Source organism: Blennius ocellaris (assembly GCF_963422515.1).
Source record: "Blennius ocellaris genome assembly, chromosome: 14".
Taxonomy (NCBI): Eukaryota; Metazoa; Chordata; class Actinopteri; order Blenniiformes; family Blenniidae; genus Blennius; species Blennius ocellaris.
In genome coordinates this window covers 21,706,214-21,778,302 of record NC_137663.1, presented here as the reverse complement: position 1 = coordinate 21,778,302, position 72,089 = coordinate 21,706,214, and the positions used below count along the sequence as shown (strand labels likewise).

The window sequence follows — 72,089 nt, the reverse complement described above, 5'->3', positions numbered from 1 at the left end:
GACACTCACCCACATATCACCCAAACATACTTCATTAAACATTAAGACTCAATACGGTGTGTTCTGGATTGTAAGTCTCAACCTCATGTTGTCATCCAATCCATTAAGCAGCCATTCCTTCTTTTACCTTCCATTTATCTTCACTTAACTTATATTTTCTCTCTAAAAACCAACCGACACTGTGCTGCCCACAATATTACCTTCATTGGCCTTGTGACTGTAGTTTATTAGCTACAGTGGTCGGGGGAAAAGGTGGCAACGGTGGCTTGTTGGAGATGAAGAAAGGGAACTTGAAAGCCAGCTTTGTAAAAGCTGAAGCACATGTATCACCGTCTGTCTATTTGACTCCAGAAGTGTGATGTCAGTGGACTGTGATTTCCACAAAGGTGGAGACAAATCGGATCAAATCCTACAAGAAATTAGCTTGGATTGAATAAAGGTTTAAGATATTCCCAAGAGACGTTTTTAATGTGGGGATCTGGGTATATTTGTGCCAATTTTCCCCTTCAGTTGTCGCTCTGAAAGCCATGTAATTTTCTTTACTATGTAATGAGCCAATTTAGATTAAAATGCACTGTATTAGGCAAATACATGGCTCACATGAAGCCCATGCAAGTGCCCCAGTTACTCAATCATGTTCTGCTGTATTTGCTCAAATGCCAGCTATTCCAACACTGCACAAACGAAAAGTCTACAAAAGCACTTTATTGGATTTTAAATGTCACTTCTCCACAGCTACAGGAACCACATCTCATACATTAGTTGCCTTAAAAAAAAAAAAAAAAGAAAAGGAAAATATACCATTTCTCATCCATGACCTGTCAGAACAGAGGTCCTGTTGTCTGCCATTAACTGAGCACTGCTCCAACCAGCACTGAATATTAATGGAGCCTTCCCTGGATCATCAGTGTGTGTGCATTTAATTCACAATCCTATCTGCATCTTCCAGTGCATAGGCTTTTGTGAGGCTGTGTGTGTGCGCGTTGTGAGTTTGTTCATTAGAGAGGACATCTTCTGAGTTCAAGGCCTGTCACACACTCCGCTTGAGATTAGTTATGTTTGCGGCACACGGACATGTGTGTCTAATTAAGCCGTCATCAATAAGTGTAATAAAAAAGGCATTATCAAAACAATCTATACCTTGACAAGCGAGGCAAAAAAAAAGGGGGGGGGGAGCGATGGAGGAGAGCAGCAAGTCTGATTGACGGTCTACATGATGAGCTGATTTCCAATTAAAACGCACTAATATGTGCTCGTTAGCGGGCACCGCGCAAACCACTGAATGCTGATGTTGGACACACACAGAGAGCAGACCTGATCATGTTTGAGATGTGATGGCTTATCAACAGGCAAGGCCAATCGAAGGGCTCCCCGCTGCAAGGAAGAAAACACGTCCTGTAGCGACGAAGTGGCAGAAGGATTTACATTGAAATCTCATCCTCACCGACTGTGACAGTGCGTCAAGATGGGCAACGTGCGCAATGTGCGAAGTCACCAAATATTGCGCACACGCAGAGCCCATGATGGACGGAGGAGGGGGTGTTGGAGGGGGGGGAGGAAAAAAAAAAAAAAAAGCACTAGTCACGTTTTGGAGGTGGTGGTAAACATATGGCTTACCTAAAAAGACGCGATGCGAGCACCGGAATTAAGATGATGACGATGGTGACGGTCCGTCCATCCAAACGCGATTCTTCTCTTCTATCCTCTGTCGGCGTGCGGATAATCTTTTTTAACTAGGCCATTTCTTCCAGATCGCAATTATTTCTCAGGAGGGCAACGCGTCGCAGGCTCTCGCACATCAGTACACCTTCTTGGTGTCCGTCTTTCTCCGGCTTTCCCCCCCAAAAAAACACACCTCACACTGCCCCCCTCCTCCTCCTCTCATCCCTCTCTGACAACACCCCTGCTCTGTCTCCTTATCCTCAGATATTTGACTTTTATGAGGTTGAGATGCAGCGGCGAGTACGGTTCAAACGGGGGGAGGGAGAGACCGAGAGAGAAGGGGGGGGGGGGGGGGGGGGGGGAAGAGGCACTCACAGTAAAATAAATGCGTAACGCTATAGCGTCAAGACTGTGCGCGTTGCTTCAGAAGTCAACGCGGCGATCTGTCCTCTTTTCCCCGTTTTCCCCATGCTGATGGTAATCCACGGTGTCTGCCCCGGCTGCACAGGCAGGCTCTGTTTTGTTTTTTTTTTGTTAAAAGAAAACACCGGACTAAAATGTGAAATAGCGTCTGTAAGGACACCCCACGAAATCAGGTGCCCAATCTCTTCTTTGCGCGCTTGCGTGGACTCTCTCTCTCGCTCTCTCTCTCTCTATTTCTCTTCCTCTCTTTCTGTCTCTCTCTCTCTCCTTCTTCTGGTTTCAATGGGTGTCTGAGGCTCTGGGCTGGAGAATCTTCCATTCAGACTTCATAGTTTGGAAACAGCAGCACCATTACATGCTGTATTATTAGGATTGATCTGCAGTGGATTATCTTCTGAACTGGTGCCTGTCTGCGCGCGCTCGAAGATGCCACAGTCTCTCTCTCTCTCTCCTCTCTCTCTCTCTCTCTCTCTCTCTCCTCTCTCTCTCTCTCTCTCTCTCTCTCTCTCTCTCTCTCTCTCTCTCTCTCTCTCTCTCTCTCTCTCTCTCTCTCTCTCAGTGCAGTCTCATCCTCTCTCTCTTACAGGACACCGTTTGCAATATTTCAATCTCACAGCCAGTTGTCATGACGAACTGTGCGTAATTCACTGGACAGACTAAATCTGCATTTGAAACGCGCAAGCACGCTTTGATTGTTTTTTTTTTTCCTTTCTTTCTTTTTCTAGGTTAGGATCTGCACCAGACTGACGTCAGATTACTGTTTTGATTTTTTTTTTTTTATTATTTTGGCGCCAGGCTTATGTACATCTCAAAATTAGATATGTTACCGAATCCAAAAAATACAACCCTGAAACAACCATCATGATAATTCATCACACTTAATCAATCTCTTTATAGTAAGTTTTCTTCTTTATTATTTTTTAAGGGAATTCTCTTTATAGTGAGTACACTTTTGCTCCATTCTGCCTGAGTTTTGGCCACATGAGGGCAGCAAAAACAAGCTTGTAAACTCAACATGACCGACTCAAATCATCAGTCATGTTAACAATCAATAGCCAGACAAATCTAAGGCCAATAATTACTCTCAATTTAGCTCTGTTTTGTTCTTCAAAGATTCTTCAGGTGGACACCTGGCCCATGTCTGACAAAAACAATCTCTGTTAGTCGCTTAGTTCTGGACAGGAAAATAGTGGGAACACATGCAAACTGAATGCACTTATATCAGGTTTTTTTCCCACAATGGTAGTTTGGCTTCAGGGATCAATGTGTGTCCTATGTGACAACTTTTGCACAGCATAGAGCCAAACTCCAGTGTTGTCTAATTTGCTGATAAATTAGTGCTTAATTACAGTTACCAGTTGAATCTGTCTCAATTAGAAAGTGCTAATGATGTGCATATAGGTAGATTAGTGGTGCAATTGGTCAGAAAACCAGAGGCGCAGTACTCTCAAGCAGAGGTTTAGACACATTTTAAAGAAGACTATTAAATAATATTCTCCAAAATCTTGAGAAAACCTTGGAAAAGGCTTTACTTTAAAGGCTACTTTTGGTGAGAGCAAGTGTGTTCCCTGGCATTTTTTGGTCAAATCAGAAATCAAAGAGGGGTTCTGTAACTCTACTCAGAGAATATATGGGGGCGTATCAGTGTGTTTGCATTGTGATGGACTGGAGTTCGGGGTGTATCCTGCCCTCCCTCGTAGACATCTGGGGTTGACCCTGCACAGGATAAAGCGGTATAAAAGAAGGATGAATGGATGACTTTAGAAATTAATCTAATTCTGCTACAATTCTGACTCATTACGAGATAATAATCAGAATAAAATCACATATAATGGTGGCAGATTGTATATAAAAGCTGATCACTTAAAAGTACAAGTTGGCCAATGGATATTTCTACCTTCCTGCCTAAATATAAAAGCTTTGGAAAGGTATTCAACAAAAATTAATAGTGACCATAAAGCAAAGTATATAATGTGACACTATGACTGAGCTTCAAGAAGATGCTCTGTAACCTGTATGTCAACAATTCTTGAAAAGATTCAGAAAACGATTGAGATGAGCAGTGAGTTCTCATGGAAAACTCAATGAAACATCATTTAACCACCTTACTAATCTGATAATAGCAATCAGTTGCAAGCAGCGCGTTCTTTAACAACATATTCTTCCAACCACTGTACAATGCAATATGAATACTATGAATACGAAAACAACTGAAACCAGCTCCGCTTTTAATACAGTGGCTGCCTTAGTGCATAGAGGAAAGCTTTGACATACAGAAAGAGCCCTGTATTCCTGTCTTTGGTGCCTCACTTAAGGCCTTGTTGTCGACTCGAAGAAAGCTCCAGAAATAGTGACAACACAAAAGAATTGTATTATTATTTAGCTGACAACCACATGATGCTCCAGGAAGGAGGGGGGGAAACAGGGTTTGTGACATATGTGTATTGGCAACGGACCAAATGCAGATATGTGGCAGGAAATGGATGGACGGACAGATAACTGTACACCAGAGTACACTTCACCTTTTGTAGCCATTAGTTTGATTGGATAAAGCAGGAGTGCTGCACAGATATTGTCACTGGTCAGATTTCCTACAACAAGTATTGCAGATTTAAAAGGATTTTTCATAAATGACTCACAGTGTACTGCACTGCATCTGTTGACATACAATGCAGTGATGGATATAATTGGACTGAAAATACAAGATGCAAATATTGACGCATATGTGTGTGAACATAATCATGTTCAGTCAGTTACTGCTTCACCAAGACCTCACTCTTTTGTTCGGTTTTGATTACATAATTGGATCCACATTATGAAATATAACATTTACACCAGTGTAGTAATTTACTTTAGAAATTCACATTGCTTCGTTTAAGTCAAGTCAATTAGTCAATCCTATTAATTATATGGTTTTTCTAAATTAGGTCACTAAAGGGGATTAAAAATAGTATTAATTTATCATTTCAAAGAAATAAATGTGAATAAATCTATATTTCGGCTTCATAAGTTAGAGGTTTTATAACAGAGGATTGTTTTAAGAAATTCAGCAAGAATTGCAAGTGAAATATGTCTTCTTTTTGATAGGATTCAGAGAGCCAACATATACAACAAAAAAAAATACTTCGTCCCCTATCAGCACAGATATAAGTCTCAAAGAAGCTTTGTTGTAACAAAAGAACATAAATAGGCTGTGAACTCTTCACTTTGGGTCAGTACAAAGGAAATCTGGTCCCACCGGGCCGTATGCAGCTGGCAGACCGCTGGTGTCATCTTAAAGTGAGAGGTTAGAGACCGTAGGTGCTGAGGTCCCTCGGCTCTGTCCGTTTATCAGAGGCCAGAGGAGGAGATTAAAAGAAGCCAACAGCTGCGGGAGTATCAGCTGCTTACTGAATATTATTAACAGTAACAACAAAGCAGCAATCTGACCAGACGGGTGGAGGAGTTTTTTTCTGTCAGAATCTGTCTGTGAGTGGGTGGTTTGTTTTTTTGGGGTTTTTTTCCTTCCATGGATTGCATCACAAGATCAAGACTTTCATGGGAGAATAGTGAAAGCCGGTGCTGTTGAATAAAGCTGCAGGCTGGCTGGATTTGTTTGTGTTCAGCTGCGGTGTGAGATCTTTTTTTTTTTTGTTAATACTGTATATCAAGATCATGCTCACTCCTCTCATGACCTCGTAGGTCATTGGATTTGAGGCATGACCCAAGAAGTCTGTTTACCTTAATTAGTTGTCCTTAATCTGTAATGTGTAATCTGTAATATGGTACAAATATGCTTGGATAAGGCCTTTTTGAAAGCACAATTGTGTTGGAAATGCTATTGTATTATGTGTCATACTGTAATTATATATTGCTGCTCTAACCTTATTATGTCCTTGCTTTCCTGAAGACAACATTTCTGTATGCTTTTCACTGGGAAATAACAGAAATAAACATCACACTATGGGATAACTGACAATGTTAAAATAGCGTTCTTGTTTTGCACCACTTAAGCTGCTTAGGATTCCGTTGAACAGCTTACTGACTGCACTGAAGAAGCAGATGTTAAACAGAACAATATATCCAAGGGGATATCCATCCATCCATCTTCTATACTGCTTTATCCAGCATAAGGTCATGGAGTGATGGATTCGATCCCAGACACTCACACTTATCACAATCACAACTATGGTCACCAGTTAGCTTCACAACCATGAATAATACATTTGTTCTAGCCACAATTTTTTACAAAGAGGAATAATTTACTCATTCAACAAAAGCAAAAAGCAAAAAAAAACAAAAAACTTTATTCCAATATTGTATACTAAATATTTACGATTTGCACTATATATTTGGAAAACACTGTCAATACCCTCTGGAAATAAGTGCAAAGTGAAGTGAACATAACCCCAATAATGCTGTTGCTGTAACTGATAATACAGCATCTCAGCATCAAGGCGACACATAAGAGCCTGAGCCAAGACGCAACATCCAGCCCAGAGTTGCATCCCTGTCAAAATGATGTATTTAAAGTAGTTAGACGTTGGGGAGAGGCGCCCTCTGCTGGAGAGACGCTGCTGTTGCATTTGCAGGATTTCAAAGCCGCACTGCCTGACAGTGGTTTACTTTATTGTTTTGTGCTTTAAAAATGTAACGGAGCACACAATTCTATGTGCTATCTTCGTGTTTATAAACAAAGGACTACAGCAAGTCTTAACAATAAGCCAAACATGTAATATAAAGTCTTTCCCCTGAATTCAGTCCATGAGCTTGACTTCATATACGCATATTAGTAGTGCAACAATGACATTCTTCAAACGACAAGAATCCAGCCTGCGGCGCCGTCATTTCACTGAGTAATCAGGGCAGGAACGTTTGCACTGTCCTCCGAGCTGGTGGGGCACGGTTTATAAAACTCTGGATTCATTGTCAAAATCAAATCATCAAGTTACAAATCAAGCCGAGAACTGTTAAAGGAGTCATAAAGCGGCACATTTGAAATATAAAATACCAATTTAACGTGTGCTTTATTTGGTGGAGCCGGCTCCTGTTAATTTAACAGCTGTAGTGCCGCCGGAAAGAAGCTGTAAATGGAGCTGAGGTCTTCATCCTGACGGCCGTTTAAGCAACGCTGAGAGGAAAATATGACATGCAGCGGAGGTCAGAGCAGTTCACGATCGTCCTCCGAGCTTTATGGGATGTGAGGTTGTAAAATGGCGACAGAGATAAGACTGATTCTCGTCCACATCGTATCTTCCCATCGCCGTGTTCTGGGTAGACATGTAATCAAGCATCGCGAGCGTCATAAAGACCTTTGAGGCTTAATATCTGCCTTCTTACTTTCTCATTAGCTTTACCCCCTTTTTCCAGGGTTTATTTTTCTATTTCCGTCACAAGCTTATATGATTTTCAGTTGGCACTATCAGTACATAAAAGTAACGATTAATGCTATAATCTGCGTTGTTACGGCCAAAATCATTTGAATGGTGAGTCTCCTTGCAATCAGTTGCAATCTCCTTAAAGCAGCTTTGAGACCAATGGCACAGGACATGTGGCTAACTAGCTCATGGGATAACAGTGCAAATCAAATAGGCTTGAAAGCATAATATTTGCCAATTAGATGAAATATGTCCTCAACTGCTTGATTACTGCCTCACGGTTGCACGATTCCACCGACAATCAAAGCTGCAGTTGATATTATAGACTCATATATGAAATGGAGACTGTGACCATCACATTGTATAGTCGGCCCACCCTTAAATCCAAGTGATCTCGCATCTATTAAATATAATGGAGGCATACAAACTTACAGAATTAGAAAACTTGACTTTATCAACAATCTGCAGATCTAAATTCCAACTGGAAAACTCAAAAACTTGAAACCTGCACCTTTGCACCTTTCTTCCTCGCAACATTAAAAGTGAAAACACGCTTTTCACCGAAAACAAACAAGAATAAAACGTCCAATACTGGAACTAAATAGTTTTGTCGAGGATGGGGATTGTGTGTCTTTCTGTGTTAGCCCCACGATGGATTAGCTACCTGTCCTGAGTCCGGACAGTTTATAGCTGGAAGAGCTTCCTAAACCTGCAACCCTAACTTGAATAAAGTGGGTATCAGAGATGGATGGATGGACAAACAAGCATAATACAGCTAATACAAGGACCTAATTTATTTGTGTGGGCGGGTGATTGTGTGTCTCTTTGCGTTAGCCGCCCGATGGACGAGCGACCGCGCCTGCTTTTTGCCGAGTGTCAGCTGGGACAGGCTCCAGCTTGACTCTGCTACCCTTTTATCCAGACGAAGAAATCAATGGCTGGACGGTTACAGGACTGATTCACCTAAAACAAGAAGCGACGAGATTACTCTTTTTTATATAAATTGAGGGTCATCTGTATCACGGTGCCACTCCACTCTCTGACCTCCATCTCTGTTCATGCCCCAGACTCACTCTGCTTGCCATTCTCCTTGCACTCCAAAACCATAACAGGTTGACTTCTTGAGCCCTCCTCTCTAATCAAAGATCCAGTGTTTCACTTCCCAAACATGTAAAATTGGACATGCAGCAACACAACAAAACAGTAAATGGTAATTTTTCCAAACAATACTGTAAAAAGCTACCCGCCCTGTGCTGTGCAGTGCTTTCCCACGAGTGACCTTGTTGGACAGAGCAGAAGGGGAATTGCTGTGAAGAGCCACCGTGGAACATATTCCTTCTCCTGTCCTCATTCGACCGGCACTGTGTTGCTCTGTGCGCCACTTTATACAGATGATAGAGGCAGATTAAGGGAAAAACAAGCAGATAGTGTCACTGTGAGATGTTGGGCCACCAGGAGCTGCAGTCAACCTGACTTGATAATGAGTCTGGACTGGATCGACTGTAAAATCTCAAATACATCACATATTCAAACACTTGTTGGAATGCAGCATATTGCCACATTATTTTAATCCCTGTGTCTCTGTTGACCAATTCATTTAACATTTGTATGAATAAACCTATAATTCTGCCTTTACTTTACCTGCCAGTAAAAAAAAAAAAAAATACAATGGAAAATGTAGTAGTTGTTTATACACCATTGATTTAGAAACCAAAAAATTCCCAGCATTTACCTTTTTTTTTTTTTTTACAATTATGGCTGATGGACAAAACAAACAAACAAACAAAAAACTGTTCTTAATAAATATATTAATATTTCCAATAAATGTTTTAGGATTTTATAAAAGTTGATACCAAACACATTACAGATTCACACATAGAAACTTGGTTTTATTGTTCTGTTAAAAAAAAAAAAAAAGCTTTGAGAAAACTATCGTTTTTGGCGCTATATGTATACGGTTGAGTAAGTTCTCAAAACAGAGACAAAAACCTTCAGGTAAAAAAAAGTGACCGGTTAACCTCAAATGCACGTTTTTGGACTGGGAGAACGTGCAAACTCCACACAGAAAGGCCTGGCTCAGACTCCATCCTACAACCTGCTTGCGACGATGAAAGACTGCTCACCACTTTGACATGATTGATGTATTTTCTGAAGATTCAAATGCAGAAATGACTATATCTCATCATGGTTATTAATGAGCCATGACTAAAATGTTATGCCTGCAGCTTCTGCTGGTCCTTCAGTAGAATCTTCATCTTTCCTTTATGATAATAAGAATTGTGACAGTGACTTTGATCGAGTGTTAATCGTTTAACTCATTTAGCTCTGCTTATCCGGTGATTTATTCAAGTCTTTCTTCTAAATTGTCTCCCATCTCTGCATACGTTTCCTCCCTATTAAGAATAACACATAGTGTGACAGTCATGGAATGAAAAGTACTTGAAACACGCCAAAAAGAACTGCTCTTAAAGAAAAACTCCCATCCCTAAATATGTTGATTCTTTGAAAGCGACGGCTGTGGACGCCAAGTGTGAAATATATTTGACAATTTTGTCAAGCAGGTGACAGTTTGTCAAGCTCCTTTGTGCCATTATCAACATGTTGCCATCCGCGTATGTGCGCTTCTACAAAGGTGTCTGTGCTCAAAGAAACCACAGGTGTCTGTACAGAAAAGCTACTCTCTGACATGTCTAAACCCCAAAAGGGTAAAAAAAAAAAAAAAAAGGTGTTCCTATGACTAATGTTATTCAAGGACGGCAACTAATTAAAGGTCAAGCCGTGGAATGCTCGAGACATGATGGCGAGAACAATTAGAAGTGTGATTGCAGACAGAGATGTGGCTGAAACGACAATTTCTTCCCTATATTTAACAGCCATTTAATCTCTCGCCGCTTTCCCTTTTCTCTCCCTCTCACTCAGTCCCCCTCCCTCCTGTACGTAACACTTTACAGTCTCCCTATCCATAGCTATGTCTTTAATAGGATGAGGGAAATCATGTTAAAGGATTTAAAACCTCTGCAGTGAAACGCTGTAGCTTTGCCAAGCTCACTCTCCTCATTCTCTGTCTCCCCTCAAACACTCTCCCCTTTCTGAATTACTTACCATTGGCTCACACTGTTCGCTACCACAGACTGATAATGAAGGTCCAGCAAGGACACGCACACACAAAAAAAATATGAATATAACAATAATACAAAAAATAAAAAGACAGGACAGTCATTGAGATTTCAGTATCTGTGTGTTTTCATACATTTTGTATTTGTCCTTTCAAAAATTCCAAAATTTCAAAACCTTGGGAGCAGCTCGAGTCGTGTGAAGGTTTTCAGAGAGACAGGGCTCTAAGAATTGAAGGCGAGACACAGCTGTATCAATCTTTGGAGCCGTCTTGTTTAGTTTTGGAGAGCTCGACTTGAGGCTGCCGTTGGAATCAAAGATGTGAAACACAGGCAGTGCAGTGCTGTCCCACTTTTGTCTTTGTATCCAAATTTGCCAAAGACCTTTCAAATCAGCTGGAAACCATTCCGACTGGATTAAAAACTGAAAATACATTACAATATGACGCTGGGGGACGAGAAACGTGTTATAGTTTAATGGCTGCTCTGACATATTAAGGATGTGGACAAGGCCATGTGGGTCACACATCATTTTGATTAAAAAAAATAAAATTGTTTTCTTTCAAGCGGTTAATTCAGAGGAGATTAAATGATGCCATGTTACAGTCACTGTTTGCACTTTACTTGTATTTAAATGACAAAAATAATCCCAAGCACTGCCATCTGGTTATCAATTTGGGTAGGAAAATGGAAGAAAATAGCATAAAATCTTCAATTATTCAGTTTATACACCCCAAAGTTAGGGGATCAAAATTTCATGTTGTCCAAAAATGGGCAAAGATTTAAAGATTTTGGGGTCATCATGACGGTAGAAATGTGAAAACTTGTGAGTGAAAAATCCAATTCCATGAGTAAACTGATAGAAAAATAGTGAAGCCTAATGTTTTCAGTTGATTAATCGATCAGATCATGAAGTAACTCCGACGCATTTCCACATCTTTATCTTTGATTAGCAGCGATGCGATGCGAAATTCCTCAGTCATGAAGCGGAGTGTGTTGAAAATGGCTGTACCGTTGATACATAGCAAGTCACTTCAAGAGATCCTCAAGCAGCTGTGTACATCTGATACACACTGATCGATACCTCGAGGTTAATCGTGACCCAGAAAAGGAGGAATAATCAAAATCAGAAGTATTGTAACTACTTTTGATTTACAAATAGAAAATGTCTTAATTATGGCAATTTGCCCAAAGATCTGCAGTCACAGTTTATTGAGAGAAAAAAAAATAGCTGAATGAACAAACTGGTGGTTGAATCAAGCAATGCCCTTGCTGTGTGTTTTCAAGGATGCAGCAGAGCTGCGAGTCAGTTGCATTTTGTGTACAGCAGGAGGTGCTGGCTGACTGCGCGTGGCCCTCTCCATCTCCCCCTAATCCGGTGGCGGCTCTGTCAGTGGGAGATAGTCACGGTCCGTGAGTAAGACTATCAAGGAGGAGAGGGAAACCAGGATCGAATGGGAAGATGGGAGGATACACAGGGAAGCCGGCAAGGCAAATGGTGCTTTAGTAAGGTGTTAAGATGAAAAGTGAGGGTATAGGTGGGTACAAAAGTGTGTGCGTGTGTGTGTGTGTGTGTGTGTGTGTGTGTGTGTGTGTGTGTGTGTGTGTGTGTGTGTGTGTGTGTGTGTGTGTGTGTGTGTGTGTGTGTGTGTGTGTGTGTGTGTGTGTGTGTGTGTGTGTGTGTGTGTGTGTGTGTGTGTGTGTGTGTGTGTGTTGCTGCTGCTGCTGCTCTGCGTGCATGTGTGCTAAACCTGGCTGGGTGATCCTTAAGGACATGGTTTGGTTTAGCAGAACCACTTTTCCTCCCAGTGGCTGCCTCTCTTCTTTCCATCCTTCTTTCTCTGTCTTCCCTGACTGGCTTCAGACCACCGCTCCTTCTAAAGTTACACCCTCTCCCATGCCCCCTATGTCCACCGCTCCCCTCGCCTCTCCTCCAGCACCCCCCGACTCTCTGCTCTCTGTTTTCGTCTCATCACTCGGTGAAATACTTCCTTATCCTATTCTCTCCCTGAGGCCTTTGTCTCTTGGAGTTGCAGGTGAAATTAGAGGGTATTATTTCCTACAATCAGCAGAATCTGGTCCAGAGGAGCCCTCTCCTCCCACCCTTCCACCTCCCTCCTCACACGAATCCCCCACCATGGCCAGGGGCAGAAGAACACCAGCAGTCTCAGGGAGAAACCTCCCCTCGTTCTGCTTCCACGTGGGGGTCACTTTCATCTTGCGATCGCGGGGGGAAAGAACAAACTGGCACAGAGGAAAAGAAGCACTAATGAGGATGAAAAGCAGATGAGCAGATCTTGGTCCGGTGCTCTTGTGGTGAAAGAGAGTGAATGTATATAGAAGGGCGGAGAAGGTTACAGAGAGAGAGAGACAGAGAGAGAGAGAGAGAGAGAGAGAGAGAGAGAGAGAGAGCGAGAGAGAGAGAGAGAGAGAGAGCGAGAGAGACGCATGCGGGGGAGAGAGAGTGCTAAGTGAAGGACGGCAAAGATGCAGAAGAAGAAGAAGGAGTGGCATCGACATGAAGGGGTCCAAACAATTCTCCTCAAACACAACATGGACACACACACACACACACACACACACACACACACACACACACACACACACACACACACACACACACACACACACACACACACACACACACACACACACACACACACACACACACACTGAGCAGCAATTTGCCATGGATAAGAAGATTATGCCTCTGAGTTTCCTGGAATGTTCTGTGCTATACCCCCTCAACTACCAGCATAACCCCCCCCCCCCCCCCCCCCCCCCCCAACACAAAAACACTCGTCCGTCTCTCCCCGTCTGTCTCCTCCAGGCTGTGCCCCAATATTCCACTGCTCAACTTATATAAGCACGGCTCCGTCCGCTCCTCCCGTTGTCCCCAAAGCTGCCCAGTGAGCGCAGCATCTCGGGCTCAGTCGCTCAGACCCTACCCAGTCTGACTAGAGAGCTTGTTTACCTTCAATAAGGGTTGTGTACAGTGGGGTTCAAAATTACCAGCTCGCTTGATTTCCAAGTACATAATTTACAGCATCTTCACAGCGCATGCAAATGAACAAATTCTGAATAATCAGGGTATTTATTCAGAATGCTAAAGTTTCTGAACAATAAACACGTTTTCTCGGCTTAGTTTCCTGTGGCGCCATCCAGCAAAACATCTTTCTTGATACTGCAGCACATTTATGAAAGTGTTCAGTGTAAATACAGTTTATTTCATATTTGGCACTTCAGTTTTGTATCTCCTCCAAATGGAACACAAACCGATTGTGCAGGTGGTGATTATCATAGGTTTTAATTTAACATCTTCCACATCACTTTGCTCCACGTTGCACAGCGGTGGCTGGAGCCGATCCCAGCTGACGATGTGGCAAAGAAAGAGTACACCTTTGACAGGCTGCCAGTCCATCACAGAGCAAACATAAAGAGACAGACAGTCTTACGCATAATCACATTCACAGCTTTGGGCTATTTCAAGTCACTGATCAGACTGATGATTTTAGACCATGAGAGGAAGTCAGAGTACCAACACATGAGGAGGGGAACATTCAAACCACACACAGAAACCACCGCCCCAAACCACCGCCCCAGTTTATTACGGTAAGCATTGGTAGTTATGCACCATGCATACACTATGCACAACAAAAAAAAGCTGTTAGGAAGGCAAGACCCTTTAGCACCCAAACAAAATTAGTTCAGCTTTGAGTGCAAGTCAAACCTAATTTGAAAAAAAGAAAGAAAAAAAAGGTGTCGTTGACATATTGTGCAACTCCACTCTACAGATGAGGCAGATTTCAGACTATTAGTAAATGTCCCCCAGTACTAAAGTCAGTATGTTTTACAGTAGGCAGGGGCTTCTCATGCACGATACAGACAAGTGCACTGCAGTCCCAAAGAGCTGTAATTCGGTTTCATCTATCTGTACAAAGTCATGCTGGAAAGACTGAGGCCGATCAATGCAAATATTGGTCTTTGCCTTTTTGTGCCTTTCTTCCAAAACTGGTGTCTTTCTAGGCCTTGGCCCGTGTAGTACCGCTGTGTGGGGTACAGTCTGAAAGCAACTCTGCACATTGTTCCAGCTCAGCGTGAAGTTGTTAAATCTTCACATTGAGTTCCCACACACAGGAGGAGCCTTAATAGGTTTACGACTGTGAAACGTCTTGATAACACTGCAAACTGCTGAAACAGGGATTTCAAGAACTTTGACAATTACCTCGTAGCCTTTGGGATTGTTCTGCTGTTTGATAATAGAATTCCTGATGCTCTCGCAAAGCTCTCCAGTATATTCGAGAACCTGGGAACAACCAGCCCCTCGATTAATCAAGTGAAACCCTCATTCATTGATTCCTGTGACTTGAACACTGGCAGCCAAAGGTTAGTCTTTGATCGCACTTGCATGACGTTTTCAAGTGAAACTGGAAAACTCTTGTTGGGTTTTCTATCTATTGGGTTATATATTTGTATGTATGTGCGTTACCAACATTTCGCAAAAAAATACTGACACAAATAGCATGACATTTTCAAGGATGATTTGTGTTTATCCAAGGACGTCTCCATTAAATTTTCAGAGGAATTGGGTCAAAGGTCAAGATCAGAAACATACGCTCGTAATAACGTGGCCTACGCCAAAATGTTTAATTTTCAATTCCTTGTCCTCTGATATACCACTGCATGACATCATTACCCTGGTAAGCAGTTGACGGGTCAAAGGTCAGCTCCACAATGAAATTGTGAAATGTGTGCATATCTGTGTGATGGAAGTAGTGGCATGGTGGATCAAATAACCTTATAATCCATTGGTTTCCATATGTTATTGGTGAAAATGTGTACTCTAAAGAGAAGTTAGTTAGTTAGTTAGTTAGTTAGTTAGTTATTTAGATAGATAGACAATAATAACAATGGTGGCCTCCAAAGTGGCATGACTCTCAGTCCATAATATTCTCATTGGACTTGGTTGGTTTTATAGTTGAGAGTCACCCATAATAGCAATCCATTTTGTGGTTTCATTACAAAAACTATATAATTTTAAGCTTGCTGTAGTTGCCACGTCAATGGACATCGTTTTCATAGTGTTGCCATGTACACGGAAACATTGCTGAAGCAGAAAAGCGAAAACTATGCGTTTTCAAAAAGATTGTCATGTAAACACGCCCTTAGTTATCGTCAATCTGTAATATAATCACTCTAGGGAAGCATGGATTTCATTAAAAAAAAAAAAATTATAATAATAATTCCAAGTAGCAGTTTGCTCCATTTTTGCCGATTATGAAATTTAAAGTCACAGAAATCAATAATTCTAAGAAGCACTGTAGCATCTGACACAGTTTCAGATGCTTACACCACCAGAAAACCATCTTTCATTAACTACAGTTCAAGAAAAAACCCCACTATCTTTTGGCTGTGTGCTCTCTCTCGCTTTTGGTTTTGTGTATAACAAAATCCTCTTTTGCCGTATGTTGCTCTTTACTCCATCATGTGATGATCACTCCAACACCCAGAAGGGACACTGAACTGTAATTATTTAGAGCTCAGCGTACACATGAAGGTGTTTTTCAACCGAAAACTTAGTGTTTCCTCTCCCCTTAATGAAATCTATCCATCTTTCCGTCCGTCCTTGTTTTAACCCACTCACAGCACGCTGCACTCCTCATCCACCACCACTCATGATGGGTTTTTTTTTTCCCTTTGCTCCTCCATGTCTGTTTGTTGCCTGTACCCATTAATCTCCATTAACACAGTGAGAGTATTAATAGTTTCAGGGAGAGGGAGAAAAAGACAGAGTTGTTGGGACTTCAGGGGCAAATTATGGTGGTCAGTGAGAGGCTGATTTACATTTTGAGCTCTTTCTTACTTTGTATGCATGGATGTTATTGTCCTTCTCCTCGTCCTCCTCCTTGTTATTATTACTGTATATATTATCACTATTGTTTAGTTATTGCTGCTACACACATAAGCAATTACTATGATGACAAATGTTCTGCACAGATGACTTTTATTCAATTAGTTATATTGAGTTCAGTCTACCTTGGAGCGATGGTAGTCTGACCATGTTTTTCACAGATTTTTTGCTTGTGTTTACATAGTTCATCATATCATTTGTAAAACTGGGAAGATCACGCATGTCTTTAACCTACACATATGGATAATCATGGGGCAGTCGATGCAGATAATGCGAGATTGATTGTGTGTAATGAAAAGATTGGTTCCATTTTCATGATGTGAAGCTATAAGATGTGATCTGCAAGGAACATCAGGCTTCAAAACACAATGAACTGAATGACAAATATAGATTGTTCAAAGCTTTGACAGCCACATTTACAATTTGATCAGCTTTGTGACAATTATATTGTTGTGGGGTCCATTTTCAGTGAATGGATCAGTTAACAGAGCTTCTCTGTTATTATTGTGTGACTTTCTCAATAGTAAATGTATCTTTTAATCCTTTTAATAGGTGAGCTCTTTCGCTGTAGGTCTTCAGCTCCTAACAAAGAAACACTTTGACTTTAAAACCTTTGAGATAAAGAGATAGTTAAAAAAAAACATTACAATGAAAGAATGGACGCAGAGTTATTAAAGTTGTATTTCCCATGGACAGATACACTACTTCTGTTAATCTATATTAAAATATTTATATGGCGTTTTGAGTGTGGGACAAGAAGGGGACATGATAGGTTCAGAACCTTATGCAGAACAGATAGGACTGAAGTACAAGTGGATTAAAGTCAGTTTGCCCACAATGAAGTTATTCTCTTAATGTGTCGTTATGATTCTCAAGTTCAGAGATAAGCCACTATCATTAATAGGTATAATCGGAAGTCATAGTCTTTGCCCAAACACCAGCCGGGAATTCAGTCCACAAAGCTTGTTTTGCAGTGCAAGTGGCTCCAAGTCATATTGCAAATTTATAGTCATTATGGCGCCAACTTTTGCAGTATACATATTGCAAAAGACAGACTGAACAGCAATGAATTATATGTTTGCATGCACAGAATCCGTTCTCAGTATCTGAAGATGTCCTACTGCACGAGATTAGGTTCTTAACAGATCATATTTCATCATTTGTTCTTATAAATTTCATCAGATCAGCATCGCATCAAACCGGGTTGCAGCAGACCAGAAGTCAAATAGACAAAATTCATGGGAAAAAATGACAGACAAAGTACTAAAACTGTCCGGATTCAGAAATGCTGCTACTCAAACCTGCAGACATGCACAGGATCAAGAAATTCTGAGGAAGAAGAGAAAGACAAGAGTCACTGTGATAAAATATTACTTGCTATTGATGGGGGGGGGGAACTATTTGAGGTGCACTTTGAAGATTAACTATTACTTTGGCTCACAGAAACCCTCGCAGCAGAGTGGCTGCATGGCTGCTGTCCGGACAAAGAGACAAACAAGCACATCATCACAAAGCTACATCAACCACCAAAGGAGAGAAGAAATTATTTATGCACATTCGATGTACAGCAGTAACTTTATTTTGTGGTCTTAACATAAAAAGCTGGCTTTGGTGAGAGGAATTGTTGCTGTGATGAACAGGAAACCTCCCAAGGAAGCTCCCACTGAGAAGCTCCCAGTGTAAAGTTCCATTCAGATAGATTTTGTTCCCCCATGGGAGAGGGAACATTTGCTCATCCCCATGTTCTCACAAATGTATTATTATGTCACAACTGCTGACATGGAGAAAGTGGGATTTCTTACAACCATTCAGCTGTTTTGAACATGAGCAGTGAAGCTAACTTGATTTACTGTAGCCCCTATAGTCGCATCCCGCAACACATAAACCGCAATCTCAATAATGACTACTGCAATAGCAGCTAAGAATTGTAAATTAGTGTAGAGCAAAATAAGAAATGTCGGGGGGGGACTAGAAAATTTAATAAAACTAAAGATTCAAACAAAAGGTTAAAACTATATCGAGGGTGCATGAAGGCTCATGGTCTTAAAAAGCATATTTAGGCAACTTGAGTTTAAAAAAAAAACAAAAAAACTTGTCGTGTCTTTTTTTTTTTTTTTTTTAAGAAAAGGCTGAAAAAATACTTGAGTGTGGTCTCTTGTTAAATAAAGTGTGCATGTTTAATATGAGAACAGAAACCCTGTGCAGGAAATTCTTCAACCGTCTTCAGTCTGTTCATTCATTTCCAGGCTGATGTTGAATGGCACACATTCAGGTTTGCTAACTAGCTGAAAGATTTATTTTTCTGGCTGTGACTTGACTTGATTAATTAGTATTCTCTTTGACTACATTTCTTCTTCTTTTTTTTCTGTTCGAAAGGGAACTCTTGGATGCAACATAATTGGCCGTGGCTCAAAACCTTTGAAGTAAAATTGCCTGGGTGAAGTCGACTATTGTAAACTGGATTAAGAGTCAAGGGGGTAATAAGTAATCAGTTTTTCATTCTCTATCAACTTTCGCTCTCTTGCTCGTCTCAGACATCCACTCTCCTCTCTCTGCTTGCGTCACCTCTTTCACTCCATCCTGCCTCTTTACCGAGCCTTCCATTTTCAGTTTTCCTCCAATTTCAGTGGCTCTGGCAGAAACTATCACAGTCTATAGCATATGTTTTTATATCCCCCCTATGCCGGTGACTGAAGCGCAAAGCCTCACGTCGGCATATGGAGATAACCCCCATGTGCTTTTTTAGATCACATAAAGAGCTGCACTCTGACTGGGAAATGTTTGGTATCAAAATAATCTAAGAGGTGAAGTGTTCATTAGCTCCCAATTAGTAGCATCCTTGAGTGAGAGATTATTAGAAGACGTGCACGCAGCAGAGGATGTGCAGACAAAGAGAGCAAGAGGGATGGGGATGGAGGAAAACAGACTCCTAGTGGGGTGTGACAAATTATTCCTTAAGCTGTGGCACACTAGATGGGCCACAGTCTGAAAATAAGGCCAGCAATTACATGAGGAAGGGCCAGCCCCCTTTTCTCCCTACTCAAGCCGATGAAAGTGGAGTGGTGCCGAATGTGATTTCAGTCAGGAATAGTTCTGAGACAAAGGCCACACATGAATGTTTTATGGTCAGTATATAGCATCTACAACTCGGAGGAGATGATAAGATGAAGGTTTAGCTGCTCAGTAGCGGCCTGGTGATTATAATTCTAAAACAATTAGCAATTGTTTTGATCTGGGTCACTGCAATCCTCCAGTTGTATTATGATGATCTTCATCTGGGGGTGAAAGACCAATTCGGGGGAAATTCTTTTGTTGCGTCAAAGGGTCACGTATACACAGCAACTTTTTGAAAACAGTGTCTGTTTGAACAGAAATGGCAGAAAACAAGGTCATATTTTTTTAAGGAAACAACACAAATGCGATCAGAGAACAATACGCTATAAAGAGTAATAAGAGTACGTGGACATTCGTATGGATGGAGCCCGTACAGAGTCTGGTGCTTCTCCTATAGCTGTTGCATTATGAATGTTTTTATAAACTCACCGTGACAGCATGGTTTTGAGGCTATCTCTAATTTGCTCACGATAAGGTAACATCACTGATACATTAGCTCAGGTGTCAGTGTTGTGTTGTGCTGTGTCTGCTACTCTAATGAGATTTGTAAAAAAAAATAAAAAAAAATTTATTTGATATTGAAATCCTATGTTTGACACTCCAGGTTAAAGGTGTAGTTTTCATTTTTGATTAAATGCCAGGGTTCCTAAAATTTTACACAGTTTATAGGCAGAGTTCACTTGGAACCAATGTATAACATGTTTCTGCACACTTGCCGGCAGTTTCAATGGATACTGGACTGCTTATTAATAATGTCTGCAAAGTCCACTGTAGAGTAGTCGCGAGTAATGCATTTTGTTGGCGTGCTCTTCAGAGATTTGTGATTTGAAATCCATCTCATTCTGTGATGCTTATTGCCAACAGCTCCAGCAGTCTACTTCATGGGCAGATTCACTGGGTTATTAATCTCCCATATTACCAGAATGTAAATTTTTACCGCCTCTCAAATAACAGCATCTGTTCCGCACGTAGCCTGAACAAAGTTTTCGAGGTATCCGTTCGAAATTCCTAAGAGTCCATGGAGAGTGTGGGTAGCTGAACACAGAATATTAATCAGAAGGTGAGGAAGATTAAAATTGTCAGCCATTATTTTCATCTGAATGCATTCATCTGCTGAGTTGCAGAGTCAGTATTGGCAGCAGCGGATGTCGTCAAGTAGCAAGGTGGGTTGTGGAGCTTCAAGTTCAATGTGTCTCGTGATGACAACATGTCTGTCATCACGAGGTGAAGTCGAGGTCAGAGCAGGTTGTGTATAGAGCGGAGGTTGGGGTGGACGGCGGCATCCACAAGCACTGACATTTTAATCGGTCAACTTTTCTATTTCACAATAGTCAGATTATAAATTCAGCTTGTCAAACTATACTGTTTATCTGTCAAACAACTAAGCCTCAGCTGAGAGTTGTCTTGAATGTTTATCAGCAAATTATAACAATCCTAAAACCTTTAACTTGCCAAATGAAGTAAACAGGAGGAGTTGTTGCTCTGAAATGGCGTATTAAAGGCCCTTAAAATCATCTTGGGTTGATGTTTGTTATGCCCTGGTGAGCCTGTACCTTTTCATGTGGATTATTGATTTTAAGTTGATTATTAATTGTTACTGCATGTTGTTTCTTGTAGGTGAATGTGATTTGCAAAAATGCTTAATCTAATCCAAGCTCTCACTCTTTTTGTTTTAAACTGACAGCTATGGTTTTTCTCAGGGACTTCTACAAGAAAATAACAATCATTGTACTTGAATAGCTTCTGATACTAGTTTTATAAACAGTCCCTAACCCTTTAATCATAAAGAACGGTAACTTACTTCTGAACTGTCTGTGTTCAGGGGAATTTATTTATTTTGTAATTTGGCACCAGCCTCTTGGTTTTACCATCTATTAAGACTGGCATGTACTGTGTGTGTAGAGGATACTCGGTGATTAGAAACCGTCAGCTTGTGCAGACTTGGTCCACATGGAGTGCATACAGCAGGCTCTTTTATATGCACAAAAACAATTTTTTTTTTTTTTTTTTTAAAGATGTAAGTGATAATACACTATGTATTACAAAAGCCTTAAGCTAATCATGTAAACATAGAGGAGCGCAGTGAATTAAAAGTGTCAATTAGAAACAGTCAGAGGATTCACATTCACACGTCGGCTTCATCTGATAAGCTGACATAAATATCCACTTGGTCTGCACGAGTGTGTGTGTGTGTGTGTGTGTGTGTGCGTGTGCACGAGAGAACATCTGCACTTTGAATGCACTCGCCGCACACCCACTTGTGTCACTGTGAGAGCGAGGCATCTGTGGGGATAGAGCCGCATATCTAATGGAGAGAGTAAAAGGTATCATATTAATATTTTAATTACAGACGGTGTTGGGGCTTCTGTTGAGAGACAGGCTTAATGTGGCGACAGATGAGGGTTAGGGGTAAACAAGGATTTGGCTGTCCTCCACAGGAATCGAGAGGGCAGAGTTGGTGGATTAAACCGCGGTTTTGGCTGAAAGGCACCTAGCCTGCGGTGGTATGGGATGCAAATCCAAGAGCTGATCCCTGGAGGTATGAGCTCAGACACCATATACTAGTGCGCCACACAATCTCAACCATGAAATGTCACATTACGGCTTGACAAAATCGCATATGTGTGTGTGATTAACCCATGATGATTGGAAGTGGAAATCCTCGCTTGCCATCAGCAGACTACCGCCCAGGTGTTAATTAAGTTGCATTTGCAACCATTTGGAACGTCGTGGTGTTTCACCGCTTTGCTCCGTTGCCTCGCAGTATGAGGATGCCGTTTCCTCAGAGGTGAGAATGTGACTGTGAGGGTGTTAATCTGTTTTAGCCTTGTGATGGACTGCCAGCCGGCCCGGTGCATGCTGGGATAAGCGCTTGCCCTCTGTGAGGTGAAGGTAGACGGAGTTCTTACAGCTTCTTCAGAGGAAGAAATTTCAGGTAAAATAATCATTTCCAGACTACCAGAGAAAAATCATCGCGTGTAAATGGATACTAACTCAAGAATTACTGTTTACAGGTGGAGCATATTCAAATTCACATGTTTACTAATCCTAAAAACTGAATGTTTACATTATCTTAAGTGATTTAGAACCGTTTAAGATACTGCAGGTAGTCTACGGAGAACATTTCTTCAGTTCAAGGTATGTTTTACAAAGTAAAAACATACCTCAATGGTACATACATAGCTTGCAGAGCCATCCATCCTTATTGGCAGCTGTGCAACATAATAGATCATTTGGGACGATAGAGGATAACTCAGCATGTCGTGAGGGGACTTTGTCATTTGTAGCTTTCATTCAGTTCAGGGAAGTTTCTCAAACTTATACGAAGGTAAGTTCAATCAGGCTCATGTATTCTTGCGAATAATTTGTGAATGCAGATGCATTTTACAGGGGTTTCATTTTTTTGTTATTTTTTTTTGGGTGGGAGCTGGTTTTCTCATGGCTGCACTGGTTGTTTGTAGGATTGTAGGACTTTCAATCCTGCCTGCCGAAAAGCAGAAAGACCCCAGGCTCACTTTTAAACCTTTTCTGTAGAGGTTATATGATTTTATCCAGTCCTGTCTATATTTTCAACAAGTACTCCGACAAGTGCTTGTTGGGTGAAGTGCTGTTTCTACTGGGTGCTCTCACACTTGCTGGCTTGTGTTCTACTTAGCTGAGTCCAGTGCTGAAAAGTCGGACTAAACATGACAGACAACAATAACACTAGACTATCCAGTCACACTCCAGTCGCAAATTTCGGCCCTATGACACCCCTGCTGTTTGATCACACTGTTAATTTCTTTTTTTTAAATGTTGTTATAATTACCTTTTGATTGGCATTGTTAATTACTCAACTGCAAACTGTGTTTTGTCTTTTCAGAGACTAAAAGGTAAATTATTCGGTTTCTATATGTGACTTAAAATGACGTAACAGTAAAGTGGTATGAATTATTATGAATCAAGTTCAGTTTTTGCCCTGCCATGCATCTCACTGTGCCAAAATCCTGATTTAACAGCCAGCTCGGACGGCTGAATTAAAACCTCTCCTCCACTACATCATCTCTGAATACAGCACTAACAGGAGCGTGGATTGTGAGCGCCTTCAAAAATGTTTAAACGAAATAAAACCAAAATAATCTTCAACCATGCAGGATTAAGGCCTTCTAAAATAAAAAAGAGCATTACTGACACATGCACACTTGGTAAATATGATTTACAGTATTTTCAGACTTTTCGGGAGGGGGGGTGGGGGGGGGGGGGGTGAGCGAGAGGGAAGCAGATTGTATTTTTTAGGCTTCCTTTTGCATGTCATTTAATTTCTCCTCACAGGTGGGACAGTGCATGCTCACTAGTTTTCTTGGAGGATCTGAAACAAGAAACTATTTTTATCAGTGTCTAAATCTATGTGAGCGTGCGACAGTGCATGCTTCTTCGCCGTCATATCACATCGGCTAATTAAAAACCATCCCATCCCATTTGCGACTGCAACATTCGTGTTTTTCATTTCATGTCCATTGTGGAGTTTGAGCTTGCAGAAGCAGAGAAACAAAATCAATGGAGACAAATGGGATGACAGCAACAACAACAAAAGCTGTGATCAAGTAACAGACTGTGTACGTACAACTGTTGCAACAGTAGGTCACAACTTCATTGCCTGCACAGTCGCTTGCAATGCACGTCATTGAGTTTGAAAAGTGGATATGTCGCATAACAACGCTCCTTTCCCTTTTGAAAAAAAAACAAAAACAAAAAACAAACATAATATCCCATGGGATTGCTCCTGTCTGGGCCATATGCGGGGCATGACTTGTGCTAAGTTGATAATAACAAAGATCTGCATGGTCTACTCGCAGTAGCACAAGCAAGCCCCCAGCAAGAGACTTGACTGCAATATCCATTAATCCACTGCAGTTTCCCACTGGTTCAAAGGCTGTCTTGCAGCGGAGCTGGGCAACATCAAAGAGAGCTCTCTTATGAAGGGTAGCACTGAAATGTGGAACTCGATGCTCAACTATCTACCAGGCTGGAGAGGAGCCTTTGGATTTCTACCACGAGTTGCAATTAATTCCTGTTTTGATTGAAATCACCTCTGCATTGACAGCATGCTGAAGGTGGAGATAGGAGTTGTTTCCTGCCTTTTGCCCTCGATTGTCAGTCCTTGGAAGAGTGCAACTGTTTTTCATTAAAGTGTCACATTATTCAGCACTAAGTCAAAGGCATAAATGTCTCATTTGGATTTAAATAGAACCAAACAGTAAAGTAAATTTGATTTACAGACGTCTCATATTTTCAATATGTACCATTTTCTAGATGCGGTGAAAAGTTTTTTTGTATTTTTTTTTTTATTTTAAAATTGATTTTTTTTTTAAATTCCCTGCAATGGTGAAAAAAAATCTGATATGAGGCACATCTCCAAAAAATTGAATATCATGAAAATGTTTTTGTCACTCATTTCAGAAAGTCATGATATAGGCTCATGACACAGAGTGAAATATTTCGAACCTTTATTTCTTGAAATGTTGATGATTATGGCTTACAGATAGTGAGAATCCAAAATTCAGTGTCTCAGAAAATGTGAGTATTGTGGAAAAGTTCAGTTTTGAAAAGCCATGGTGTCACCCTGATCAGTTAATTAAATCAAAACACGTGCAAAGGTTGCCTGAGCCTTTAAATGGTCTCTCAGTCTGGGTCAGTAGGCTACACAATCATGGGAAAGACTGCTGACTGGACAGTCATTGACACAATTTGTGGGAGCTTCACAAGGAGTGGACTGAGGCTGGAGTCAGCGCATCAAGTGCCACTATGCACTGACCAATCCTAGATGTGGGGTACAAATGTGGCACTCCTGGTGTCAAGCCACTCCTGAACAAGAGACAATGTCAGCAGTGTCTTACCTGGGCTGAGGAGAAAAAGAACTAGACTGTTGCTCAGTGGTCCAAAGTCCTTTTTTCACATGAAAGTAAATTTCGCATATCTTTTGGAAATCAAGGTTCCAGAGTCTGGAGGAAGAGTGGACATCCTCAGAATCCACGTCGCTTGAAGTCCAGTGTGAAGTTTCCGCGGTCTGTGATGATTTGGGCTGCCATGTCATCTGCTGGTGTCGGTCCACTGTGTTTTCTGAAGTCCACAGTCAAAGCAGCCATCTGCCAGGAAACTTTAGAGCACTTCATGCTAACTTCTGCTGACAAGCTTTATGGAGATGCTGATTTAATTTTCCAGCAGGACTTTGCACCTGCCCACATTGCCAAAGGGACCAAAAGCTGGTTCAATGACCGTGGCGTTACTGTGCTTGATTGGCCAGCAAACTGGAGCCTTAAATCTTTGTTTAAAATATCCTTTTTTTGTTGATCTTATGTAATATTAACATTTTCTGAGACACTGAATTCACTATCTGTAAGCCATAATCATTAACATTTCAAGAAATAAAGGGTTGCAATATTTCACTCTATGCGTCATGAACCTATATCCTATATGGGTTTGACTTTCTGAAATGAGCCTGTCATTTTTCAGAAAAAAAGAATATTGTCCAAAAACTTAAGGTTTTATCTTTAAAAAAAAAAAAAAGGTAAAACCAAATAAAAGTTCTCCCTCCTGCCCTCTCAGCTGGATCTCGGCTCTCGAAAATTCTCGACATTCTCCCACAGTTGGTGTCTGCTCGACCATGACAGTGGAAGGCCAAGCAGCACTAAAAGTGACAGCTACAGCTCAAAATGTGAGATGTTGTATAACACATACACTGTTTGTATCTCATACATTATCGTTATAACATGAGGACAAAAACCACATCAGCTGCAAATCAGATCCTGACAGATGTATTCCTACTGTCAGGTACGTAAATCTGGCTTTGAATGTCAGAAGCACAATGATAACGAGTTATAGGAAGTTAATATTGCACCACTGCTGTGACTGAATGAACTTCAATTGAACCCCAGCATAGCCATAGGTTCATAGAGCGACATAGTGGTACATTTGCTATCCAGGTAGCTTGGCCAGGAGGTAAAATGTGATTTTGTGTTCATCTAGACTTAGCACTAAATAAAAATGACCACAGACCATTCACAACTGACCAGTAAAACTGTACACTTTCACCTGTGAAATTTCAATTAGCAAACACATCTTTGAGTAATTGTAGGATAGGGCACAGCATGATGTTTGACAATTAGTTGATTCAATTTATCAGAATGGTTTTCTCAGTATTACAATCTCTTGTCGCTATCCACTTTCAGCCATCTTTGAAACTGCTTCATCTAGTTCAGGGTCACGTGGTGCTGGAGCTGATCCCAGCTAACATTGGGTGACGGCAGGATAAACAACAGACCGTTGTCAGTTTTGCCAACAATGGCTACAGTATTAAGTTGCTGGTATAACCTTTTTAAGTCCATGCTCATCTTCTACTTTAACCTCCAACAGTTTGTAATTTGTTCCAATGACCCAACAGGGTGACATTTATCCATGTTGAAGCTATAGCGGTGCCTCACCTGTGTGAGTCATGAAGTCTCTTTCCACATCAACGTTCTCCCTGGAGACTCTTATTCATTCATCTCCACTCCACCATATAAACGGGCTGGGCACATTCAGCACAAAGCCGTCTCCGTCTGCCCTCTCCAATCTTTGCGTACTTGAAGCTTAAAAACGCAAACAAAAACAACATTTGATTGCTTGAAACTTATCCTCCACCTATTATTCTCGTAAAGAAGAAAAGGCTTCCCATAAGCCGACACCGGGAATTCAACTGCAGTCAAACCAACTGAATAAACTGATTATGACATCCAATCTAAATAATATTAACTTGTCTTTTTGAAAGGTCAGCCAGACTCCTTCTCCTTTCAGTTATATCTCTTCCAATCATCACCGGCCCTACATGGCCTTCCGGGTGTGTAAAGGTCAGTTTTGTTTCACGGTAAACTCTCCAGCTTTCAATCTGTTTACAGCTCCCCGCTGTAGCATAATCCCACATGTGCCGTCTCACTGTGAACATATTATGTCTACGGCTGTAATCTGACGAGGAAATGCCCGAAGCACTAAGCCTGACAACCGCTAATGCTTTTACATAAAGTTTTCTATAAATACATATTTGATTGCGAATAATTTAAAGCATGCTCGTGATGGGGACGAGTACATTCAATTCAAATAATCTACATGCTACCACAGAGGTGGGAAGTAACAAAGTATAGGTACTTTAAAGGTTTGTGTGATTCTATATTTGTTGTACCTGTTTTTTTTACATATACATATATAGACTATACGAAAGTCACATTCATAGCTATACCTGCCCTAACTGAAAACTCAGTTCTAAAACTGTATCGGTAACTAAAAACTCCAGACTCAAAACAATTACACATGCTCAATTACGATCCACCTACAATTAAAACGTCATCTTAGCGTAATCTCAGTATTAATGACTATTTCTAATTTAGACATATTGCCAAGTTATCAATCATAAAATGTGAAATGTTTTGGTCAGCTTTAAAGTATTAAAGAAAGTTGTAACTCGTAACTGTAACTGAGTTACTAATTTAAACTAACTTGTCCAACACTGGTATCTGTATCTACTTACGAAGACAATCTGCTAGATTTACTAATCACGGCAGAACACTATTGTTGGTACAAATGTACTTACATTTCAAGTGTTGGTATAATGAGAGTCACTTCGTGTCCTTTGCTCCGTTGAATCTGCTCAGTAACCAGTGAATCAAACTTGGTTGTTCTGGGAAATCTCCAGGTGTGAATGTGTGTAAAGGCGCCGTTCAGTGTGACAACCCTGAGCAGATAAAGGTTAAAAACTAAATAATAATATATGTGCTTCCACCTAACCTCACTTTCCACTGACTCCACCCTAGGGATATCAAAAGTAGCAGTAGAAATAATTACATGGGTGTGTGTGTGGGGGGGGGGGGGGGGGGGGGGGGGGGGGTGTAAGTGGATTTGTTCGATGGCGGCTGTCACCACCTGATAGGTGTGACAGATGAGAGAGAGACGGCCTGGAAATAGACTGTATAGTAGCCATAAACAGAACCCAGCGGCAGGGGCATCACTGACACAGATGAGTTTTACACCAGACACAGACAGGGCGGTAAAAAGAAAAAAAAGAAGAGGTCTCACAGCATGATAATACCAGCAGTGAAGTTAATGTGTCAATAGACGCCAGATGAACTCAGTTACAGGAACGTGTGGCTGAAGTGGAACAGTACTTCTGCAGTGGACATCTATGAGCATCAAGCTCTTTTAAGCCACCGAAACATTGGCCGTCATCGTTGTTATTGTCCTTCTCGTGCCTGTGGACAAGAACCATCTGCTGCATTTCACTTGGCTATTTTCCCCCTCCGTTTCAACACACATTTTCAAAAACGTGCGTTTTCAGTGTCTCCAAGCGCTATTGTCTCGTAAGCAGACATCCAAAATGCAACGGAAGTTTTCCTTTTTTTTACTTGACAACGTCGTCGTGCAAACGGAGCCTTAAAGTCCAAAAAATACAATAATCACCTTGATGAACTTTTACGGGCAATTCAGAGACACAATTCAACAATATTTTGTAAGTTGTATATTTAAATACCCATTAAATAACTTTTCGCCTGAATCTGATGAGTAATTGAGACCTCTAGCTCTTGATGCTCCATCTCTATGCACTGAAAGTGAAACTAAGGCACAGCCTGAAGCACATTATTCAGATAAAGTAGCAGTACATGAGCAACTTATGTGGACATAAACAAAAACGTAAAATATACTCTACTGTTGTTTCTGCTCCATCGATTCAAGCCAAGTGTCACACATCCTCAGCTAAAACTGTTGCAATTCAATGTGAGAAAGGTCTGCATCTTATGGATCAAATATTAAAAATGTATTTGATTGATTGAGATTTTTGCTGGAAGGAAAATTGAGGATCGCCAAATTTCGTTGTTCTGGAAGGGTTACGATCATGAAAGCGGCGTCAGGGTTACGATCATGAAAGCGGCGTCATGTTTCAATGAGCTTTTCTGTGCTTATCTGCAGTGTAAAGAGGTGGAGTTTGTTTGCGCCACTCAGCCCACGTCTACACTGAAGCTGTAGTGCGAGCAGCGCGGCAAGAGCCTGGATGCTCCACGTGCACATGACATTGAAGAAGAGACGCATTTCACTCCGGTTTTGGAAGCCTGTAAAGCCTTTTGCAGTAATGCAGAAAATTTAATTTGGAGGGTAAAAGGAAGCGAGTCAGACGTGAGCGGGGACATATGTATGCTTGTATTGACTTAAATAGATGCCTTTGTTTTCCATTAGATGAGCATGAGACTAGAAAAAAAAAAAAAAAAGCAGCATTCTGTGGGGTTTTATGTTCTCGTTGACAAACCCGTCTGCTTGCATGCTGCCTGCACGTCTCGCTAAGCCGCGGAAACTCGTCATGGATTTAGCGTGTTTGCATTAAAATCTTTGTTTAAAAATTTTTTAATGGTAGGCTAATGAATACAAAACATCAAACCCTCGGCACGGGAGAAGGTGGAGCATGAACTAAAGAGAAGCTTTGTTAACCTTATTGCGTAACATAATCTTTAATCGGAAATATAAATACAGGTAGGACAAAAAAAAAAAAAGCAGAATGAAATCGCCTTACTGTGTACATGCCGGGAGACAGACTTGTAATAATAAAACAAAACGCAGAAGAGAAAGTGGTGGTTTTGGGTGCCAGGAGTTAAGTTTTGAGCCTTCTAGTGGTGCTGTGATCCTAATTCAGCAGAACATCTGTGATAGGAGGTGCTCATCTGACAACCCCAAGGACACCCCAGCTTTCACCCGCCACTTCCCTTCCTTCACCATCCGAGCTGGATCCCCGCGTCAAACTCTCGCCCTGAAATAGATTAGTGAACCGAACTGCATGTAAATAAGAAGCAGCGGCACGTACATACAGTCACTGTCGGGTTTTTTTTTTTTTTTTTTTTTCTTGGTGGTGAGTCTGAAATGAGTCCCTCCGAGCGAGTTATTCTTAGGAGCTGCAGTCAAGTAGAGAAACGCCAGGAAGAATGACGGAAGACTTGAGAGATCTGCAGGAACACAAAATCAATATTTATATTGAATACACAGCCAATCTGAAAACCTACTTATGTGACCTCCTTTTGCTGGCTTAAATCCGTCTTGTTTCTGTATTCCTGCTAAGCTTTGAATCTCCGGAGGTGCTTTTCATATATAGAAAAAAAATTTATCTCAACAAAAGCTTAAGGGAGAAAAAAAACCCTGCAGTATTAACATACATTTGTGCAGACTGAACACAAACACACTTTGATTCGAACATTTCTGAACTGTGATTACCGTATACAATCTTGGAGGGATGATGAGATTTGGATGTAGCCAGATTAGCTCATAAATGAGGAAAACCAAAACATTTCATTTCTATTGCTAATCCATGAAATGAAAGGTCATTGTAATCTGACATAGGCCCATCTCAAGACTCATTCCATTTTAATGGAACTGTAAAGGATGAAGATTGCAGAGAAACAGATTGAGCTTTGAGGAGCGCAGATCATCCCCATGCTTGCGTGAATCAAAATAAAACACCACTGTTGCAGTGGAGTGTACAATTAAAAACCATCTCTCACATGCTCCCACTGACTTTAAACTGAACAGATAAAAGCTTCTGGAACTTTGGCGCCAGCTTTTCTTAAGAAAATTGTTCTTGTTTGACTGAATTCAGCCAGCTTAATAACAGACGACAGTGAGTTTCTGAAAACGAAGGGAGACAAGGATAAGTTTAATATTTTTAGATTTTTCTTCTCCAACGTTCTCCGCGACGCTGCACTAACAATGTGAAGACATTGGGGAGAAAATACAAAAATGCTTGCAAAGACAAAAGTTGAAGGGGAAAAATTAAGTAAAAGCTCTCCACATGAAGGACGGAGAGAGGGAGGGTTTGCATGTTTATGTTTGACCTAGCTGGGTTGACAGCAGGCTTCTTAAATACAGAGGGCTTCAAAAAGAAATCTGCATTCATCAAGTAATCTTTACTCACTCTGAGAAAGCAACTTTAATCTTACAGATTTACCTGCTAAGATTCCACCTCAGGCAATAAAGACAAGGAGAAAAGCTCACAACGGAGTACAAAGAGAATGTAGAAGACTGAGGTTCATTTTCCTTAGGTCTTATAGTTTCGTGAAGGAAGGAGTTGCCTTTGATATAATAATTAAACATTACATAACTACAGGTCTTCCGGACTCATAATGTCATGTTTTGTGGAAGTCTGACTTGTTTATCTTTCAACTTTGGCTGTTTCGACATGCCAATTGAACTGAGATGAAGTCGTATTGACAACTACGCCTGCAAAAAGACTCAACATTCATCACTTCAACATTTGTTTTGAAACCTTTTTGATCAAGAGATTTCTTTTCCTAGTTTTGCATTACTTTTGTTTACGTACATAGTCTTTACCCGTCTTTCACTGTTTTCTTTTACATTCTATTTAACTGCTGGCATTCTCTTTGGAGAAAGATATTTTTGAAAAAAAAACTTTGAATTGAATTGAATTGAATTGAATTGAATTGAATTGAATTGAATTGAATTGAATTGAATTGAATTGAATTGAATTGAAGTGGCCACTTGCTGGTCGCTGAAACATCGATATTAACTGAGAGAAAAAACAATCCTGAACTGGAGCAAAAATTGGAATTTTATTAACAATCACATAAAACCACTGTTATGTCGAAGTAAATCGTGTCAGACAATAATGCCTCATTAACACAACAACATTGCAATAACTGGCAATAGATTACTGTCACTGATCAGAAACAACATCAATTTGTTTTTGACTGTTTCAAACAGTTGTGCAAATAAAGGTTCATGTGTTTTAATGAGCTAAGCACATACAAGACTCAAGAACAAACAACCAATGATAGTTTTATCTAATGATGTTAACTTTTGGTTTGATTAAAAGTTGGCAGACCAGAGTAGGGGCCTGAGAAATGATATTAGCAGGGCTATTGTTGGTCCAGATGAGTCATGAGATCAGATATTAACCCCAAAATCAAACAATACTACCAAAAAACATGGTTATAAATGCACTGACTGCTGCAGTTATTAGAAAAACACATCATAAATGGGATTTTTTATTTTTTTATTTTTTTTAAAGCATGCCTCTCCTGGGAACCATGGTAAACAAAAGCTTGGCTCACAACGAATATAACTCAGAAACTGTTTTTGCGAAAACAAGCGAATCATTCTCAAACACAGCAATTTTTGCAATTAACAGCTAATTACCAGAGTGTGATCCGACCAGGGCTAAATAAAGAATGAAACCAAAAGTGATATGAGCTGCGCAAAGCTAATGAGCAGCTCACCCATGGGTCACGGACACTGGAAATATTATTTCTGTATGCAAGAGGCAGGCCTTACATTCCACATGGTCGCATAATGGAGGGGGATTAACAAAGAATACCTCCTGTCATCTGTGGACACTGTGATGAGCTGAGAGGGGATTGAAGGAGAGAGAGTGTGATGAAAAAAGGAGGGAGAAAGAGACAGAACTAGGCCAATTGTTTTGATATGCTTAACTCTTTCTGACTTTGTGCGTGTTTGTGCGGACATCTGTGTATTGAGGTAAACATAGTTGCATGGCTAAATTCCAGCGCAACGACAAAACTTTGCAACACACTGGACCTTCATACCTTCATCCATATGTGATGACGCTAAATGAAACTGTTTTTGTCAACAACATCAGATCTGGGTATCTCCACATGTATCCTGCAGTTTCTCAGGTGAACAACCTTATACCAACTGTAAAATGTATTTTTTTTAAATTTATTAAATTCTGCCTTATACAAAGATAGTGTGACACTACAAAGTAGACGTCGAATCAAGATAAGATTTCGATGCAAATCATGAAATCCATCACCAACTGTCTGACAGAGAAAGAAAATGAGCATTGTGTAAAGGACAAGTTGAAACGCAGCTCTCCGATATTTTGAATCCCTTCAAAATATGATGAGGGGATCAGAAACATTCTCAATTATGATCTATGTGTCTGACGCCTCGTTTACACAACATTTTCAGCTGAGAGTGGCAAACTTTTATTTTGGTGGTTTATGCGACAACGGTACTTGGAGCCACTGCAACGCAACTTTTCAGAAAAATTCTGTGGAAACAGATAGGAAATGCAGATTTTTGAAAATGCTCTGGCTCTGTCTCCATGGAAACGGGGAAACGCAACTTTTATGAAACGCTGCTACTGCACATGTGCATCACGGACATAATAAATAGTTCTTCTGCACATGCGTAAGTCGATCTATAGTGTATTGATCTCTGTGTATAGTGTGTGTGACTAGTTCGTTTGCAAAAATAACCAACAGCACCCACTAGTGGCCCAACAATGCGAACTACATCCTTTTCAACGTTTCTGTCATTTCCGTGTAAACAGACATCGTTTTGCCACTTAAACGAGAAACTTTTCTGAAATGAAAATGCAAAAATTATGCATTTTCTCTGGAAACATTGTTAATTGTAAATGTGGCCTTAGTTGATCAAGTGCAAAAAGTTTGCAAAGAGAAACTGCAATGTATGAGGATGCAATTTAGCAAACTTTATGAAAGTTTTCAGTAAATCCAGTTCATAGTATGATTACACTATGCCATAAAAAAGACAGGTGGCTCACACGTGTACAAGTTCCTCTGAAACAAGGGGAGAGAAAGTCATGTTGATAGCTTTCACTTGTTTGGAAAGCTCTTTATTGCGAGATTATTCAATATCTACAGCCTGAGACAACAGCAGGATCTTCACACATTTCCAAGTGAGACTGTGTGGATTTCTGCAAGTGTCCGCAGTGACTTGATGAGGACAGGATCTGATAGAACCTAATGGTAGATGATGCTACTTTTTTTTTTTTCCTCTTCTCCCTTTCCCCCCTTGTGCCAGACATAATTTTCCTGCAATGCAAAAGCAGAGTTATCTCATTTGCTTGACGGATTTCTCCTAATGAGATCAAATTCCATGAGGTACACAAAGAACCAAGGGGATTGGGCTATTTTCAGTCATCAATGAATTAACACCCCTGTGCAGGGTTATTTACCATTATAAGGAGAATTGGACATCAAGTAATACGAACTTCTTGCTCTGTGCTTTCACGACTTAAAACAGATCCCCAAAAGCCCCCAATTTAAATGTTATTACTTAGGGTTTTTTGTGTTGTTTTTTTTTTTAAATGTATTTATATGACTACATTTCCTTTCCTTAACTAAGATGGACAAGAGAAAAACGCTCCCCTGCCTCCATCGTTGATCCATCGGACTGATCTTCAGGAGATTAAACAAAGTCTTTGATAAGCAACGTGGAATGCACCAAACCTGGGAATCATTATCCTGGGAAAAACATTTCAACATAAAGCCCTTTAAAAGAGGATATGCTGTTAATACCCTCGGCTTCCATGTAAATTGATATGCATGAAGGGATTGTGCAATGGATTGGGGTTTTTTTTTTTAGCAAAACATCTGCATTTAATCCCCTTTTAAATGTTATTCAGTTGATGAGAATTCCTACATGGACCATGGCAGAATGCTCATTTGCCTATTTTTATATTTATTTTTATTTCCTATTTGTGCATTGATTCATGCTGTATTTCACTTTTCTCCACCCGACTGGGGATCTTCACATGACAACATTAGTGCTTTGGCAGCGTGCGCTGTAAATCATCGAAGTGATCAGATGCAAATTAAACATATCGTTGAAAACGTGAGGCAGACGTCCACAAATTATACTCCAGTAGGACAAAAGACTGAGATGGTAATATGGTAATAAACTGAAAATAACAAATGGACTCACACTGAGTGCTGACATAATGGTGTTTAGTTGTTAGTTGGGCTGTGTTCGTACAGGTGATAGCTCTTAGGAGGAAATGAAAAGTGGTTCCGGCCTTAATGACTCCATTTACTTTTTGGCATGAAATATCATTACAATGATGGAAACTTTTCTTAACCTTGAGAATGTCTAATGTCTCAGGAACTCACACTTAGCTTTCTTTTGATGTAACTTGGCATGTACTGTACTTGTGACTGGGAAAAGTTAAAAAAAAAAAAAAAAAAAAAAAAAAATAGATAAAGGGGGGGGGGCGAACAACTTCTGGCAATGTGTGCGGAGCGATGTCCATTAGGAGATTGATTTTCAAACCCAAAGTAAGAAGACGAGTGTGGCTGAGGACGGTTGGCGAATGCATAGGTACTCATTAGAAAAAGGGAGAAAAATATGGTTGTTGTTTTCAGGTCAATATAAAGTGCATTATTCCATCTGTGGTCACATTACCTCCAACCCCCCCACAATTCCTCCTCCCGCTGAGGAGACCCATCATCAACTGTCACCTGTCAATCACCCGCTGACAGACAGTGACCTTGCTCAGCATTGTTAGAAACGATTTGAATCGACCTTGTTCTCTTTTTTTTCTTTCTTTCTTTCTATTCCCCCCCCCCCCAAGTTGCCTCCACTGCCGGTTTCTCCGGCGACTGGCTCGTGAAGGAGGTGCCACGCCAAATGAAATGGGATTGATTGGCGTTCAGATAAGTTGATTTATTGGGTTCGCGTCTGCGGGTCCAGACCGGAGATGTTCATCATGTTTTGATATTCCGTTGTCGTGCAGATTGAAGCGATGAGCTCTTCGCTCCATGACCCTGACTTATCAAGTGCACTTTAAACAAGGAACAATTTATAAATCGCCGTGGAACAAACATCCACGTTACATGTGGTCGACGGAGCGCAGTGCTTTCATTTCATTTGAACAAATAAATGTTTTAACAGACCCGCTTCGTATTCTATTCTGTTTGTTTTAATCGGGTGTTTTTGTTTTGCAGAATCCAAGTGCTTGGAAAAAAAAACCCCAAAACAATCATATTGTTGCAAACCCAACAAGATGACAAATGCATGACTGCAGGGCACTGTCATTTACCAGCACCCGCTATTTCCTGCAAAAGTATGTCAGCATGATTTGTGCTCTCGACTGATAAATGTGGAAGTTTGTTTTGTTGAGAATTATTGAAGAAATCTCCCATTTCAGCTCTTGAGTGTGCATCTCAATCGAAGTGGAGGGAAGCACATGCAGGCAATCTGCAAAATGCACATGTTTCTTTGAACGGGTGTTTTGCAGGTTGGGTGGGCAGCCGGGGAGAGGTGAGGGGAGGGGTACACCAATGTGTTTGTGTGTTGGCAGGGTTAGCTGTCTAACTCAATCTGTCCAAGCTCATTTTTCTGTCAGGGTTAGTGTAAGCCAGCAGTCAGCTATGTCAGACACTAAATGCCAGTTTCAGGGACAAAGTCACTTTATTTCTTCTTTTTTTTTTTCCCCCCTGCTTTTTCTGCCACCCTGTAATATGTGGAGCTCAGGGAATCAAATCACAGAGGGACTGTGGGAGGTTACAACTGTATGAGCGGATGTCAGGGAGGGAGATGAAGAGGAATACTGACTGGAAACACACAATTATACAGCAGGGAAGACTCCACCACAAAATATGCTGATTTGTTCTGTGTGGGGTGTGTGTGTGTGTGTGTGTTTGGGGGGGGGCATGTGATAGGAAGGTAGCACATGGTGATGCCGTTCCTCTCGAGGAGACAGAGAACTGTCAACAATCTGCACCTCAAGCACTCCTTCCGTCTCCCTAAATCTCTTCTCTCCTTTTCTCTCTCTCTCTCTCTCGCTCTCTCTCTCTCTCATCTCTCTCTCTCTCTCTCTCTCTCTCTCTCTCTCTCTCTCTCTCTCTCCTCTCTCTCTCTCTCTCTCTCTCTCTCTCTCTCTCTCTCTCTCTCTCTCTCTCTCTCTCTCTCTCTCTCTCTCTCTCTCCCTCTCCCTCCCTCCCTCTGGCACTGTCTCTCTGTTTCAGGAGGGCAGTCAAAATGATTGAGGGTTTTTTAGGGAGACGTTTCTGTGAAATAACAAAATTGTAGCCTCCCTGAAGTGGCTGTTATCCACCCCCCTCTCTCTCTTTCTCCCTCTCTTTTCTCCCTTTTGCTTGTTCTCACACATCACAGTCTCTACCTCCGCCCTTTCTCTCACTCTCAATCCCCCCCCCTTCTCTCTCTTTCTCTCTCTCATGAATGTCACCTCTACTGATGGTGGCTGCTGGAATTCACACACACATACTCTCACAACCACTCACTGACTTTGGATGGGAGGAGGAGGAGGAGAAGAAGGAGGGAGAAGAGGAAGAGGAGGAAGAGGAGGAGGAGGAGGGAAGGAGGGAGGGGTGGGGGGGTTTAGTGAGGACTGTGGGAAAGGAGCGTGCCATCGGAAGGCAGAAGAGGAATCTCTGTCTGTCTGTGTCCATGTCTCCGCTCTGTTCCCGGCTCCATTCCGACAAAGACCGCCAGCATCCCGCCCGCTGTTCCACCTCTGGATTTAAGTCAGCTGGATTACCGCTCGGACTCTCAGCCCATTATTCCCCGCTGCCACGTTTAAATGGGAGGCAAAGTTGGACCTCCGTGGACTGCACAAATGGTGACAAACAGTTTGATCTTCCTGGCGCTTTTAAGAGCTTCCTAGCATTCAAAATGACCTCACTTTTCCTTTGTAAAAGTGTTTTTATATGTAAAATAATCTAATCTCCTTCTGTTTGATATTGTCTATTTAAAGTAGGTTAGATATTTCTTTTTTTTTTTTGCAATTTAAAACTTGGAACTTATCTGTTTGGGCATATTTTTGATGTAAAAGATGAGCGGAGAAGAGGGGTAGAAATATGTCCCTATTTTCACCTTCTTTTTTTTTTTAAAGACTGTCATTCTAACCTTGGGAACGAGTTTAAAACTAAAAATGTAGCACTTTTCTTTTCTCTCCCAGCTGTGTGATAGCATTGGATTTTTATTTTTGGTCCAAGTGGACGCTGTACACTGGACTGGTGAACTTGTATCTCTTCCAGTTCCTCCCTCTCCAAGGGAACCCTCAAACTAAACTCTTCCCTGTTAACCCACTTAGACGCCCCATCTCCCCTGTGGGGGCTTCTCTAAGCCATCCGTCCTACTCTAGATTTTCTCCTATTTTTTTCTTCTTCTTTTTGAGGGACGCTAAACCCAAACCAGCAGGGGGGAAAAAAAGGGGGTACACGGGTTAGGAAGACACCCCCCTCCCAAAGGCGAGAGGGGGGGGGAAGATGGCAGCTCTCGCCAGCTCTCTCATCAGACAGAAACGGGCGGTCAAGGACGAACAAGCCAACCGACCGGTAGCCAGCAAGCGCAAACCCTGTCCTAAGAGCAACAAGTCCCTGTGCCAGAAACAGATCCTGGTCCTGATCTCCAAAGTGCGACTATGCGGGGGTCGAAAATGTCGAAACGATAAAAGACCAGGTGAGTCACTGCAACGGCTTTCATTTTCTCCGTTTGCTCCGTCTCACGCTCACATTTCTCTGGAATTTTCACAGGAAAGGAAGCCAGACTGTTCCTTGCTTTGATTACTAACAACCATAAAGCAGAATTTTCAAAAGCCTCCCCATTATTCTGCCTTAAATGTGCACTCGCCGAGGAGCGAAACAACGTGATATATGAGATGGCGCTAAAAATCGAAAGCCTGAATCTGTCACTAATTCTAGAATGGGAACAAATCTCAGTTGCATGTTTGAGTTTTTCCACCATGAAGTTCCGACCGTGACTTCAAAACGATTTAAGGATGGTGGAAAGAAAGAAAGAAAGAAAGAAAGAAAGAAAGAAAGAAAGAAAGAAAGAAAGAAAGAAAGGTGATTTCATTATGTGGCGTCTGGGCCCCTCACCCATCATGTAGTAGCAGTGGGCAGCCACTGTGGGGCAGCATTTGTGGGTTTAGGGGCCTCGTCCAAGGGCCCACAATGGTGACGTGCCATTGAGATTGGGGCAGAAATTTCTAACTGGCCCTAAGATCTGAATCAGCAACCTTTTGGTCACAAACTTTAATTTTTTTGGCTTTGTTATGAAAGCAAATATATTCCTTTTAAACCGTGGAATTCACCAAATTATTACATTTTATTAAAACGCAAAGACACAAAGTTGCTCGATTTCGCTCTGTCAATGCTTTTTATAGAAGGCGTCAACTTGCATAACACCGTTTTTCCCCCACAAATAATCAGCTCATCAAAATGATTGCTCACAAATTCTTTTTACACCAGCACCTGATTTTAGCTACCTGCTGCATCTCCACCTTTTTTGACAGTTCGCCGCCCTCTGCATGTGATAAGTGACACTGGTGAGTCAGTTGCGACTTGATCTAGCAAATTAAATTGAAACCAGTTAAAAGCCTATACTCCTGTCCAGGTCTCTGATGCACTTGCTGTTTTGAAAGCGGAACTTTGACTGTGAGCCTCTGAATGGAGGCTCATCTGATGCGGCGCCAACATCACTGTCTCTCTTATCAACATGTCAGTGGAGCAGAAACACACACTGCAACACAAATTAGTAATAATTAAATCATGCAATCAACTCATTAGCGCTCAGAAATTTGACAAGATCGCACTGTTTTTTTTAAACACTTCATAGAAGCACAGCTTTTTGTGTCCAAATTCTAAATGTGCAAACCCCTGTGGATTTTCCTCTTATTTGCATTTTCACTCTAAATGCATTACCGCATTAATTAAAGAGAGCATATTGTAATTTTTATTTTTTTTTATCTGTTTCCGAGTCCTCTCCTCTCGTTTGGTGTGACTGGTAGACCGCTGAATTATTTAATCCATGACTGAGAAATGCTTTTGCCTATTTTTCCTACACAATTAGTAAGAGTACCATGCTTAAGTTAAATTATGCACATTAAAGAAAAGTTGCTGAGCAAACACCCTGAACATATTTTCAAGGCTGATTGAAGTAGAAACAGTGAATTTATGTGCTATTTGTTGTTTCTAACTCTGCAGGCTGCATCTAATATGACTGAATATGAAAAAGAGGAGTGATGAGTCTTGTGCATGATGAGGACTTTCGTTTCATTCTGCTTCTGTTTACAAACACTATGAAGGCCATAAACGGCATAAACACTTATAACACCACTTCATGCACAAATTGGCTGAAGCAGCGTATATGATACAATCTCTTATTTAAAAACAGTTGGTATTTTGGGAGGAAATAGGAATTATCTGTTATGTCTTCATGATTCAAAGAGAAAAATGACTGATGGCAAACACAACACTCTTTTTTTTTTATTTAGCGAATATGACATAATAATGATGAGAAACTGTAGCATTATGGCTGTGCTTCTTTGAAAAAAAAAAACTGATCTCTGTCAACCAGACAATCGTCGGGTTTATGAAACTGGCTATAAGTTGTTTACATAATGACACCAGATGTTGGGCTGGTGCTAGTAGAGGATTGGGGGGGGGGGGTGACGGGGGGTGACAGTGGACATGAATGAAAAGGCTCTAAGCTCAGAGACACAATAATCATCTGTATGTTCTCATAGATAGATGGATAGATAGATAGATAGATAGATAGATAGATAGATAGATAGATAGATAGATAGATAGATAGATAGATAGATAGATAGATAGATAGATAGATAGATAGATAGATAGATAGATAGATAGATAGATAGATAGAGAGATAGAGAGATAGATAGAGAGATAGATAGATACTTTAATGATCTCCAAGAGAAATTCACATGTAAATGTCACTGCTGCCGTATAACATGTATTAGCTCATAGGGGTGTTAAAGACCGTGTAAAGAAACACGTATGTTTGTGCTACTGGCATACAACATTACTGAGCTCACCTCAGAGAGTATTCACCTCACTTCACTTTATAAACATGTTGTTATATTATAGCTTTAAATCAAAAATAATACTAAAGGTGCAATTAACGGCGCAATGACTGTGTATATTTACGTACGTATATTTATGTACAAGGTTTTAGTCTTGGAAATGTAAAAAAAAAAAAACATTTATATTATGAATTTGATGTGTCCAGAATGTGTTCAAAGCAAATTGCTGTGAATACTTTTCAGATTTAGGCATTCACCATATTTGCACTTTAACATAATATTGGCGTGATGGTGAATTCTTAACGGCCGTGGCACAACTGAGAAATTGTAGCTTTGTGAAGCTCAACTGTGGACGTGAACCTCACAATGTTACTGCGAGATCCTGACCGGTTGTGTCTTCAATGTTTGAGACAATTTATAAATAAAGAAACAAAGTGACAGTTGTTTTACATGCATTAATTTGCACTGTCGTCATGCTTTACTGTCACCCGAGGCTGTAAATTTAGAGAAAAGACTCTCAAACATCTAGAGGTAACAAAAACAACTTAAAGTAACATTTTTGTGTGTGAAAACTCTTGGGATGTTGCTCCCAGAGATATCGGCTGAACTGTCAGCACTGTGTGGATCAGTCTGATTGACTCATCAACTTCAGCTAAACCTACATCATGTAGTCAAAGGTTAGCTTACTTTTAATGACATTTTTTACTTAAGTCCTTATCAAAGCTCGATATTGAAAGCATAAATGTTCTACTGCACATGCTGAAACAAGGGGGTGGAGTTTTCAGAACTTTGCATAACACCTGTTCTTGAAACAAAATCAAAAAAATACACAAATCATGTCCCGAAGAAGCAGCAACAAATCACTTGGAATAAACTTACATTTGAAATAAAGTTCACATGCAGTTAAAACTACTTTGTTCTCATGAACTGTGAAACCAATAGCGTATTAGCTTGTAGAAATTGGCTCACAGGGGCAACGACTTGCCATTGTTTGCTTCATAAAGCAATATTTACAATAAAGACACGGCCAGGCCTCATTTTAGGAGCACCATGGCATCGTCCATTGTTAGCTGCGATTGGCTCCAACACCCTGCAATGGATGAAGCAGTATTAAAGATGGTTGCAAGAATAGATTTGCAAACCGTGGAAGCATTTGAAGTGGGAATAGCACCTGCGTTGATCCGAAATTAAGCAAGAGACTTGTATTAAACTCTGCAGTGAGTACCAGCAATGTGATTTCTCCACACATCGTTTCCTAACTTGACCAACTTTACCAAAAGTTGAGTTATTATATTGTTAATGTGTCTAATCCCTTGCTACAACAAAAGAAAGGACACAACATCCATCATAAGGAGACAGAGACAAACCTTCACAGAGTACAATGTGAAAGATTTTAAGAGGATATCAAGGGTAATGTACATGTGCATTATAAACTTGTATGCGTTTAAAAGGGGTTTAGATATTACAGATTAAATGCCAATATTATGCAACACAAGTGCAAATCCTTTGTGCTCAATTTGTCACTTGTTACAAGTTAATTCCTTCATGTCAGAAAATATATTTATCCATCTTATCCGAATGGCATAGCCACAGCGAGCGCTCTGTAGATTTATTACTGACTGGGTTTTTTTGAGAAGAGAGTTTCAGCTGTCATATTAGCATCAGACCAGCACACATGAGCTTTATTTATTGTAGCCATAAAGCAAGCAGCGACTACTTTCATTGAAATGGACATAAACCCCCGTGATTGTACACGTGGCTGGCACAAATCTGCGATGGGATGAAATTCATGTCGGACTGCTGCGACTACCTGATTTTCCCTGCCTCTGGCCTCTTCATCATCCTCCTCTGGATGCCCTCCGCAGTCCCTCCACTATATAGGAGACCCTTTCAAGTAGCGGCCCTCCCACTGTTCGATGATCTGCACCGCTGCCCTCTTTCTCAGATCAATTCGGCTCATTAATGTATAGTGATTAATCAATAATCTCCCCCTTAGTTTGTTCAAGGTGGAATCTGGCTTGAAACGAGAGGGCTACTGAGCCGCCCGCCCCTGTGTATCAGCCTTTCCAAGCTTCCTCGAAGACAAATGAAATGAGCATATGGTGGAATCGTGCACGTATGTTGGCGCATGAATAGAACGGCAACACAGCGGAGAGGGCACACAATTCACGAGACGTGTGACATGTGACAAATAAATGAATAAATAAATAATAAAAACGTCAACGGCTGTACGGGATGGGAACATTACCATAAAGATACAAATAGACATTAAAAATAGCAACACTATTAGCTGAGTCATTAGAAACTAATGCATGCAAATATAGTGCAGAGCTAGACATCTTGTAGCGTTGGGTGTGCTTGTTTGGCATGGAGGCGCAGTAGTGTGTTGTACGAGTAAGCATACGAGGGGGGGGGGGGGGGGGGGGGCAGCCGACGGTTGGAGCACAAATGTAGGCCCCGGCTGGCGGGCAGAAGACCGGGTTACAAGGAGAGATCCAGCAGAGGATAGCATTAAGCTGACCCCAAGAGATCAGGGCTGCAAACTCGCTTACTCAACAACACCTGATCAGACAATGCAGTGTTAGGTGGCTTCCCATCAGAACTTTACTGACTGTGACAGGGGTCAGAGAGAAAGACAGAGAGAGAGAAAGAGAGAGTCAGAAGGGGAGGGAGAGCCGGCGCGGGCAAGATTAAAAAGGAAGGCAACGGTATTACTGAAACCTGTATCAAAAGATGCAGATAGGGAGGCAATCAAAAACACAGGAAGAGAAGTGGGGAGGGATACCGGCGGAGATTAAAGGAGAGGTGGGTGGGACTGCAAAGAGGTGTGAATCAGCCTGTCATAGACGGCAGCGTGTGGAGAAGAAGATGAGATGGGAAACCATGGGACTGGATATTAAGTGTCACTGCAAAAAAAAAATAAAAATAAAAAAAACATCTTCCTACAGTTATCCTCTTGTTTAATAAGCTGTCTGGGATGTGGGCTGCCTTTAATTGGAGGAGAAGCACTTTTCCTCTGTTTGGATAAGCCGAATGTCTTGTAGTTGATTGGAGTTAGCAGGGTTAAGTCAGTCACTGATGTTCTGTTTGCACAGGTACTTGAATCAACAACCCTGTCATCTCGAAATAATGCTACAAAGCTGGGTGGGTACAAGCTGGAGTTGGAGGGGATTTTTTTATTCTGCATACCTGCAGAGTTACTCTAAACTTGCATTCAGACCACTTGCACACTGACAGCATATAGTCTCCAGGAAAATTAAATGAAGTGCCTTGTTTCGGATGTGCAACTTGTGGTGGCAGATTTGACTAGATTATGTATGTCAGAAAGTTTTAGGGTGCAGGTGGGGGCAGAGGGAACATGACAATGATTAGAAAGGCTTTTCTGTCCAAAAGCCCTGAAAAGGCCCATTTCTCCCACATGCGGTGCTTTATAAGCCAGTGTGTTATACTTTTCTGTGTTGATGCGGAAATCAAACATTGTGTACTTCCAAATAAATGGAATACACGTCCAACAACTGTGTTAAAGGTCCACATTGATTCTTCGCTGACGCAGAGAGCAGGAGTGAGCGTATAAATCAGAAAGTCTTTAACACTTTTCTCTGGTTAGAGGTCTCATTCTGTTTCAGACAGTCATGTTGGTGTATAAAGAGTCATATCGACCAATAATAATGGAGGTTATTGAAATAATTGTTAGTTTTCCGATTTGAAGCCAAGCCTAAATCTATGTGTGATTACTGCAGAATGCAACACAAGCTTGCACTGAAGCCATTACAAAAAAATGGAAGAAAGCAGCATTGGATTTGTTTTTGTCTTCTTAAAGGACAAACTCAAAAGTCTGTTTGCGCTTCTTTCTTTTTTTTAAATAGGAGTGCTGAAGGAAACTGTTCTAAAGATGGTTATCTGTCCCTACAACAAGCTGAAGAAAATTGCTTCAAAAGGGAACTATTCTTGGGTCAAAGTGACTCCTATTGGTTTCAGAAAGGCCCTTGAGTATTACATTCACTCCTGAACAACAACAATAATCAGTAGCTGATTGCACCCAATTATAATATGCAACTGTGATTTCAAGAGTTTAATTAAAAAAAAAAAAAAACATCTTGAAATCAGTGTCATATTTTTCTTAAAATGGATTGAAAAAGTCACATAAGGCAGTGGTGAAAACCGTACAGGAAGAAATTGTATATAAAATGTATTGTATACGTACATAAAATAATCATCACGTGATCGTTTGCTGTATTCATCCATTCTCCATCCCACTTCATTTAACTTATGACCAACAGACCACACACTCATTCGAACATACAAATAGAAAATACAAAGGAAGAAAGAAAAGAAAGAAACATTTAGATGAATAAAACGAAAAACAAGGAAACGATACAATCCAAGATCAAACATATGTTTTGTTTTGTCTATAGTCCAGAAAACAAGGAAAAACGATGTACGCACAGGGAGAACGTGCAAACTGGACTCAAAAGTGCTTCCAAGTCTGGATTCAAACTGGAAGCACTCTTGTTGTAACATGGTCGTGCTCACCACCACACCACTGCGTCGTCCAGGTTGTTGGATTTTCAGTCGACAATGTGAACCATAAGAATGAGTGGATTGAGTTGGATAAAGCAGAAACAGAAGATTTAAAATTTAAAAACAATTATTTTTAGCCTAAAAAAAAAAAAAGCATAAATATGCACTTGTAAAAGGTTTCTAACTCCAGTATAAAACCTTGTTTTGTAACCAAAAAAGCATTAAGCAACAGGACTAGCGTTCAGTAAAATCTGAGAGATTTGTAAACAACAACAACAACGTCTAGACGAGTCAAATAAAGCATTAGTGGTTCATTGCTGTTGAGGTCACAACACCGACGTCTGGGGATTTTCAGCTTTGAACAATCAGTGTTTTGCCAGAAGGGATCTAAAGTATGTGGACCGGGACACAAGCTGTTCCATGTGTAGGAGAAGGTGATCAGGCTCATCCCCTCAATTCTGTCAAAAGATGCACGCCTCATCAGATTTAAAAAAAAAAAAAAAAAAAAAAGTTTGGCGCTTTAGTCTTTAAGAGTTTTACTTATATATAGTAAAACCCACCAGAGATTAGGAGATTTAGTTATGTATTTCCTTTCATTTTGAAGGTTTGTGCGACGTTACATCTCCACGTAGAAGTCACCAAATATAGAAAAATGAAATTGGGGGGGGGTGTCAGAGGATCAGTGTCTTTTATTTCTGTGAGTATTACTGCAGTTGGAGTTTAGGTGTCGGCTTGTGGAGATTCATTGAAGAGAGAGTGTTGACAATGGCCTTAAGTCAGAGTGGGACGGGCGGAGGGATGTGTGTACTAAAAAATAAATAAAGGAGTCTTTTGTTTCCCGTCCTCCTGAAGATACCACCTTAACCTCCCACACACACCTGCTAAATTGAATATGTGGGTGCTTTGATTAAAGCTGACAAGAGTAGATTGAATTTACCTCTAACAAGGGAAAGACAGGGAGGATGGAGGACGAGTATAGAGGTGATGATGAGAAGACAAGGAGAGGGAAGCAGAGAAGGGGTGGGAGGAAGCAGGTCATGAATGGGAGACAAGAGAACAAACCACAAAGGAGATTTCAAGCTGAGAAAATCATATTGCTGCTTTACTGTCGCTTTTTACGACTGCTGAAATATCTGATTAAACACTTCAGCTGGGAAAATCTAATTTGGTGGCGAGATCATTGAGAAAAGAGCGCACAAAGAAATACTCCAAATTAATCTTCTCAGAAGCTCATCACAGTATTACTTGTGTTTTGAATGGTATTATTAATCCAGCCAGTATTTAATTCTATTTACCTGTGTAAGGTACAAAGCACTTTCAAGCACTGTTCAAAGCACTTTTCTTCCAGACAAAAAATGTATTAAAGATTAAACTATACTAAACAAATGTTGACATAAAGAAGATATGGTAGAAAAAGCAGAATATCTATTCTTAATATTGATAATGATTATGTGCAATGCAGTGTATGTCCACTCCTGTCGTCATCATCACCAAGTGAAATACACAACGAGAATCCTGATAACAATACCATTGGCAATAAAGTTTAAAGTGAAATTTGTTCGACCAAATAACAGCTTTCTTTTGCCTCTGAGTTACGCTAGTTGTGAAATCACATGTCAGTTTCCACCAGTGGTTTAACCCCAACCTTTTTAAGTAATTTCTAATATTTGTTGTGCTTCTTCTTATGTGACTTCATCTATAATTAGGACTTGTATCAACCAATAATGTAAAAATGGTCAATAACATAATAAATTTGGCCATTCTGACAAGCCAATGATGATAATATTTTTACAATTACGACTGAGAGAGTTTGTATCCTCAGTGAATGAATATGATGACATTCCCAATCCTCTTTTTTACACAAGAAAACTGCTCAAAACATATGAAATGGGTTTTATTTTGAAGAAATTCAATCCTATTTATGTATTATTCCATTATTGGCTGAAATTATTACATTTTGAAAGGATTATTTAAAGCTACGTCAATGGTGTAATAACTTAAGACATTATTGGCAAAATGATTCAATGACAATGGATTGAATATTTGTTGCAATTTTGTCAAGTTATTACATTATGAACTTTATTATATTGGGAAAGAAGAAAAACATTACATTATTGGCAGGTATTCTGTTATTGGCCGTTATTTCATTATTGGTTGTTATAGGGTTGTCAATTCATAATGTTTTTTTAACTAATCTTTTGTGAATTAACCATGATTAATCACTGTTTTTTCACATTAATTAAACATAACATTACATATTACATTACAGCTCTGCCAACCGAGTCACAGCCGCTAAAAATATTCGATTTATCATGCAGGCTTACCTCCAATCAGAGTTAATATTTGTGCATCTCATAACAATAATAAAAAAAAGCCATTCAAATAACCCATTGTGTCAATAAATGAACAACGGGTTTTCTGCTGTCACAAACAGCTCTTTCTCAGCGCGTAAGGACCGACTCCCAAACCTGTAAAGACTTTGCATCATTTTTATGAGCCGTTTGGCAGACAAGCTCAGTGATGGAGCAAACAACTATGGCGGAAAAAAAAGGTACTAATGCTGATGTTCTTTTACGTTTCTTGGAGTGCCATTTATCTATGAGCAGAGGGACCCACAGTCAAAGGTTGGACACCTTTAACTGCCCCCTGAGGATAAACTGGCAGCTGCTCGCTGGGGCAATCTCTCACTTAATAAAGCATCCAGCTGTGTGGGATTGTCCAGAGTCGGGAAATGAGGAACAAAAATTTGTTGAGGAACAGAAGCTGGTGCAATCATGTGCAGAGAAATTATAATATAGATGTCAATCGTGCCAGCAGGTCAACGTTGCTTCTTTTTGGGGTGCCGTTGTGGAACACTGTTAAAGCCAGTGTTTAACTAAAGCGTATTACTCAGCATGAAACAAAAGCAAGTATGGAGCATGTGAATTCAATGTATTACCTTCCACCTGGATTCGAAACATATATTCCACTATTAATCCAATATATAGTGTGGACTTATTTCCTGGTTACCTGCTTTATCAAACTTACAAAGCAATAAATTATGCTAATGTTTAGGATGCAATTTCCAGCAAGGGATGGGAGGGATGTAATTGAGATGTAATCTTGTCCGTGCATTCCTCCTTCTGCTTGATTATCAGTATAAAATGTGTCTCCGACATTTAGAGATAAATGTTAATTCGCTAGGAGACTGGAAAAAAAACGTATCATCCATTCAGCAGAGCTGTCACCTCTCGCACATTGACAGTGAAACCCATGTGATTAACTCTGAATACACACCACAAATAGTTTCACTATTTCACTGACTGTTTCCAAAGTAAAACTTTCCATCGGTTTCTGTCAATGAGGCATGTGGAATATTTATTACAATAATTATGATCTGTTGCCATAAATTCTGGACTATAAGTCAGTTTATTTTTTTTTCATTGTTGTTTGGCTGGTCTTACATTAAGAAGAGACAGATATATCAAAACATACTAGTGCAGAATATCTGAAACCACTAGGTAAGACTGTATGATGCGGTAGCACTGAAAAACCTCCATTGGTACCATATTTGAAATGATCGTGCAAGCGAAACATCACCCAAAGAAAAAGCTTGCAGCAGGATACAAACTAAAAATGTAATTAAACATACAGTAAAAAATGTTCACAGGGATGGAAAAAAAGGGCCCACTAATATTTATGGTGTGTTTAAAGCACAACTGAGGAACAGATTCACAGACAGGTTCTCAAATAGCATTGTGCAGTTACATCTGGACATGAAAAAATAAACCCCCAACCCCAACTTCAACTTTGAGTTGCCATGAAACCCCTTACACCAGGGTTGAGCAACACATTTCCCCCAAAGGGCCACATGCAGAATTAGCACTACTATTCACAGACAATACATAAGTTGCCTTGAGTTTTACTCAATAACACTCTTGATAAAAAGCAGTTTTTAACATGATTTATGAACTACTGTTGCTCTGTAAATAAAACTGCCAAACACTCATTTTGTGAGGTAACTCTTGTTAGCTCTGCCAGCCAAGATGCTATAAATAACCAATAATGTAATAATGGACAGTAAAATGTCCATTATTACATTATTGGTTATTTGTGGCTTTATTTGTGGCTTCCATTATTATTAATGGAAATACATGAACCAAACCAATGCTCATGAGTAAATCATTCTCAATACAGTCAGGATGGATGGATGCATGGATGGATGATAACCTGTCGACACTCACTCTTCATCATTTGAGCTGAAAAGACTATATATAGAGACTATATAAGGCTGTAATAATCTATGATTAACACTTTTTTGTTTATGTATTCACAGTGTATCTGACAAAACAATTAACTTTTCAATGCTGGGGTAATTTAATTTCACCTTTTATAATAACCTTTGAAAGAATAAACTGTTTTCAATCACCTTTAATACATTAAATCCCTGTACTGTGACATGTTTAATAACACCACAAAGATTACAATCAGCCTGATCATTTCTTTTAGTTTACCTCGATGGATGTTTGTAATTGTTTATCTATTATTATGTATATTTTATGTTCTTATGTTGCTTTTTATTCAAGGTGACCACTGAGTAAAAGGCATTATGATTTCTATTATTTACCACTCTCGCCAGTACACGGCCCTTCAGCGTGGCGCGCACAGAAGACAGTGAAACCTCATCCTCATATCTTTATTATTCAGCTTTCCTTATGTTGTATTCAATTCCCCCGAGAGAAAACTGGAAGTTTGCATCATGACAAAAACTGTGCTCCCTCTAAAATAGCGAGAGAAGAGTGCAACCAAAACAAGAAGCTGTGACAGGTTAGAGCTCGTCAAGTCATAGTCTGCAGAGGGAAGTGTTTATACTTCTCTTTTCGTCAAAACTTAAAATCCCATTTTAAAAGAATCTTGTGAAGTATGTTTGATGAAGCTCTGCACACTGAAATATGTTTACTCCACATTCATTTCTCGACATATTCTCGACATATTTATTTATGTGCCTGTTTTCTTTGTTTACATAGAACGAGCTATATATATATATACATGTATCAAAGCTGTGTCAGCTAAAGTTAATCACAACCAATGCTTAGAATCTATAATGTGTTCCCTCCAGTGAGAACGTGCCCTGAAGCATCACGACTAATTTAGTTTTTTTTTTATTCAGCATAGGGGAACTTCAGTGAGACAAATCCAAACAGGTTTGGATTCGGAGCAGCATCGTGGTGCAGTTTAGTTCAGGTTGTGTGTTCACCGGCGTGATTATCAGACGTTCTGACACTGGGTCGGACCCCTGTGGGAGTGCTTGTTTGTCCGGCATATATTAAAGCACCTATTTGTGTCCTTGCTGGAGGGGTCCGCGGAAGAAAAAGACAGGTGAAGGCTTGTGTGTTTTCCTTACACCACTCATGTGAAGGCACGGTCAAGGAGGGAGAATTTTTTCAACATGAATAAGTAAAATTTATTGCAGTAATGGTGCAGATGGGGCTCTGAGGCCACAATGTGCGGCTGCCCCGCATAAATCCGAACCCTGCAGCTGAGTACGTTGTTAACTGTCACTGATATGTTTCTGTCACAATGCTAATGAAGCACATATGTGGATATTGAACGCGCGTCGGGGGAGAAGCAGCGTGAGTCCTATTTGCTCCTGCCTGTGTTTGACATGCTCTCGTCAGCACCGTTAACAAGCGGCAATAACTCTGCCTTCACTCGCGTGAGCAGCTGTCACTGTCACACCAAATGATTTATGAAGCCTTGAATTCAAATTAAGAGGCCACCGCTGAAGTTGCAGGTGACGCCATGCACCATCATCCATCCCAATTCTTTTCTTAACCTCGAACTAATGGCAGGATCCCTCTTCCTCCTCCTTATCTCATGTGTCTTCCTCCCCCTAACGCCTGTCACACTGAGTAGCCTCATATTGCTCCGTCACTGCCCTTTTCTCCCGCCGCCCTTCTCTTTTTAACTTCTGGACAAACACGGAGCATCCCTCAGTCTCGACTGCAGGTTGCTAGCTTGCTCTTATACCAACTCATTCCTGGCTCGTTGCGTTCATTCTCTCCCCCTCTATCTTCCCACAAGGTTGATAATTACTCGCAGCACTGTGGAGCTCATGGCCCAGTTTAGGAAAAGGAAAGAAGAAAGAAAAACTGTGTTCTCCTTTTATGAGACACAGAATCAAACACCACACTGCAATGTGTGGCACAGATGCACACATGCAAATACATTTTCTGCATGCATGACTGCAAACGGAAGGAGTGCCGGGGAGAGGCATCGAGAGAGCAGGTGAAAGCAAATGAGAGAATGACGAGAAGGGAAGGGGAGAGTCAGGGAGTCCTGAAAATATAAGCTGAGGAAAACCCCTGTTGTTTGGTTCGGTCAAAGCAGAAGAAGAAGAAGAAATGCCCTTGGCTGCTCAGTCATGCAGGCCCCCAGTAATTACCTCCAACCTCATCAGGAGGAGCCCGGCTACTGGGAGATCAGCCAGCGACATACTGAGCTCAAATCAAGCCCGATAAATACATTAGTGCAATGATAACCAACACCCAGCCATACACCCCGCACTGATTAGCGATAAACCTCAACCACTGCTTATTTTTTTTTTTTTCCCGGAGCAATTACATAGCATCGAAGGGTTTAAGTGTCCTTGATAGCAGCCGTGATGCATGAAGTGATTACCTTGGGTTCTTATGTGCATTGACCTCATTTATACAGAGACACGCATAATTGCTGTGTGAATGGTTGTACTGTAGGGCTTGGCTACATTCTCCCCCAGGTGATTTTCAAAATCATTATCAGTGCTGAATGTAAATTGATGAGGGGCATCCCTGTGTACACCTCGCGGCACTCTCTGCTGGGGAGAGAGACAACTTTACAACAAAATGCTCCTGGGAATATGATGCTTAATGTTTTTTTATAGAACTTAATCATTATATAATCGTTTCATTATATTTATTTTTGGATGTAAATGTGTATTATGGTTAAGTAAATCTGCAACCGAGGGCTGAGCTTCCATGGTGACAATGGGGGCTGCGATTGGCCACTCTACTGGTCATTGATTCCGAGTGCTGGGAATCATTGTATAAAGTTCATAATCATACATTCCATTATAAAAAAAATTATAAAAACTTAAACCAGAAAATAAGACGAACACAACATCAAGTTATGTCCTTGATTTGACCTTGAGAGAATATTTCTGTATGTTTTTCACTTTAAAATATCAGAAATTAATTGTTTGCTCTGTCATCTCTATGCTACAAGCCGGTTCTCATTTTGCTCATTCCATAAGAACACATCCAACTTAACGTATGCCGGTCACATTAATTTGAACATGAACTTCCCAAAGAGAAACACTTTACTGAAGCAAATCATGCAATTTGAAGAAATAAATTGTGTATTTAAATGACTGAACATATACCCGTCTCAAAAAAAAGATTGCATTTTCAAGATAAACCTAAAAAGCATTTTAACCATTACAGGTGCACTTAATGTGACCTTATTTAAAGAAAATATATATCAAAATATGATTTTGGTACATAAACATGCAATCAGTTTGATTTGAAAAATTTTGCTTTTTGTGTCTCCTAAATAGAATGTGATGAATTGCGATCATCTCCATATTAAAGTTTATGTCTTGGTAACTCCTTTGCAAGTTGTAAAACTTGTCTTGTGCTCTCAGCTCAACATCAAAATTCTATTCAGTAAAAACGTTACTACAGTTGCATTACATTCCCATGAAAAACCATGACAGTAGTATAAATTGCCTCCCTTCATTCACACCATTGTTTTGCTGCTTGTGGTATTTCCCTTTATGTGCAGAGAGGTCACTTGGAAACGGGCCTGGTGATGAGTCGACATGTTGTCGGTGGCGCTGACAACACCTGTGTGCTGATGTACATAAACAGACAGGGAGCTCTCTTTGACCCACACTCCACTGACCCGGATCAGCCAATGTTTTCTGTCACTCAAGCACACACACACACACACACACACACACACACACACACACACACACACACACACACACACACACACACACACACACACACACACACACACACACACACACACACACACACACACACACACACACACACACACACACACACACACACACACACACACACACCTTCCCTCCGCGGGAAATACCCAGGACAGAGGAAGCTGCACGCTGTGTTTCTGGCACATTTAGTCAAAGTTCTGCGAGGCAGATGTAGGTGTGCTCACCCTGAAAGATAATGTGCACTCCCTGCTGCTGGTGGAGCTGCGGAACAAGGATGCAGGACCCCAGATGACTCCGAGCACACACTGAAGGATGCATAGGAAGGTGATGGTGGTGATTGTGAGCAGTTTCCTTTGACTCAGGAGGAGAAAAAAAAATAATTCTTCAATCATAGTTTAACTAATTATGGTCTGTTACAGAAAATCTGATAGAACTTGACAGGATAAATAAGGTTCAATGTCATGTCACTGGTCATTAAACTCACAATAACACACTTTGGTCAGTTCTGATTTGGAGTTTCACTTGCAACCCCTAAAGAAAAATAACAATTCTCACACTGTTATATGATATAAAAGAAAGACTGTCACATTACAATTGAAATAACAGAAAAATAAAAAATTATTTGATTATTAATGATTGCTTTACATTATTTTTAAACATAACTGTAAGGTGTTTTGGTGCGAGATAATAGATACATGTAAGGTGTTTTGTTGCTCGATGCAGGCAAAATAACAAACTGAAATGTTGATATATATATATATATATATATTTATATACATATATATATATATATATATATATATATATATATATATATACATATATATATTTATATACATATATATATTTATATACATATATATATATATATATATATATATACACACACTTCTGATATTTTAAGAATGAAACGTGTGTCACAAAGGTACACATTCATTTGCAAATAATGATTTAAATGTTCTGCAGACCTTGTTTGATGCATTCTTTTAACAAGAGATAATGATGAAAAAATAAATTGACTAAGGAAATTAATATATCCTCTAATACTGTAATTGGCACACCTATAATGCTTCATAATGCCTGTGGATCGCAGCAGCCATTAACAACACATTATCCTAATGTGAAATTAATTGGGATGACCTATATCAGCCAAAATGTGTTAGTTAAAGGGTCACTAAGTACATGTCATGTGAGATCTCTTAAAGCGTGATTCCCACTACAGCTGACAGCTCTGCTTTATTGGATTTAAATATTGGTGGAGGGGTTCGACCAAGTGGGTGGTACATCCACCTATCCCTCCTAACAATTTGAATTCTGGTTGTACGTCTATATTCTCAAAGCAATAGGAGAAAGTAAAAAGGCTTTGCTTTTTGCATTTTTGTTTCAGAAAAGTTCAGAAAATGGTTCTCGTTTCCACAAAAAACATTTAAAACCATGTAGTTTTCATGTTAGCCGCGAGTGGATGCTGTAATGAAATCACGCACATACGCACAGAGAACACTATGCTACAAACATTAACAATGTACACGGACATTGTTATGGACAGACAACCATGATTGATGTTTTTACTTGAAAATGCCAAATGCAAGTCAACGAGACATGGTTACATGTTTTGGAGGAGGTTTTGCTCCTTGTCGATGTGGCTTCATTTGTCTGGGATAACGTCTTGCAAGAAATATAACCAAGTGCAATTGGCCTGATTCAATTGCTTGTATTGAATGCCATCCCACTGCAGAGATTTTAGGAATGGAGGAAAAGAGCTTCACTTATCAGAAAACAAAAGTGTCTGAAGAGAAAAATTGTTGAAAAGTTTATGAAGTAGGCCGACATGGGCTTATGGTGAAATAGCTATGAAACACCAACAGTTTATAATCTGAAACAGGAACTTTGGATTTGAAATGTATTCAGGAGGATGAGCAATCCAACAAATAAACAGTGTAACTTTGTAACTTGTAAATCACTCAGTCAAATATATTCATGTTTGTAGGGACAGGCTACACTTTTCAAACCCATCCGCAAAGAGAGAAAAATGTCTCCTGTGACTGTCATGATATCAAATTTGACATATTTTGCAGTGGTAATTCTGATGCAACAATCAGTAAGTGGCATTTTAATATTGTAACTGGTTGAGGTGACACTACTTTCAACTACGGTACTTTGGATAAATCTCGGGGGGAAAAAACTCATAAATACAATCACAACTGTGACATGTTTGTGCCGACTTATAATATTTTAAGTACTGAAACACAAATCTGAAAGGTGCCAAGTAATAACAGCTGTGTGATAAATGCAGCGCAACATAATTTACAATGTTTGAGTTGAAAGGATGACAGAAATTAATACTTCAAAATGCTTTTTTTTTTAAAAGGCTTTAAAAAGCACCAAATATCTGTTTGCATATAATGTCTCATAAAACTGCTACTATTTTTCTTTCTGCCACATTAAATACCATCTGTTTGAATAGTGGAGTGTTCTAGCATACCAAAATCACAACACATGGCCTTTAAATCAGTATCCCTCTTGAGTTATAATGTCTGTTTGCCCCCTGTGGAGAAGGAGAGTGCCCGTGCATCCTCATGATACAAAGACACGTGTGCCTTGATAATCAAACCAGAGTTCGACTGCCCTCACAGTGTGTCATAATCTGTCCGTGTGCTCCTCCGGGGCATATGAAGTGGGAAAAAAAAAAAAAAAAAAAATTGACTTGCCTATTAATGTCTTTCCTGTGGCTTGGACAGGAACCATTGCGTATAAACGGGGTATTACATGTGAACTTTGGTTTACCCGTCACGAGAAAGACGACGCAGCTTGTTTAAAGAGATGTTTTCTGTGGCTCTGGGGGAATCTCTGAGAAAACGGCGCTAACGATGTGTTTGGGGTCACTTGAGACTTCATATTTTTCAACAGAACGCCTCTGTTGCAAGGTGGGATGAGTCTAATGAAAGCTATCTGGTATCCGGCAGGATTATAGGAAAATGTTTGGGGTGTCTCGGACTCTTGGTGTATGTGTGTGTGTGTGTGTGTGTGTGTGTGTGTGTGTGTGTGTGTGTGTGTGTGTGTGTGTGTGTGTGTGTGTGTGTGTGTGTGTGTGTGTGTGTGTGTGTGTGTGTGTGTGTGTGTGTACGTGAAAATATGATGCGGGGAACAGATGCTGTCAGAATGGTGAGAGTGGAGCTGTTAGCGAATGTGCGCGGGTAATGTGGATGGCAGGGGGTTGAGTCAGTGTGATGATTATGCACAGTTTTGTTCATTTGCATGTGGTTAAAAGCCTTGTTGATGCACTGAATTACAGGCAAAGCGAGGTGCTAAAGTTAATAAGTTGTTGAAATTTGGGCTTGTGAGGATTACGAAACTACTCCATTTACACCCACAGCTATAACTATTATAATTATTGATTATTCTATGTAGAGAAGCACCGCATCACTCGTTTTACAGGCCAAGTGCAAGTATGAGTGCATGTCTTTAATGATGTAATTGCAATTCTTGAAATTCATTGTCAAATGCTTTATTTTCAATACATCCTGTCAATTTCCTCAGCAAAAGTAGTTCAGTTCATTGTTTTTCATCCTTTTTCAATTCTTTTGTTGTTGTTTTTTTTTTTTTACTGTCGATCTGCTGCTTTCTTTCCTCCTAAAACCAGCTATGAAGTAATCTTGGATAGTACAGTGATATTAATGGGAACTTCCTGTATGGCTTGATCCCCATAACACTTGGTGTGCCCTCGAGGCTTACTGTGTATTCTGCACATCGTGAGTCACGAGCGATCATTCACAGTGCCAGCGTGCCAACGTGCCACCATGAAAAATATTTGTTATTCATCCCTTCAATTGCCAATCTTCACAAGCCCAGTGTATGACTTGCAGTCAAATTTACTTTTGTGACTGTCATTCTTCCTAAAAAAGAAATATCCCCACAGGGCTGACATTGCTCCCGACTCACTGATTACTTGCTTTGCTGAAAGGTTGATGTCAGCTAAACTAAAGCTATCGTAAAGTGGAATCAGTTGTGGTTCTATCGCAGCACGAGTATCTTACCTATACTTCATACTGGTATTGGTGCATCTTTATGGTATACTTTTCTTAATACAAAATGGTCATATTCTCTGTGAAGTGCAATGGAGAGTATATCTTTGAGTCGCTTTGCCACTTCGAGTCCAAAGACTTTCTTGCTCCTTGACTTTGCAGAGGTGGTCAACTCTTCCAAGTGAAATTTCAGCTGTCGCATGCCTGATGCCAAGCACTCAGGTTTTGATTGTGGCCATATTGCATGAGCTGTCTGTTGCCTAAATCTGCCCTCTCTCCAGCACATACAGCCACTACTCTAAATGACCCTGCAGTGGCATCTCATTCATTCAGTTCCCCTTGCTGTCCCTCTTCTCACGTCTCTCCTCCCTGATCCTCCCATTTCCCTTTCTTTACTCTCATCTCCCTCTTTTGCATCTGTGGTGACGAGTAATGAACAGCTTCCCTACGCTGATTGGGTGATGTATGAAGTTATTAGGTGGGATGAAAGGGAGCATAACTCAAAGGATATGAAACGGGGTGGGCGGAGGGGGTGAGAGTGGAGATGGTGAAATGTTTTGACAGGCAGCTTTGAAAGAGAGAGGGCGCGGGAAGTGCTGCAGATGCATGCGTGTAACAATGGGAGTAGGTCACAGTTTCGATGATGTTTCAACCCTGGCACACTTCCCCTGGGAAATCGTCCTACAGATCTTCCTCCCCTGCATCCTGGCTCTCCGCGCTCGTCCGAAGGAGGCAGCCAGATTGCGCAGTGCCCTAGGTCGTTCCCGCGGGAGCGCGCTGAGGGCATGGGAGGAGTTTCGCAGAGAAAAAGGGAACTCCCTAAAGGCCCCCTCATTCCTGAGGAGGCGCTGCCATAAACTGCTCCTTCATCCACAATTCATCCCACTTAATAAAGCTGCAATGACACAGCCCGGTCGGTTGACTGGGCCTCACCAGGCCAAATGGACAACGCTTTATGGGAAGCCGTAAGACGTGCAGGATTCTCTACGCCACTGGCGTAGCCACGAGGCAGCGAGGTGCTGAGCCCAGGGGACGACTTCGATTCCCACGACAGAGAGTGTGGCTCGGGTTATAAGTCGTAGGTGGGTGGGGAGGGAGGAGGATCCACTGGTGATGTCTGGGTGCTGCTGCAAAGATTGTGTCTGTTTCTTAAATGAACGCAAAGTAGGCTGCAGGGACTGAATTCATGAAACATTCAACCACTCTTATTCACCCTCCTTCCTCTCATGCAGCACCCAGGCCCCTTGATTATATATCTTTTATTTAGTGGGAGAAAGACCAACTCTCTCACTTGACTTCCTTCTCTGATGGCCCTGACTTGGGCTAAAAATAACAGTGGATGCAACACAGTGGACTGAACTCGAGTTAATATACCTGCACTTTTTTCATCAGGGGGTTCACCTACTCACTGCTGCAGAATATAACACGCACTAGGTAGAATTAGTCCTGAACTCCACCTTGGGCAAATCACAAATTAACATCAATGTTGTTATTGAACCCGAAAAGCCTTAAATTGTTGTTTTTTTTGTGTGTGTGAACATTGCCATATCTTTTTGCTTGAGATAATTTCCATCCTTCATTAATAAACATGTACAAAAAACAGCTCTATCAGTAATTTAACGGCTTTGTCATTTGCTTTTATGTTTGAAGAAGATGATTTTACCATGCATTAATTGTCGCTAAATCATCACAAATATTTGCATCGGGTGAACCTCCATAAAGTCACAATACAAAACATATAAAACAATGCATTGGCATTAGTATAGTGGAAATAGAGGGGAAAGAAAATAAGGCACAAGACCTCATAAGTGCCACCTTTGAGAGGTTTTTAGCACTTCATGTCCCTCTAAAGTTGGGTGTTCAAAAATCCTTTAAAAAATGAAACAGTTCCTCTAAAGTCGTGCCGAAATAAAACAAGTTCTTCTTTACTGGGCATCTGTTTCTCAGCCCATGCCCTATTTCCCTCCATCACCAATCTCTGCAAAGCACAGCGAGCAACAATTCGGGCATGCCAGTGACTAACAGAGGGCAGATGAACTGACTGAATGTCATGATTGTGGCGTTACTGCAGTGTCTCCTTATCTCCGCCAGGTAGTGTAAAGCGTAACGTAGCCAAGACACAGTATGCCTCCTGACCTGATTGGAAAACTTACCAAAGAAAGCCTTTCATTGAGCCAGAGCCGATTCACAAGCAGAGCTCAGGAAGAGTCATGCATAAAAGTTGTTACATCCAAAGTCACATGTTTATAATAATTTATTTGTGGTCTGGATAAAAACACGTGCATCATTAGGACTCACCCTCAGGAGATCACGAGTGAGTGCTCAAAGTTCCTAAAAACAAGCTAAATTATGGACTTTGTACACACAAATCATGATCGCACTGTGTCAATCTTGTGTATGGGTATTTGAGCCGACATGTCGAACTCACTCCATCTTTTTTCAGGTTTTATTAGTGGATGCCATTTCTGCTGTCTGCTGGCTGAAACTCCTGTCTCATGCAATGTTCCTCCGGCACGCTCCCTTTGCAGAGCCACAGCTGAAAGGCATCGTTACCCGGCTATACAGCCAACATGGATACTACCTGCAGATGCAGCCCGATGGCACCATGGACAGCACAAGAGATGAAAGCAGCTCATTTTGTGAGTGTTTCTATTTTTAGGCTGCATGTTTGGGTTATGGCTCCTTAACCAAATTATTCCCTCTTAGTTAATGGAACTAATTGTGTGCACGGTGATAAATGCAGGTAGCATCTGCAGCCATCAGACTCTCGTGGGGAGTGAGTTTGGAAAAGTTTGTGCTCTCCGTTATCACCGCAGGTGTCAGGCTGTGCTACAGAGTCAAGGTGAAAGTTTTTTGTCAGCTCACCTGTCAAATTTGCACCAATTAGTCTTCAGATTTTTTTTTTCATCCTTTAATAGGAAAGAACATCATGTCAAACTACCTGTCAGACTTTGAGAATTTAGTGCATTGTCACTGTCGTTGGCAATCATGCCATATACCTTGACGTCTGATTATGATATGCCGCAACGTTTTGGAGTGATGAATTGTTTAATTTATTACATTTTAATGGGTTTCATACATTAAAACTATTGATGCAGAGTTGTCTATTTACCGCTCACTTCGACAACAATTAGCCTTCACATTAGAATTATCCAAAGCTGTTTTCTTTGCAGTTACTATTTTATTAAAGAACTAAGGGATTCATATCGACAGCAACATTATTGCCTGTTTTCATCCATATAACCTGCAATTAAATCACCTCTCTACTGCTAATTTCGCACTTCTTTTGTGGATACTTATCACATTATCATTAGTTTCTCGTATATACTGTAATTTGTTTTGTTATTGATTCAAGGACCTCAAACTAACATTCAGCTGAACCTAAAGAGTGAATCAGTCATTAGACTTAAACAGCGCTAACAGCTCAGCGACTGTGTCACAAGTAATACTCCTGCGTTTTCATCTATTTAAATTGGATTAAAAGACTGAAGATCAAATGCAACCGTAATGAGTATCAAGTAGCTTTTTATTTGCTGCAACTTGAAAAGTAACTCCAACACAGTAATCAACTACTGACCTTCAGTAACTTGCACAGGACTGGTCATCAACATGTGTAAAATAAGGATCTGTAATTCAGCATCATCTCTGCGGCATATTGCCACTGCAGAGACGATGCAAAAGTTCATCCTGACCTTTAGTGATCTAAATTTGCTTTTCAGACCGGAAACGAGGCAGTGTTCTCTTCCTCGTATCATTTCTTTGTGTTTGACCTTCAAGACTCAGATACAGTCTTCTTTTTTTTCTGTCTGGAGCTTGAAGGTGGCTGATTTTTACATTTTATTTATTCACAAACCTAGATTGCTTTTTGACGAATTGTGTTTTTTTGTGTGTGTTTTTTTTTTGTAATTAACCAGTTCAGAGTAGTTTGATCAGAGGCTGGATCAATCTGTCAACTTTTCTCTTTTCTCTAAGCCGGTGTGACAGGAAATCGCCATTATAATCCAGGATCAGAGGCAGATTAAAGCGCAGTGAAGGTGACATGGCGTTGTGTTTCCATAAACCCAAACTCTGAGTGGTCACTGCATCTGGGCCAGGAGGAGACATAGCATGCGACAGAGACACTGCAGCCCTTCAAGCTTTTGCAACAACAAAGACAGAAAAAGCACAACGTTACCAGACTATATTGCAGTTGAATTTCACAATATTCTGACTCCCCCCCCCCCCCCCCCCTTTCCTCCCCGCTCTCTCTGTCATGCTCCATCTCTTCTACTTTATTCCCCCAATTTAGCACAGTTCAACTTGATCCCGGTGGGACTGCGAATCGTGGCCATTCAGGGGGCGAAGACGGGGCTGTACCTCGCCATGAATAGTGAAGGATACCTCTATACCTCGGTGAGTATGCTGTGCGGATTGGCCACATGTGTGCAGATACAAACATCTTTTGATCTCATGTGCAGGTAAAAAAAAAACAAACGCTGCTTCGAAGAGAAATGTTATGATTGTTCTGCTTTGGGATTTCAAGCGTTTAGTTTTGGATGTAACTTTGCTGGTTATAGTTCTGCTGTCTGTGCTGCAGTAAAACTGTCAAATCTAAGAGACGAGAACATCTATCTGCCCTCTGTCATAAGCTGTCATTGTTCAATCCAGAAAATAAAAAGTCAACTCTTCTGACAGTTATATTTTGGCTCTTATTTCAGAACAATATGAAAAATATGGATAGAAGAGCCTGTTCTTTTCTGTGATGTATGAACCATTAGTTTCTGAGTGTGTTAATTTACCACCTCCATTATTCACCTGTGTAAGTGGATGAAAAAGTCGGAAATTTGTCCAAAGATCTTTTTCAAACTTCACATAAATTGTGCACTTGTTGAAAAAGTGAACACTGAATAGGGTGTGGTAGCTGTGAACAAGGTTCATTCAACAATATTTTGTTCATTTCTTGCGTTGATGGACAGTAGTTGTAGCTAACTTTAAGATAGATGAAGTTATAAAGATGAGAAATATACATTTAGAAGCATTTAAAGCAGACCTGGTCATCAATGAAAGGTCCAAGAGAAATTTAGTTATCTAAAAATGTGTTCATATGACACATGGAATATATACACTTTGTCAATCAACAGTGTACTTATCTCTACAGAATTATCAGCACACATAACATGTTAACTTAACTGGATGTGGAGCTCCAAGTACTTATTTAATGAAGGTAAAGAGAGTAAACATACTGTTAAAATGTTAAAGAAAAGGGTTTTGATCTGTAAACAGCTATGAAGAGAGTCAGGGACAATATAAAGTGCAATACTGAAGACAGTTGTTTGTTGTTTGCTTTTGTTATGAAACTACACACACATGTACAGAGACCAATATGCTATAAACATTAACAATGGCAGGTATACAGACATCCGGATGGACACACCTCACCAACATATGAAATATGAATTTTACATATGCAAATCTAATATTGATATCGCAGCAGGTAAAGTGTGACCGCCTAAGTGATTTCTAGCACACATCCAATGAGGTCATGGACCCCATGTTGAGAACCAGTGTGTTAAAGTTTTACTTTAAACAGTTACAGATCAGCGCCTTCATTAATTCATCCGTTCATGTGCTGCCAGGTAAATCAAATATTAGAGAGTTCCTAAGCAGTAGACAATTTCAAGATCAGAAGGTCTGGAGTATGGGATGCTGCACTTCCTGGGTGGTGTGTCTTCATTGGTATTGTCTAAATTAATCGGTGCCAGCAAGAGTTTAAGGCCAGAACACAGAAAAGCATGTAAAACCTTACACACATTTATGAAGGATGTGCTAAATTGCACCAACTGAATCGTTCAGGGTGGGAAATAGGGACACTTTTCATAACACTGCAACCTTGAGATTAGCGCCAAATCACTGAACTAAGGCTGCAGGCTTCATAATACTGTGGTGGGAAATTGACTTTCTATACGTTACTGTGACAGTGATTGTGTTGTAGCCAAATCTGCATAAGATGACAATACAAAGGTAGACATATGTTGCACTAAGTACCAGTGACAAGCTTTAAAATATCTTTACATTTACTACTATTGCATTGATTGAAGCTGCATTGATTTTTTTTTCTTCACTCACTGCTGTTGTGATTGCTTTGAACAAGGCACACAGCACAACAACAAAGGATATGTCATACATTTTTTTTAAACCGAGATAAATATGAAACATCTCACAAGATATGATTGTGTCCACACACTTATAAAGATACACACCCTTTTATGCACATGTGTATATATTTCCCTGGTGGCTCCTGAGGTTGTTTTCCACAGAGTGTTTGGAGAACTGCATGCAGACGAGAATGCAAATGTGGCTTAATGTATATAAAGGGAAGCGTATCATCTGCACGTGAGCGAGTTAAATCTTGAATTATGGCATAGGGGCTGCACCATCTCCTATTATCTTCTAAGATCCTGATTAGCATGCATTGCAGCCTTGGTGCCTTGCCTCTGTGAACAGAGAGGAGAAAGGGATTTCCTCAGCACCAGTCAATAGCTGCACTGCATCCCACACTGACCTCTTTCAGAACTTGTCCTCTCTCTCACGCAGTAACAGGACTGGGTTTATATAGGTGCTGTGCAGGAGTATAAACACCATTTAATCTTACACATGTTTGATGTTAGGACACTTATGTTAATGTATGCAGTGCATCTGGAGATGTGGTGAGTGCAGGAGGAATATCTTTGTGCTGAAAGAGTTAAGTGAAGACCATGACATTGACTAGGAATCTTTTCATTTATAATAAATATGCTTATCACTATCACTGGCTTTCAGAGAAGCCAGTGTGACTGACTGAGACTAGTCACTTCATTCTATGTTATTTTGTCCTCTTCGTGTCTCCTCTGCTGCTTCTTGATGGTTGTTCTTCTTATTTCCCCTGACTTATCAAAGGGAAAACTTTGTCATGCCTTTTGTTCATAACTCCAGTGGTCAGCCTTCTCAGTCAGGCTCCGTAACAACCAGAGAAAGTCCACTGCTGCCTTGTTTCAGACATTAATCTCAGCCTCAGTACCTTTAGGTGACAACAGTAAATGGCTGATCCTGATACAAAAATAGAGCTTGGCTCGTTCCTGCCCCCATTTTATAATCTATGTGCTCTGGAAAACTCCTCACAGACTTGTGTGTGAGAGAGAGAGTGGTAGAAAAGAGCTGCTGTTGATGGAACCTAACACCTGTGTTGAAGTTGTCACAGAAACAGTTTCTGTGCCAATCAAGATTTAACATCGGCCGCTGCATATTTAATCAACATTTAGGCAAATAATGGACTCCTATTCAATGAAATCCATTGGACCTTCATAAAAAAAAAACCTTATTAAAAAACCACAGGTCTTTAATATTTTAAGTAAGACTTGATGTAAACACCCTTTCATTGACCTCTGACTGATGAAACGCATCGTAATTTACAGAAATACACACGCGACAAGGTGAATTTATGTTTCATCTGGCTGCGAGAGGAAGGAGAACACCGATGCTGCAGGCAATCTCAAAGAAATAAACACAAATGCTGCCTCGGGTCTTAATGCGTTATTTCACAGAGATATTAATGTGGCAAACAGAAAATAAGCTGTGTTTGTGTGACTTGAATAGACTGGCAGAGAGAGAGTGGGAAACATAAAGAGACAATAGAGAGGGATAAAGAAAGTGAGAGAGCACGAGGGGTATTGACAAAAGCTGTGTCCTTCCCATTCTTCTCGTGGGAGGGTTACATTGAAATGCAGGACAACACCAGCAGCAAGATAGTATCGCTTTTTTTTTTTTTTTTTTTAAATGACAGGACAGGAGAAATGTGGATGTTGGGTTAACAAAAAATTAGAAGAAAAAAATAATTGGCTGAAGCAAGCGAAATGAGATAAAGTACAAAAAAATGTGAGGTTAAAATAACACGTTTTGACAGGGCGACCAATTAAGAGCACTTATGAGAAGGAAAAAAAAAAAAACTATTCTTGCTGATAGATTCATGATTTAGCATGTGCCAGTGCTCTCCTTCCAAAATTGTCCTGGGGACATATTACAATGCAGCCCTTGAGATTTGCAAAGATATATATGGTTTTGATAATGATACACAATCGAGCGCTATTCTGTGTCCTAGAATATTTAACGCAGGAGGGGAATTTTTAATAGGGGGCTGCCGGCAATGTGGACCCGGTTACCCCTGTGGTTGAGGGTCAAAGAGGGGAACGTCAGCTCCATCTCGACTCTGTATTGACAAGGGCCTTCCAGCTGCCAATCAGAGCTGCTGAACCACGAGTCCCTGCACGTTATCATCCACTCTTGTCATGCAAACATCATGAACCATCATAAAGCATTAAGGGAGAGGCCATGCGTGTGCGGTGTGCAGACAGTATTAACTGCCATTCTCATCCCCGATAAAGCCCACTTAATAAGCACGCCTATGCCCTATTGGCTTATGTAACGTGGCGTGTCACAGTGCATCTACATCTGGCTCTGCAGCAACATCGGCAACGTGCCACGCCACTGGTGGCTACCCCCGTGTTTGCAGACAAACACTCGCGTGCACAGATTGTGTGTTGACGCAGGGGTCGTCGCGAATGAGCTGTTGTGTTGCGATTCGAAGCGGGTCGCTGCGGCAGTGGTGCAGTAATGTGGTGGGATTACTTCAGCTGGGCAGATCTCACAGCATCCCATAGATTAACCGCGTAGCTGATGGACCAGTCAATAAGTACGGGGAATCCAGCGTGACACTGTGACCCCTGCTGTCTGAATATGGGACTGCAAAATAATTGCACGTCCCCAATGCTAAGGCATGATTTGAATTATCGAATTAGAGCCGCGTCGTTCAGGGGTTCGGGTTCGGATTTCATGCTTGTCCCGCACAATTTGGAAGAAAGTAAACAAGATGGAAAATATTCTGAACAAATTGACTTGCATTCGTGTTTCTTAAAACCTAATTATAAACAGGAAAACATGTTAATCAGATTTGGGGAACTCTGCCCTGTGAGAGTGTGTTGTTAGTGCTTGGCTGTCCTTGTTTGGAGGTAAGTGCACTTCCAGTGTGTATGGTGGCGTGGAGAGTAAAGCTTCCTGAAGCAGGTAGAACAGATGTAATCAGACACAAGGGATGAAGAAGGGGGTGGTGTGGAGCTGCGTGGGACGGGGAGGGTCGGGATGATACTCTGCATCATAAAAAGGTTTTCCCCATCTTAGAGATTCTCAGCACGGCCATTGTACATATTACCTTTCTCATCTGCTTTCATTCAACTTCTCCTTTTTTTTCCCCCCTCTCTCTTGGTATGAGACTCATGATATGGTACCTGGCTACTGAAGTCTCCAAATAAGTCACAGTTGGAGCGGAAGGATATTTATTTAATGCCTCTACCTTGTAGCCAATAATTACATGGAAATAATCCTTTCATCACTCTTAAAAGACATGCAACACTCAACACATCGTCATCTGTTTGAGTAAATCTTGCGAGCTTGAGTGATGTCGTCAGTGTGCGCACTCCCCGGCTGGAGTCCTGTGGTTCTGCTGAGGTCTAGAGGTTACGTCAAGGTGAGCTTGAGAGATGAGGATAATTACCGCAACATATTTGTAGCAGTTAGCGACAGGGATATTGGCCGGTGTGGGAGGTGATCATGAAAAATTACTGTATTATAAAGCCATTTATTTGATTGTCTTGTCTGCTCCCACAGAATGTTTTTTTTCTCTCTTCTGCTGATCTTTGGAGACCACTTGAGTGAAATACAGAAGATGTGGGTTATATCATTAGACTAATTTCAGGGGAGTGATTATGAAGGGTAATTATAGGATGACTTGGGAGAGGGGTTATCGCAAGTGTCACTTCAGAGGCTGAGCTGAAGGCTATTTTGTGGGAATGATGGCTTCTCTTTCCGGGGGGACAATGAGTGTCAGATAGTGGGGTGCTGGCGATTGAAGCCCTCGTCGGCTCAACGTTCCTGCGGGAGAAGCCGCGCTCTCCCGCTCTCTCTCTCTCATCTTAATCTCCTTTATTACCCGGCAACCCCTCTGTCCTCTCCGAGTGATCTTCTGCTCTCTTTCCCAAAGTCTCCTACCTTACCTTCTCTGTCTCCCGCACTTCCCAACCCTCTTGCTCTCTGGCCTGATTAATAATGAATGAAGCGGATCATCTATCGATCCCATCCTCTGTGTTAGCGCAGCAGAAGATATCAAACCTGTCAGTGGATCTTAAAATAGCTTTGCAATGTGGCGGTGATGGGAGTGGGAGTGTTCGCAGTTTGAGTTAAAGGTAGGAGCTTGTTTTAAAATGGTACAAAGATAATAGTGAAAGCAGAGGAAGAGGAGGCGCAAAGTCCTGAAATGCCCCCCCTCAGCTAAAGGATGAGGCCTCCCTGTGAAGGAGGAAGGTGATGATCTGTGATCAGTGTGAAACGGGAGGTCTCTCATACCTTCTCAATCTCCGTTTGGCACATTATTAAAGCTTGTCTATGCCAAACTCTGATCCTCTGCCCCTCTTCTGTCATCCTGAATCTGGGAGAAATTCTGGGCTCAGCCATTTCTGCCCTGCTGCTCTCACTTAATCAATCCGGCAGATTGGCTTTGCTCTCTGACAGGGGAAGGACCCTGTCGAGACCCTGATAGAGACTAAGAGAGATATATATCTGTCGCTGTTGGTTAATATCACCAGTCAACATTATGCAGGGTTCAGTGGTCCTTACGTTGAGGACAGAGACGGAGGGTAAGTGCAGCGGGAACACAATCATTTACAACGACTGGCTGAACTGTTGGATTAGATCCAAGACGCGCTAATTTGATTTGGTAAAGTCTATTCAGATTCATCCCGTTATGGACAACTGAGAGGAACACGAGTGCGGTCTTTATTAAAGTCATGCTCTCTTTTGAGGGGAATTGCAGTACAGTGGACGTTGATGTTAAAATTAGTTCTAAAAAATATCTTAAAAACTATGACAAGTGGTAATTATTTTTGCATTTTCAAATCCCATATTTCAAATAACTGTGAGCTACAAACATTATGTTTCCACCATTATGAAGAATCGTTTTTAACAGTCTTGTCTTCAGTGTGAGATAATAATTAATTTGGCTTTTCTGCAAAGTAGTAATTAGGTAACAAACAAACAGGATCTAAGTAAAGGTTTAGTGCTGCAAGTGAAAATACATAAGCGGGCAAAAAAATTTATATTTCAGTAAATAACCTTTATTTTAAGCAGACATGTTGAACTGATATTCAGTTTTATCACTAATATAATTAGTAACTGTCCTGTTATTTTCATAGTTCTCGTTAAAAAACATATTTAATGACATATGGCCTCTTTATTTATTATAAAAGATCCATTTGTAGGATAAAAGTTGAAGTAGCATTGGGCATAAACAGTGATTCTAAAATTTGAAAAAAAGGCAATCACAACAAAACAACTGTGAGACGAAACATCAAAATGAAGACAGTCAAAACTGAGAGGCATGGCATTAGGTGAGTGGGAGGGTTTATGTGGCGTCTCTGACCAGGTGGGGCTTCACACATGAATTGAAGGTAGAGAAGGAAGCTAATGTGGGGAAGGATGGACAGTAACATTTTCTGGAAAACCTGTTAGATTAAGAGAGAGTATGTGGATGAAGTGCTCTTCATAACAAAGTTGAGAAAATAAACCAAGCTTTAGGACATTTTAAAGAGCTGATGGAGGAATGGTGATGGTGGGCTCAGAATAAAAGAGGTGGATGTCATCTGTAGGGCGATGAACATTTTTACGTGTTTTCTGAAATTATTGCTAGAAAGGTGATAAAGAGGCGGCCGAATCCCAGGACCGAGCCCTGGGGCACATCACCTATGACTAGGAAAGGTTGGGATTGATGGACTTTACTTATAACTCCTTCACATTGTCTCGGGTTTGTTTTTAATTGATCTTCCCTGTGAAGCAGTCAGATGCCAGCTCCTGTCTTTAATATGTGTGTATGTAAAGAATGTAATGCATGTGTATATATGGGATTTGTTATTGTTTTTTTGATGTAAGTGTCAGTGTTGTGATGCCTTTCATCTCTCTCCTCCTTTGGGAACATGCTATGTTTAGCACAGATGGTAATGTTGTTTCTCACACAGATAGTGCATTCTTGCCTTCTTGTAATTCTCAGAGGACCTGGATGTCCATGCTTTCAAAGAAACACCAGTTCAGATATAATTCCATCCTTCCTGTCTCTCAGGAAGCCCTCGCCTAATTAACATGTTTCACTTTACGTGTCAATGTTTTGCAAAGTGTGTGCTGACACGGACTGGAAATCATGTTCAAAGACTCAAGATTAAATTTTTTTTTGGTGACATTTGCACATCTTTTTTTTCTGCTTGTGCCTTGGTTGCTAATGTGAATCCACCTTTCCCCCCCTTTTTTTTCTACGTATCATTTCAGGAGCACTTCACTCCGGAGTGTAAGTTCAAGGAGAGTGTGTTTGAGAACTACTATGTTACGTACTCCTCCATGCTCTATCGCCAGACCCAGTCTGGCCGCTCCTGGTATATCGGTATCAACCGTGATGGCCAGGTCATGAAGGGCAACCGAGTAAAAAAGACCAAAGGAGCCGCACACTTTCTGCCTAAAGTTATAGAAGGTTTGTGTTATGCATACAATACTGCGGGAAACTTTCAGAGGCAGTTGTGAAAAAGTGCTGTAAAATGTAAGAAGGCCTTCAAAAACAGAGAAATTAGTAGTTTGGACAAATTGCTAAGTGAATGAACAGAAGGAAAATGTATGACCATACGCATTCCAAAAACAATTATTTCTACGTTAGTATAGATTTGAAGCCTGTCCTGGATAAGTGGCACTTTTACACAGTGCCTTAAGTTTACACAATTATGAATATATGAAATTCTAACAGCTTTATTTTGGGCAATAATCATGTCGTTGATTATTAACCAACACCCTTGGTCTCTGTCAAACAGTTGCAATGTACAAGGAGCCATCGTTACACGAGCTTGCCGGCGAACCTGTGAGTCCTCCCCGCAAGACCGTCAAGACGTCAGACTCGCCGTCCCTCAAGAACGGACGAAAAGAAGCTCCCAAAGCTGACGCCTCATAGCACAGGAGACCGAGGGCGGGACAAAGGGCGGCAGTGACACTGGGAACAAAGGTGCCTGTCGTCATGCACTGATGGCAGATGAGGGAACGCCCCCCCCCCCTCCTGCCTGGCCACCACATTCCTGACGTGCACTACCTGATGCTTAGGATTACAAGGGTCAGCAGTCCAATAGCAGGTAGAAGGCCTGAGAGAGGAGCCCCCCCCCTCAACTGACACCATGGAAAGAACACCCCGGGTTCGAGCCAGGACTGCTTCCCCCCCCCCCCCTCTTCCTGTTATCCTCCCCCTGTGACTTCTTAATGCACAGGCTCCTTCATTTCCCTGTCAGACTTTTGCTTCTTTGTCCTGCTGACAACTTCATCTTTCTTCACGCGCCTTCCCATAGCCAGCTCTATTGTACTGTATATTCAACAATCACACACTCCCAGCAATGACTCTGCATTATTATCCTCACCCAAGGGTCCCCACTTGAGCCCTGAAGTTGGTGACAGTGTGGCTCAGCCAGCATCCTACCAACCATCTGCCAACCAGTTAAGCAAATCACCAAGGTCACTCAATGCTCAGAGCGAGATGAAATAGATGCGAGAGGGAGGAGCTCTGCGGGAAGCCTGGGTCAAGTCGGGTCAGGTCAGCTGGGTGAGGATAGCATATGGGGATAAACCAATTCAAAGACAAGTTTATCGCATCAAAAGCAATTTATTTCCTTTTTTTGTTTACTTTATATTATAATCTGGGATAATAATAAAAAAAAAATTGAAAATCCTGGCCAGTCCAGGACAAGCTCTGAATGTTAAATGTGATTAAAATAGTTTTAAAAAAAAGAAAGAGAGAGCCAAAACGCTAAAAACATGAGATCCAGTCATTAGAAAAGTGGTGCTAATAATATTAATAATGATGGTGATCATGATGTTGTTATAATAAAGCTCAAATGCACTTGCATTAACTGTCATGAAGTAAAACACAATTAAAATAAATTTAATAAATTATTCCTGAAGGAAGATGAGCCATAAGTTAAAACATACATGACATTTTATGTTCAGACTATATTGGAAAGGGTAAAAAAAAATGCCTGAGCAATACATTTACCAAACAGACCAGGAGTTAACTCTCAGTGAAAAATAATACTGAAAGAATGAGTGTATGAATGAATGAGTGTGTGAGAGAGTGAGGACCCCCCCCCCCCTTCCTCCCACCCTGTGATCTCTACTAGGTGATCACTAAATATTGCACTAGCTCGTTAAAAGCGACAAAAGAACAACTGGGTCGTGTTTTCAAATCCAGGGTAGATCTGAAGTCAGTCACCTGAAAAGGAGAGGTAGTGTAT

General features: G+C 40.7%; 1 protein-coding gene across 1 annotated transcript; it reads left to right on the top strand.

The window, feature by feature from the left end:
- Positions 1-38,635: 38,635 nt before the first annotated feature.
- On the top strand, positions 38,636-70,765 carry fgf11b (fibroblast growth factor 11b; the record flags this gene model as incomplete). The annotated part of the gene is made up of 5 exons (XM_080508221.1): positions 38,636-38,828; positions 60,249-60,359; positions 62,009-62,112; positions 70,099-70,297; positions 70,629-70,765. The coding sequence occupies 5 exons, from the start codon at positions 38,636-38,638 to the stop codon at positions 70,763-70,765; spliced, it is 744 nt and encodes a 247-aa protein (XP_080364347.1).
- Positions 70,766-72,089: the final 1,324 nt, after the last annotated feature.